Here is a 72,089-nt window from a genome sequence, read left to right on the forward strand (position 1 = left end):
ATTGGTACCCCATTGAAGAATTTTAAATAAAAATTACCAAAATAGGATATAAAGGTTCTGTGGGAGTTAAGTGCTATGTGTCTGACCACACTTTATTTTTAGGATGCAAATCTAGGCAGATTTTGTTTGTATAGTTGTATGGATGACACTCTTGCTTTTTTATATAGGTCTTCAGGTTGTATGCATGTTGCAGATGCATTTTAGGGTCATACCTTGACTCCATTGCTTGAATTACATAACCGTGCCTCTTTGAATAATGGTGGCAACTGCACATAATTACTTTATGATCCTTTTACACTCAACAAAATGTTTAGCAATTTCTTTTAACTGAAGTACTTCTCCAGTCATAAAAGCAGCTATTTTTTTTTATAGAGATATTTCCCTCCTTACAACACTGATAAAGCCAATAGATGTCGCATGGGTGAACCCTATTGGCTTTGACAATGCTTGTTAAATATAGGAACGATAATCGATTCTGACCATGTGGGCAATTTACTAGAAATGTCAGCTGCCCATAAAACATTAGATTCGTAGCATGTATTGGATGTAGATACATATGCTTAGCATACTCCTGCCATCTAGTGTTAGGCTCGAAAGATTGCAACCTGTTTTTTTTTTTTAAGTAGTCTTTCGAGTCACAACGTATAATGACTCCTCCTATAGTCTGTATTGTGCATGGTCATCGGCTCCTTTTCACTGTCATATTCTTTCGCTCGACGTATGCGGAATGAGGGAAAAGTTTCCTTTCAGCTTCTGCCCCAAATGCCATGCAAAGTGGGAACACCTCACAATGGAACAAAGCATGGTGGCCTGCAGAACTTGTCCCACCCTTCCATGCCTGCAACCTCGGCATCATCCTGGATAGCAAACTATCCATTAAAAGTCTTGTCAGTGCAGTCTCATCCGTCAGCTTCCACAACCTTTGCATGCTCCGCAAGATTTTCAGGTGGCTCCCAATCAACACCAAGCCCTCATCACCAGCAGACTGAACGATGAAAACACACTCTACGTAGAAATCACCACACGCCTCCGAAAGACACTTCAGACAATCAAAAACTCAGCAGCAAGACTCATCCTCGACCTCCCCAGAAGGACCCACAACCCCAGAAGGACCCACATCACATCCCACCTCAAGATTCTACGGTGGCTTCAGATCCAGAAGAATTGCCTGGTAAAGATGCTGACCCGCGCCTACAAAGCCCTGCACAATGAAGAACCAGCATACATCAACGAACGCCTGACCTTCCACCAGCCGACCAGACACCTCAGATCTGCTTTCCTCTTCCTCGCAAACACCCCCTGGATCCGCTGATCCAACAGCAGAGGTCATTCTTTTTCGCACCAGGCAGTCAAGGCATTCACCTGCACCTCAGGACTGCCTCGTCACTCCAGCAATTCAGGAAAGGTCTCAAGACCTGGATGCTTGAATAAGGTAAACCACCATGCAGCAGCCAACATCTCCTGCGCCTCTAGACCCTCACAGGTGATTTGCCACGATATACAAATGATTGATTGATTGAAAGTACTCCAGGCAAGATCACCATCCTGTCTGCAACCTCTGCTTGTCTCCAGAACACAAAGAAACATCATGTGAAGTGTGGCTAGCCTTCCAATCGAAGAAGACCCTTCACCTCCCCTCCCACCTACTGCCCCAACACTACCTTCAACTTCTCCTCCCCCACCTACTCTGCTGCCAATACCAGCAATACTAGCACCTCTGCTAATCTCACCACGCAAGGGTTACGTTGAGGCATGATACTTGACATTTGCGGGTAAACCACCAGTGGATCCCTGATTACTTGGACTGCCACAAAGACCCCTGGTTCTGTATAAACCTTAGTTACTCTATGTCTGTATATGAGCACGTTATCACACAGAGGTTTCGATAATAGGTCCTGAAGCAGGCCGCCATGCCTCTGTTGAGGGTAATAGGCTGAAACATTTTGCCATTGATCTTTCACACTTCTTTTGACCCACAAGCAGGTTGATTCCCCTCCTGTTTTGTCTTGGATTTTAACCCTGGCCTAGAGATGCACCAATAAAGATTTTTGTGTACCCTGGAGCTAGTTTTAATTATCACATACTCATTTTATGATTTGCTCTACTGACCTCATCACACCTAGCTCTTCTAAATATTTATTATACCTCTTCTCAAAACATCCTTGATCTCCTCCCTCTCAGAGAGGAGGTTACCCTATAATGAAGAATGCCATCTCTTGGGGGGTGAGGGAAACCGTCCTTTAAATGGGACACTCCACCACTACTAGGTTTCTCTTGTTCTGTTTGTTGTATACCAAGTGGTTTCGTTTTGTGGTCAATATACTTGTATTGGGGGAGCTAACCCTTGCAGGTCTTGAAATCTCCTATGACCCTTTGTTGTGTTTTGATGCTTATAGGAAAGTGCCCTTGCATGGTTAGTCCTTAACATTTTGCTAGATACATGATGCACTTTGACTGAGTGTGCCCTGGGTCCCTGCCAATCAGGGTCCCAGGGCCTTTGTTCTTTCCCTAACCTGTAACATTGTTTCCACAACTGGCACAACTCTGGCCTACCTGTAAGTCCCTTGTACGGGGTACCTATGGTACCAAGGGCATGGTAGGCACAGAAAGGCCTCTGAGGGCTGCAGCATGTGTTATGCAACCATCATAGACCTCTCACAACAAACATGCACCACTGCCATTGCAGCCTGCATGTTTTGGTGCAGCTAAAAGTGAAGAGTCAACAAGGCACAGATCACTGTGAGCCATGCCTGCCCAGCACTACATGAGGTCTAGGTAAGTCACTCTTAAGGCAGGATGCACCATACCTCATGTGAGGACCTATCTGCATGAGCAGACAGACCCCTATAATATCTAAAACCATTCTTAGATATTATAAGTGCACAGTAAAGCTATACTGAGTATATGGTCTAGAAACTGGTCATTGCGAGTTTCCTAGTACCATAATGGCTTTACTGAATCCTGGGATGTTTAGTATCAAACATTTCAGAATAATAAACCTGCACTAAATCCAATGTCAGAATTATTATCCCATGCACTCAGGGGTCACTTCTAAAGGGGACCCCTGCACCAAACTAACCGCTGGTGGGTTTCTGACTGGCAATCACCAGCCTGCCACCATGAGACAGGACCCCTTCGCTCCCAGGGCCCAGAAACAAAGCCCTTCTTGGGCGGAGGTGTTCTCAGGTAATAAGAGCCATCTGTGCCAGGGGAGCGTCAAATGCCTTGCCACCTTGCAACGCAACCCCATCCTCTCCTGCTAGCAGGAGCCGGCCCCCTTTCTGTCTTCACCCCCATTTTGGCGGAAACACAGGCAGGAAAATTGGGACTCCCAGAAGGTGTGCCCACCTCTGCCAACCCCACCCCTCAGGTGGTGGAGGCGAGGTGAAGCCCACTCTTCAGTGCCCGCCATCTTGCAGATGGCAGACCCCTTCCAATCGGGGTCAGGGATTGAGCCCACCTTCCCAGTAGGGTGAGCACACTGAGGGTTTAGTCGGCCTAAGGTCAGTAGCCCATTGGCTACTACCCTCCTACACCTAATACGCACCCTAAATACAGTATTTAGGGGGCAGCCCTGAACCTAGGATTTTAGAAATGATGACCTAAGGAGACTGGAATCCAAAGGCACCGCAGCAGTGAAGGTTGCAGGCCCAACTGACTTGGCCCCACCCCTACCGGCCTGCCTACCACTCCGGACCCTTCTGCGAAGAAAACGATGGATCCAAAAATGATGAGCAAGCTCCAGACTTGGTAAGGACTGATCCCTTGCTTCAATAAAGACTCGAGACTCCAGAGGACAGTGGCCCTGTCCACAAAAGAAGATCAAGACCTTGGGAAACCAAGAAATTCTGCTACAGGACATACCTGTGCACCCGCAGTCCACGACACACGTCCAGAGGGCCCACCAGTCCTGAGGTCGTTCCCCAGCGGTCCTGACCTCCAAACAATCGAGGGGTGTCACCTCCAAAGTCCAGTGTCAACTCTGGCAGCCTCTTCACGACAAACTTCCTCAACCGCGACTTGCCCGGTAAGGAGAAACCCGACGTCCAAAGACACTCCACATCCTCCAGCACTGCATCCTAGTGACCAGAGCCAACAGCACCCCCACGTAGCCCAGCATCTCAACTTCCTCCCCTGGCTGTTGGTGCCCTCGAAGAGGCCTCCTGGTCTCAGCCTGCGGCTTGAAACCAGAACAGACGATCTTCATAGGGTAACATTGGCTGCCTGATGCTGTGTGAGCATTCTGTGCCTGGCTGCCCCTGTGCCACTGGTGGTGTGGTTTTGGTGATGCTTTGGGCCCCCCTTTGTACTTACCTTAACTCCTGAAGATTACCCTCCAAGGCTGCTTTACCTTCCAGTGGGCAGTCTCCAACCAATGTGCCCCGTCCCCTTTGACCAGCATTGGCACCCCTGCAGTCTGCACCCGGCCGACCTAGTGCCACTGGTGGTGCACCTTGAGTGCAGAATTGAACCTTGGGGAACCTTGGTTCTATCCCCAAAAGGACCACACCAAAAGTCATTTCACTTACCTGCAATTGCTAACTTCGTTTTTCCCATAGGATTGCATGGTGTGCTTTTTCTCCAAAAAATGTTCTAAGTGTTGACTACGCCTTGTATGGCAACAAAAGTTACTTAGTGTCTACAACTGAGTTGTTCCTGCTTACTGACGTACTGCAGTGCCCAAACTGTGTTGTTAGTTTGTTCTGCACTAAGCAAGAAAAGAAACTAAAAAGTAACTATTAAGTAATCTAAAGTAATTACAAGTATTCTAAAGAGTTTACAACACATTTTCTCTACTGCAAAGTAATTTGTATGCTTCTACAAAACCATTACGCACTATATTTTGAAAAGTAATATTGTACTGAACATATCACTTACCTGCTACTAAGTAAATCTTGGTTCTACTGATAAAAGTAACAACTTTTTTTTACAAACAATTGGTCTGGATTCAGTTTTTGAGTGTGCACCATCATTTCTTGCCTGAGTGTGTACAACAAATGCTTAACACTACCCTCTGATAAGCCTGACTGCTCAACCACTCTACCACAAAAGAGAGTAAATTATTATCTACTTTAGCCTCTGCTATACCTCTGGGAGGGGGGGGAATCCACTGGACTCTGTGCACACCATACATTACTTTGGTATATCCACCACAGATATTTTTAAGCAGTCTGTCAAATCAAGGCTCCTAACCCTTTGGGTTGACAAAAAGTACAAACCATCACTAACTGACCCAACATATGTCAAAGGGCAAATTCCCCCTGATTCCCTGGTAGTTCACACTGACAGAAAACGAGCAAATTCACAAGGCACCGGTGATGCTCCTCCTACAGATAAGGAGAGAAAATTATTGTATGCTGCAGGTAAACGGGTTGCAGTACAATCAGCAAACCACTGTTACACGTCAGGCTTCCTGCACTTTGTCCCTATTCCCTAGAAAAGCACTACCTCTCCCATAATGCACTGGGTGGGCTGATCAGGTTGTGTGCTATCCCATGCTGGCTATCCAATGCTGCACGGAGGAAGTAATCAGCTGACCTCAAGGTCTCCAAAAAAGCCCGCCCCCGTTCTCAGGTGCTTGGCTTACTTCCTCCTTGTGGACCACTCCTCCTTGTTCTGACTCGTTCTTTGTTAGACTCCCGTGGAACTTCATAACCCCTTACCAGGTTTGGAACTGTTGCATACTGTTCTGTGGACTTGTTCGGGGATTAATTTCTTCTGCCACTGAGCGTGAAGCTTCCTATGCGCACGTTTTTATAGTGCCATTTCTGAACTCTCTTTGAAGACTTGGCTCGGTACTCTCTCCTCCCGCCTCTCTGGATTTTTAGCGGTGAGGAAGTGCTGTATTGTAGACCGCTCCCTGCTGGGACGTGTTGCGTTCAGCGCGTGGACGCGCTGCAATTATTTCCCACTTCATTGACTCATCCCGTCTGGACTCTGCCGGGACTTCTTTCAATAAGCGCAAGGAAGCTCTGCAGGCATTTTTAGGTCTCGCTCTCGAGACCTATTGTCGCCGAGATGCCTCTCAAGGGAGACAGACCGGGGCACGTGTAGCGATTGGGGTCGGGGTCTGTGGACGCGCTTGCGCAGACGCGCACACACACAGACACAGAGAGGTGTGAACACTACCAGTGCGACGTCCGTATAATAATGTATAAGTGATAACGAAATTACTTTTCCGCTGCAAGCATTGGCTACGCAAAACATTTATTTTAACTTTTCAGTTTCACTTTAATTTTACTGTAAAAAGGCCTCGCGGAGAATTCACTGCATTGTTAAGAATTTGCGCCTCCCCCCTCCGCCCCGCTCCCCCAAATAAGTACATAAGGAACAAACTAAAACCAATATCTATAGATTTAAACTTGGCTCTCTCCCCGAAACCTCAGCACTCCTCTATACAAAAATAAAACGAAGGAAGGCAGTGTTACTAAATGCGCTGGCGTTGCAGCCCGCGCCCCGCATGCATGCGCCCCCCCTCCCAGCGCTGCAGGGCCATGGCGCGCGGGCTCTCACCTGTGCTGAGACGGCCCGGAAGAGGCACGAGGCGTCCTTGGCGGTCAGCTTGCGGTACAGCCCCAGAGAGCCGAGGAAGTCGTCCATGGTCACCTCGTTGAGGGACTTCTGCCCGAAGTACTTCTTCATTCCCCGCTGCATGGTGGCGGTTGGATACTGCGGGCTGGGTCTGTGCTCTGTGGCCGCCCCCTCTCACGGCCCTTAATCAGGGCTCAGGGGCTGCACATGAGGGCAGGAACCTCGCACCTGCGCGCACGACGCGCCGCGGCCTTTGCGCCCACAGGCCTGCCCGGTGAGCGTCCGACCTCCCGGGCAGCAAGCATGTCGTCTGTTTTGCAGCCAGACCCCTCCCCCCAAACGTGCACCGCCCACCTTTTTACAAAGTTGCAAACCTCGGATGTTTTTGTGCTCCAAAGAAGGCACGTCAAGACGTTTGTTTATCAAGCACTCATTTAAATGTCTTTGAAACGAGGACTGCAAGGCATTAGTCTTTAAACTGTGACGTATGCTAGTTAACAGTCTATATGGACCGATTTTTGTCACACCTGCTCATTCACCCCCATCATACCTGTGTGTGGCCGCTTCGCCGTTCCAACAGGCCCAGTACCTATGGTGGTATAATTTAGCGTTCTCCAGCCGGAACTTTACCATACTCGAAATATAGTTAAATTCCATTGCCTTCTATTAATTACCCACCCAGCAAATTCACAACGTCCCCTTAGTTTGCCCTGTTGCCCTGCTTTAACTTAAGTGGAACAAGGCTCACCCCCCCTCCCCCCCCCCCCAGCAAACCTTATTGGACGCTTGACATGAGCACCAGTTTCATTACACAGTGACACATTCTTTATATGGTGTATATTGACTGTGCAGCTTTCACACAATTATGTAGCCATCACTAGAGAGGGGCTATGGCTCCGTCCACACATTGGAAGCCAGGAGTACATGTTTTGATAGGGCACAAGTTTTGTGTTTCCGCAAAAAAAAATACTTACCCTCCATACAGCTGGGATTATATTGTTTATTTATCCTGCTGCCTCATCTTGAACTTTGATGGACATACACATGACATTGGAATGCTATTAAAGTGTCTTAGACAAATGGAAAATTAATTTTGTTTTTCTTTGGCAGCAGCAGAGATGGCAGGAGGACTGTCATTATCCTACATGGAGTTTAGGTGTGACTTGGCAGTACCAATGTCACCTGACATTCTTACCTACACCAATATTACCTAAGCCAGTAGGTAGTTAGAATTAGGATGTAGTTTCTATAGGAAGAGCGTTTTTTTCATTTGCCAATAACTTTGGCATCGTTTGATTAATTTTCCCAAAATTTTTAAAGCTAGTTTGACACTCACTTCGGCTGCTGTCTTGAAAGTTTCGTGGTGCTCCTTCAAGCGGGAGGCTGAGAAAAGGGAGGAGAGCCCCCAAAATGCATTTTCCCTGTGTTACTTTCCATATTATTGATACACGGCTACAGACCAAACGGCTGAACAGAATGACACCAAATTTGGCAGAAAGGTAGATGTCGGATCAGGGAAGTGCCTGTTTGTGATATTGTCAGAGGCAGCTCTTCCGCTAAGGCGGAGGAGCATCACCCACTGCTTTTAAGCAGTGTAAAAAAGGAAACATAAAATGATAATAACACAGTTTCTGTGCTGCTTTGCGTGGATGGCTGATCTGCTCTCAGAGCAGGGTAAGGAAGGAGTGGTTTGCCCGCTCCTAGTGTGCAATGACTGTTTGGCTGGCCCTATGGGGCTGGCCCTATGGGGCGGCCCAAACAGTAATGCGCACTATGAATGTTCTCCATACAGGCTGCATTACAGCCTGCATGGAGAAAATGCCCAGGTCCACAGTCTCCATCTGAGTGCCGAACCACGGCACTCAGACCAATCACAACGCTGCATTGCGGCGGTGCGGTACGTCGGGGGAGCCTATGTGCTTACCAATCACAACGCTGCAAGTTGTGATTAGTCAGGGGAGCCTGGGTGCTTCCTGTTCGGTGGAGTCCTGACATGGAGGAGAGACATGGCGGCGATTAGGTAAGTTATTTTTATTTTTTTATACCTCACACCTGCCCCGCCACCCCCGAACGGTGCCGTCCGCCACTGAATTTGGTGTAAATCCGTTCAGTAGTTGTGGAGTTATTTAAAAAAATTCCAATTGAATACATAGGGACGCAGGGTATATGCGATACCGCCCGATCTTGTGCTGAGATCTAATTGGCTGCCAACAATTCAAACCAGGAAGTGTTGGAAGCCATCTTGTGGCTCAGCTTGAATCGAGTCACAGGAAAGTTTTTGCAAAAAAAGAAAAGGGGGCAGGGTAGAAACACCCTGATCCACTAGGCCTCCTGAGGGTGTGGGGGTCCCACAGGAACCCGCAGGGCCCCAAAAAAAAATTCAGCTGAAGTGCTGCTGGATCCACGGTTCGCGCTGAAAATTTAAAAAAGAAAGGAGGGGGATTGCACAGCCTCCCCCTCCTCCTGGGGCTCGTTGTGAGGCAGCTGACAGAGTATAGAAAGTATAACTAGACCAGCCAAGTCGCCCCTACGGTTTCTCCTATAAATCAAAGTTCCCTCTCCTTTTCAGCAGGATCCATGCTTGATTCATCTACAGGAATCACAGAGGTCCTACCCTAGTTAGTGCCTTGTTTCCTTTACGCACCCTGGGCCCTGGCTGTGGGTCGCATTAGGTCGGTCTGTCACCTGTAATCTTTTGCAGCTGTCGTTTGCTGCCCCGAATTGTCTGCTCCACTTCAACTTTAAAACTGAGTCACACACGCGCATGTTTGATTCGCTTGAAATTATTATCTTTTTTGCAGATTTATATAGTGTGAACTCAGCCTGAAGGTATTGGAGCACTTTATAGGAGCACCAGTTATTGTTACACAAGGACACATTCATTATTTAGTAGGCATGGGAGATTAAGTGATTTGCCCAGAATCACCGGATGTGGAGTCAACCCCATTCTCGAACCTTGGTTTCCCAGCTCCAAAGTCGGCAGTCTAGCCGTGAGACTACATCCTCTCCCGTTTTCTCCATTTGGTTGAAAACACGCACTAATTATTATACTGCGTCTTACCTGCCTGGATCGATGAATGAAATCAGGCATCACGTAACGGAAAGCAGCCTTGTTATTAACAGGCCTGTTGATTCCTGTCCATTAACACTTTTTTTTAAACTTTCTTTTTCATACCAGGCCCTTCTGAAATAAATCACAGGCTGCCAGCGTGAGTCCCTTGTTTACCTTTCTTTCATCGCAGAAGGCAAGCTGCGCTTCCCTAGCTAGCTAAGCTTTCTATGGGGTGCCTCTTACATCAACAAGCATTTGCAATGCAATAGGTCTCGCAGTAACACGAGTTAAAGCTATTGGTATTGTAAATGACAATGCCAATAGGCATTGTTATTTGCAATGTCAATAGCTCAAACTCGCGTAAATGCGAGACCTAATGCATTGCAAATGCTTGTTCATACTGCTGCTGTATAGCAGCTCAAATTGTCTTTTCTTTTTCTACAAAGCGCAAGATCTGAACGAGACGGATATCAAGTTACCGCTCGTTTCAGCACGTGCTGATACCATTTTTAGGTCTCGCCTGGCGAACACAGTGCGAAAGCACTGTCGCCAGCGAGATCTATTGTTGCTGACTTGCCTCGGAAGTGGGACAGGAGATGGGCACGTGCATGCTTTTTGGCGATTGTAGTCTGTGGACGCGCACGTACAGCCAAGCGGTGTGCACATCTCCTGTCCCCCTTCCATCCTCAGCAGCCTCATGCACTTTCACTTTCCATTCCACTACTACCACTCATAATAATAAAACTTGAATAAGAAATAATAATTAAGGCTTGCATGGCACCCACCATAATTAATCCTCGCTCGGCGGTGGCGGATCTGGCGCTGTTCTTCGGAGGAGGCTCTGGTGACAGAAGGGCGCCCTCATGTCTCCGGTGGTTCCCGGGGTCCCCTTGCAGCGTCAGCGCTTCCATGCGAGGGTACTACTGCCGGGACGGTGCACGCTTGCATGGCACACACCATAATTAATCCTCGCTCGGCGGTGGCAGATCTGGCGCTGTTCTTCGGAGGAGGCTCTGGTGGCAGAAGGCGCCCCCACGTCTCCGGTGGTTCCCGGGGTCCCCTTGTAGCGTCAGCGCTTCCATGCGAGGGTAGTACTGCCGGGATGGTGCACGCTTCGTCGCGCTGAGACCGCGTTGCCGCCGCCAAGCGTGCCTGAGCGCGGCTCCGCTGTGTGCGCTCCCACCACAGGAGGATCGAAAGGCGACAGCCGCCGCAGCGCTCTGCAGTGCAACCCACAGGGGCACGACCTGCCCCGGTAGAGACAAGCGGCGTGCCGAGGGAAGGAATTAACCCCAGTATACTGCTTTAGGAATAACAATTATTCCTCCTCACTGACAGAAAGATGCACCACCCACTGAAAGTCTTGTCAGTGAATGAAATGCAGCAGCCTTGGGAATGGGTCAGCAACAACAGCAAGGGATGGGGCCCTCTCTAGACGCCCTGCTCTCTGAAGCCAACCATCCTCGAATATCTTCCACTTGAGGCTCATAGCCCCCCCTCCCTCCGGGTCTCATTTGGGATTGTTTGACAAATGCCTCCCTCCCTCCCCAAATCAGGCGTAAATACAACGCAAAGCTTCCATCATGATGACACCCCTGGAGCCCCCTCTCCCTCAGATCAGTCCTAAATACAACACAAAGCTCCCCTCATGCTGCAGCTGTCATTTGTGCAGGCTGAGTTTAAAGAGACAGGGGCAGCCGAGAGTTCAGACATCCCGGCCCCAGCCCCACCTACGAATTATGAATGTTGGCTGCCAAGGCGGAGTACAAAGACACCTGCGCTCCTATTGCCTCTGCCACCCAAAGCCCCGCCCACAACATGCTATCAAGGAAAAGCTTCAGCGACAAAATGCAGACAAGAAAACCAGTCTCTGCTTTTGGAAAGTGTTCTTGTCGTAGATAAGTACCTACTTGGGATACTGTTCGAAGTGTACGTTATATGGATATTCTAAACAAGCATTGCAATAGGTCTCGCATTCGCGAGAGTTTAAGCTATTGTCAATGTTAAATGCCTTTTATTTATGTTTTAAAAATCAACACATAAATAAAAGACATTCAGCCTCATGCATCAACCCAAAATCCAGTCGGTAAAATACCGATTCGCTAATAGCTCCCGGTATTAAGTTAAAAATACCCAATCCCAATGCATCAACCCAAAAGCAGAAATCGCTATTTAAGGAATCCTTAAATAGCGATTCTTTAAATAGGGATTCCTTAAATATCGATTCCTTAAATAGGGATTCCTTAAATACCGATTCCTTAAATAGCGATTGCATTTAAGGAATCCCAAAGTGAGATTCCTTAAATGCAATGCATCAAAGTTAAAATATTAGCGATTTCGCTAATAGGGGGAGCAAATTACCATGAAGATGAACTGCATGGTAATTTGCAAAAACTTTGAAAAATGCACTTTTGTGCATTTTTCAAAGTTTCATGTTGCGCACACACATGCCCTTAGAGCATGTGTGTGTGCAACATATGTGCACATATCATTTTCAGGGGTGCTATAGGGTGTCATTTTGACACCCTTGCACCCTTGAAATTGCATGAGCAATTAGCGAGAACCTACTGGTACTCGCTATTTGCTCATGCAATCTCCGATTCATTCCTTTTGGGCCTGGAGGCCCATAGGAATGATTGGGATGGCATTCCTTAATTGCTACTCGCTATTTGCTAGTAGCAATTAAGGAAAGTTAAGGAATCGCTATTTGAATAGCGATTCCTACATGCATAGCCTTTTGCTATTCCTTATTAGCGAATCCTTATTTTTCGCTAATAAGGAATCGCAAATGCTAATGTTGATGCATATGCCCCTCACAGCCTCATGCATCAACCCAAAATCCAGTCGGTAAAATACCGATTCGCTAATAGCTCCCGGTATTAAGTTAAAAATACCCAATCCCAATGCATCAACCCAAAAGCAGAAATCGCTATTTAAGGAATCCTTAAATAGCGATTCTTTAAATAGGGATTCCTTAAATACCGATTCCTTAAATAGGGATTCCTTAAATACCGATTCCTTAAATAGCGATTGCATTTAAGGAATCCCAAAGTGAGATTCCTTAAATGCAATGCATCAAAGTTAAAAAATTAGCGATTTCGCTAATAGGGGGAGCAAATTACCATGAAGATGAACTGCATGGTAATTTGCAAAAACTTTGAAAAATGCACTTTTGTGCATTTTTCAAAGTTTCATGTTGCGCACACACATGCCCTTAGAGCATGTGTGTGTGCAACATATGTGCACATATCATTTTCAGGGGTGCTATAGGGTGTCATTTTGACACCCTTGCACCCTTGAAATTGCATGAGCAATTAGCGAGAACCTACTGGTACTCGCTATTTGCTCATGCAATCTCCGATTCATTCCTATGGGCCTGGAGGCCCATAGGAATGATTGGGACGGCATTCCTTAATTGCTACTCGCTATTTGCTAGTAGCAATTAAGGAAAGTTAAGGAATCGCTATTTGAATAGCGATTCCTACATGCATAGCCTTTTGCTATTCCTTATTAGCGAATCCCTATTTTTCGCTAATAAGGAATCGCAAATGCTAATGTTGATGCATATGCCCCTCACAGCCTCATGCATCAACCCAAAATCCAGTCGGTAAAATACCGATTCGCTAATAGCTCCCGGTATTAAGTTAAAAATACCCAATCCCAATGCATCAACCCAAAAGCAGAAATCGCTATTTAAGGAATCCTTAAATAGCGATTCTTTAAATAGGGATTCCTTAAATACCGATTCCTTAAATAGGGATTCCTTAAATACCGATTCCTTAAATAGCGATTGCATTTAAGGAATCCCAAAGTGAGATTCCTTAAATGCAATGCATCAAAGTTAAAAAATTAGCGATTTCGCTAATAGGGGGAGCAAATTACCATGAAGATGAACTGCATGGTAATTTGCAAAAACTTTGAAAAATGCACTTTTGTGCATTTTTCAAAGTTTCATGTTGCGCACACACATGCCCTTAGAGCATGTGTGTGTGCAACATATGTGCACATATCATTTTCAGGGGTGCTATAGGGTGTCATTTTGACACCCTTGCACCCTTGAAATTGCATGAGCAATTAGCGAGAACCTACTGGTACTCGCTATTTGCTCATGCAATCTCCGATTCATTCCTATGGGCCTGGAGGCCCATAGGAATGATTGGGACGGCATTCCTTAATTGCTACTCGCTATTTGCTAGTAGCAATTAAGGAAAGTTAAGGAATCGCTATTTGAATAGCGATTCCTACATGCATAGCCTTTTGCTATTCCTTATTAGCGAATCCTTATTTTTCGCTAATAAGGAATCGCAAATGCTAATGTTGATGCATATGCCCCTCTGTCATTTACAATGCCAATAGCTCAAACTCTCGTAAATGCGAGACCTATTGCATTGCAAATGCTTGTTTTTGTTGTCAGCGCTTATGTGAATAATCGGAGCGTGCTGCACCCCTGTTCTAGAGCGTGATGTGCTCAGGGGAAAGAGAGATGTGCCTTTATTTTTATCATTCCTTTTTTGATTCCTACGACATTACTAACAAGTCAGACTGCTTGGAAGCTCCTGCTACTATCTTCAGCTGCAACTGCAACGGTGTACCTACCCTGCTGGCAGACATATGCCACTAATCCTTTTTGCTTTGCTGCCTCACACATGCCAAGGTGTGACAAGATTTCCCAATTTCTCCTTCTACACACTGAAGAGACCTCTCTGCATATGGGACACTTCCCTGACTATAGGTGAGTCCGGGAGACTACACAACCTGCGTTCACTGACCTTTGCTATTCAGAAAAGTCTATCACACTGTTGTAAGTGGGAAATGTATTTAACCCTTGTCTCTCCTTTTCTTTTTGTGTTATTGTTTTCTTGAATACTCCCGTGTTGGAAACAAGTACTCCAGGTTCTCGCTCCTTCCCTCTACTGGTCCTGCTAAACGTCTTCCTGGTGGTCCTGAGTCGTCTCTTCTCTCCCAGGGGGTATTAGCAAATATTCTGTTCGCCCTTGGTTGGCTGGAGGTGGCCATACTTTAGGGGAGAATGGGGGCTCTCCCTTCGCTCCCCAGAATATTGGTTCTTCTGCCACGTGGAAAAGAATCCCAACAATCCCCTTCACATTGCCAATTCTGTTGGCTTCCTCTGCAAGTACAACAGAGCATAATAGGATGAGATGCAGGATTTGCTCCAACACCTTCCTGAGCAATATAAACAATGGAGGAGAGGGGGGGGCAGAATTAGTTGAAGATGTGAAAATCATATCTAATGCTACAGTCCAGTGTGCCTTAGATTCAGCAGATACTAGTGCAAGAGAGGTCAACACCAGCATTATTATCAGATGACATGCTTGGCTAAGGGTGTCAGGGTTTAAATCCGATGTCCAGCAATACCTCCTCAATAAACCATTTGATAGAGAACACCTTTTTGGACTACAAGTAGAAGAAATGCTGGAAAAAATTTGAAACAAAATCTCCCGGTGGGCCAGTTTCTTCGAGTTCGAAGGAACTGCTCAAATACTGAAACGTTTGAGGCACAAGCAGAACAACTGGAGACAAAGCTCCTGGAACGTCATTATCCAAAGTGGATGGTGAGAAAAGCCAGAAAAAGCGCAAGAAACAACAATAGGGAGTCACTACTAGAGGATGTCACAAAAGAGGACACCAAGAGACTGGTTTGTGTTACCACGTACACCCCTGTCTCTAACACAGTCCAGAAGATCATCAGAAAGAACTGGCACATCTTAAACAACGTAGGAAAACAATGGGAAGCACCTCTGATTGCCATCAGGCGAAACAAAAGCTTACGTGATGAATTGATACACACCAAGACGATGCCCCTTGAGGTAGAAGAACAACAGACACTATGGAACCAGCCACGGCCAGTGGGCCATTACCCCTGTGGGGGATGCACGTCTTGCAACCTCCGACCAATACAAAGGAGGTAGACATAGGCACCAATAATCCCTGGCAATTACGAGAATTCAGCAACTGCAGCACGGAGAATGTCGTGTACCTCTTAACTTGCCCTTGTGATCTTAAGTATGTGGGCATGACCACCGGGAAAATAAAGGTCCGCATCAATGAACACCGGAGCACCATCAAGTGCAAAAAGACCAATACCAAACTGACACGTCACTTCATTGAGAAAAATCACAAAGACACAGACCTCAAGTGGGTAATCCTGGAGGTCATGAAGAAACTCAAATCTGACCTGACAAAACCCCTACACATCAGGGAGCAACAATGGATCTATCGCCTGCGGTCCTGGGAAAATGGGCTCAATGATGAGATCCCATGGCTGCAAATGGGATGTTAACTATCAACGTATGATACCATGTTCTGTAAAATCCATCAACTTTTAAAATTTCTTTACACCTTTGTACAACCAGCACACTCTGTGTTTCCAGCAATTAGTCTTTGCCACCAAGACCGTTTCTCTGATATGACCAAAAAACCCCAGTCATTCTGCATCTTTGGCTGTCTTAGAACAATAGTAATACTGGTCATTTGACCATTTTCCTTATTTTGAGATCTAGCCATGTTTTTTTCCATCACTTATCAGTCACTGTGCACCACCATCGTGAACTCCATAGCCATCACTCTAGTTGTGGGGTTTGTACTGTGCTAATTTGGACCAGCATGGCCACTGATGTGTTATAACACCCATGTTCTGGTGTATTATCTCCCACATGGATAATTCTTTCGGTACGCTTTTATGCCTATTCTCTTCTTAAAATAATTTCTCCCCATTCCGTTACGTATGTGGATTCTTTAATGCGGAAAGCAGTGCATTAGTGTATTGTTTTACTTAGTATGAAGGATTTTAGACATTTCCAATGTTTTTCACATTTTTCCTACACCTGTTTAAACATCGGCGTCACCGTTGATGGCCTCCGGCACGAGTGCCGCTTTCCGCGATGACGTATACCAGGTGACTGACGCATGTTCTGTGGGTGGCGTCACTCTAACAGCGTCTACCGCATTTAGACGCGTGCGCCCACATACTGGCAGAATTCTGCTTCACTTTAATGCACTGGGCATGCCCGGGCTGCAGCCATTTTTAGATCAGGCATAGTTTCGCTTTAGTAGTCAGCGCGCGTTGGGACACTGGAACTCGCGCACCAGGCAGCACTCAATAGGATGTCGGCTCATTTTCCACCAACTAACCAATTAGCATACACTATATATACCACAGCCTTGGTTCCTTCATTTCACCATCGGGGAGGACCGGGAGCAGTCACCTAGGAGAATCGTGGAAAACCTTTCTTGATGCAGTAAGAGTGTGTTTGGGTGTATGATGGCTGCTTCTCACTTTTGAAGCTTTTCAGTGCGATTGTGATTGAAAGAACATATCACTGTCCCAATGCTTTCATTTACGCCGATTGTGGTTTGCATGTTTTTCTTTACAGGGTTTGACTACAGGGGTTTTCCTCTCCCCTCCTCCCATGGGGCAAGTACTCTTGTTGTATAGGGTAAGATCAGTGAGATTCTATCTCACATCATCATTCCTAATTGTGTGCACGCATAGAGTGTCATGTGTTACACGAGTAGTCACTCACAATTAACTGAACCAGTGCATGTATTGTTTTCAGTGTTAATTTCGTGACCCAGTTATGTTGTTACATTTCCCTTTGTAACTTTTTGTATTTCAGTCTTGAATTTAGAAGCCATTTTCCAAAGTGGAGAGTGGCACAGGTCACACCCGCACAGTGGTATCTTCTAACCACAAGTTGGTAAGAACGGAGCCCCATTTCTGTACTAAGGTCCTGATGAATGCCCTGGACCCACTTGGGCCATTTTGGTAGAAACATGTCGACCGCTTTCACTACGGTTAGGGGACAATTATTTCCCCATATACCATCCACTGATTTTAATATCATATAGTTACCAGTCATATTAAAATCCATAATTTGATAACTATAATGGTTTTTACCTTCACTCACTTTCTCACGGGCTCCGAAAGCTGTCCGTAGCCTTACCGTGCGACCTACACGTACCCGTAGCCGGTCCGTCCTGTAGATGAAGTACGATGCGCATAACTGCCAAAAACGCGACCGACACGTAGGCTGTGATTCGAGCTTCATTCTCCGTCCGAGCCGTAACCCCGAATGCCGAACCGAGTCGCCCGGAAGCAGTATCCATAGCAGTTTCCACCCTGACAAGTACGATGTGTACTTCCTATGCGCCGGACGGGTCGCCATGTACGGAACGTCACAGCATCCGAAAAACAAGCATATCAGCTACGATTCGCGCCACAACTCAATCCACGGCTACGAGACGGACAACAAGCAGCTTGTACGACACAAACACATCATGAATCCCATCGCGCAGGTCATACCAGTACTCTACATCTATGACCGGATCAGGAACCGACGCCGACGGCGCAGATGGTAAGTCAGACACCTACCACACAAACAAACGACACGTACACGCAAAATGGCACACACACAGGAGATCCACATCCTGGCCACTAACAGGCCACCATAGGGGTTGTATGGCCAGCACCACTACCACCCCCACTCATAGGGGACCTGTTGCCCAGCACTACTGCCACCCCCACCCCTAGGGCTTATGTTGCCCATCACCCCTGCCACCCCCACTCATAGGGGACCTGTTGCCCAGCACTACTGCCACCCCCACCCATAGGGGACCTGTTGCCCATCACTACTGTCACCCCCACCCCTAGGGCTTATCTTGCCCATCACCCCTGCTACCCCCACTCATAGGGGACCTGTTGCCCAGCACTACTGCCACCCCCACCCATAGGGGACCTGTTGCCCATCACTACTGTCACCCCCACCCCTAGGGCTTATGTTGACCATCACCCCTGCCACCCCCACCCATAGGGGACCTGTTGCCCATCACTACTGCCACCCCCACCCCTAGGGCTTATGTTGACCATCACCCCTGCCACCCCCACTCATAGGGGACCTGTTGCCCAGCACTACTGCCACCCCCACTCATAGGGGACCTGTTGCCCACCACTACTGCCTCCCCCACCCCTAGGGCTTATGTTTCCCATCACCCCTACCACCCCCACTCACAGGGGACCGGTTGCCCATCACTACTGCCACCCCACCCCTAGGGCTTATGCTGCCGATCACCCCTGCCACCCCCACTCATAGGGGACCTGTTGCCCACCACTACTGCCTCCCCCACCCCTAGGGCTTATGTTTCCCATCACCCCTGCCACCCCAACTCATAGGGGACCTGTTGCCCATCACTACTGCCACCCCCACCCCTAGGGCTTATGTTGCCCATCACCCCTGCCACCCCCACTCAAAGGGGACCTGTTGCCCGGCACTACTGCCACCCCCACCCCTAGGGCTTATGTTGCCCATCACCCCTGCCACCCCCACTCATAGGGGACCTGTTGCCCAGCACTACTGCCACCCCCACCCATAGGGGACCTGTTGCCCATCACTACTGTCACCCCCACCCCTAGGGCTTATCTTGCCCATCACCCCTGCTACCCCCACTCATAGGGGACCTGTTGCCCAGCACTACTGCCACCCCCACCCATAGGGGACCTGTTGCCCATCACTACTGTCACCCCCACCCCTAGGGCTTATGTTGACCATCACCCCTGCCACCCCCACCCATAGGGGACCTGTTGCCCATCACTACTGCCACCCCCACCCCTAGGGCTTATGTTGACCATCACCCCTGCCACCCCCACTCATAGGGGACCTGTTGCCCAGCACTACTGCCACCCCCACTCATAGGGGACCTGTTGCCCACCACTACTGCCTCCCCCACCCCTAGGGCTTATGTTTCCCATCACCCCTACCACCCCCACTCACAGGGGACCGGTTGCCCATCACTACTGCCACCCCACCCCTAGGGCTTATGCTGCCGATCACCCCTGCCACCCCCACTCATAGGGGACCTGTTGCCCACCACTACTGCCTCCCCCACCCCTAGGGCTTATGTTTCCCATCACCCCTGCCACCCCAACTCATAGGGGACCTGTTGCCCATCACTACTGCCACCCCCACCCCTAGGGCTTATGTTGCCCATCACCCCTGCCACCCCCACTCAAAGGGGACCTGTTGCCCGGCACTACTGCCAACCCCACCCCTAGGGCTTATGTTGCCCATCACCCCTGCCACCCCCACTCATAGGGGACCTGTTGCCCATTACTACTGTCAAGTAAAAAAAGTTTTCCCTTTTGGATGAAACCAATATACAGCCCTTATCATTCACAAGTATCATTCACATAAATCACACATTTAACAACAAGGTTGATGATTGGGGCACTTATAAATCAACTACAGCCTCATAAAAATATAAATCAATCTTTAATCAATATTATCAATACATGAATGTGCACTACACATGTAAATATTATCACATTAAAATTCATAAGGGTTCATATACAATCCACAAAGATTTGACAAAGTTAAAAGCATTTCAATTTCAAAAACATAAAAAAATATAAAGAAAAGGAGAATACAAAGAAAGACAATGCACTATGACAGAGGGTGTTTCCGGTCTTGCTGTTACTTTCTTGTCTTGGAACATTGCCGGCTTGTCTCTTAGGTTAAGAGATACATATTGTATGTCTTTCTTAAAAAAGTACTCGATCATTTGTCTCCAGGAATGCTGGTCTGTAGAACCCATACATATGAACGGATACCGCACTTACCATACGTCAGCAATACACACCCTTAGAGGAAGAAACAAAGGGGGTCTATGCACCTATGTGTCTAATAGCTTAAAGGAACTAAAGATATCCTTTTCACCAGTCTCAGCTTTTTATCAAGTTCTATCCATAACGATTGGGCGCAAAATACATATAAACTTGATTAATTTTTACAACAATATTCCAAAAGACCTATGGGCCCCAACCTTAAAAGAATTACACGAGTCCCTAAATGTTATAGACGAAAACGCACCCTTAGATACCTGTGTGATCTGGCTTGGTGATTTTAACTTTTCTTTGTGCCCATATAGCGATCAAAATATATGTGACATGGGGGAGAGGGAAGATTCCTCTTCATCGCATTTCTCTCACACCTCCCGGGGAAACCAACTTAATGATATATTGTTTTCCCTGGATTTAGGCTTTGCAAATGAACTCTGCTCACCACCAGTGCCGTTTAATTCTACTTTCATAGGAAGAGGCTGCAACTCAGTCATTGATTTTCTCTTAGTATCTAAACGATACTCACATCGCATCTGTGCATATGAACGATGCGAGATAGCAATGAGTGACCACTTACCACTCAGTATGTCCTTTACTATCCCGATGGGTAAAAGTATCACTGATTCTATAGTACAGAACCTATATAACTATAGATTAGAACTTGCCACAAAGAAGGGTTACACCCTAAAATGGGACAAAGTGGAACCAGCAATCTTCTTAGGAACCTTAATTCGTTCTAAGGAAGTGGAATTTAATACCTGCCTTACCGAGAATGTAGAATCTTCAAAAGCGATCGATGCTTTCCTTAATATTACCGAGGAAATTAGAAAGCTACTTACAAAATCCTCACATCCTAGGACCAATAGAAATAGGAGATGGTTTGACAGAGAATGCAGTAAGACTCACGCACTCTCAATGACCCAACTTAAGCGAGCCCCTAGGGATAAGGCTGAGGTTAGATCTGCTAGACTAGCCTATCAACAGGCAGTCAAAAAAAGGAAAAAACAAATTAAACAAGATGCTTGGCACACCCTATTGGAAGCATGCTATTCAAAAAACAATACTGCTTTTTGGAAAGCAGTGAATGCCCCCTTCTTTACTGAAAAGGAATCAGCATCCATTGAAATTGCCATCTCGGAAGAGACATGGGTGACCTACTTTCGGGAGCTTTATCAAGAAGACCCCAAGGTAGTTTTAGATGGGGGAAACAATTTAAGATCCCAGGGTGCTTTGCCCTATCCTATTAAAGTAGACTTTTCCTTGGATGAAATCACGACAGCCATTGATAAGAGCCCAGCAGGCAAGGCACCGGGACCGGATGGAATACCGGTGGACATTTTTAAAGCCAACACTAAGCTATGGGCCCCTCTTTTAACCAATGTCCTTAACAGCTTTACAAATTTGGGCTTTCCAAAGACGTGGCAAGAAGCCATTGTGGTGCCCATTTTTAAGAAAGGAGATCGTAATGCACCTAAGTGCTACAGACCGATCTCCTTACTTGACTCTTTCATGAAGATCGCTGGGAGAGCTATCCTCAGTAAATTGCAAACTTGGGCAGACGAAAGTGGCATTCTCTCCCAATTCCAATATGGTTTTAGGGAAGGCTTGGGGACGACGGAGCAAGGTTTGAATTTAGCATTATTGGCAGCCAAATACGTCGAGGCCAAAAATGAGAATTTATTTCTCACATTTGTGGAGTTAAGCTCGGCTTTTGACTGCATTAATCATAATAAATTATGGCAAATTATGCAGGACATGGGAGTAGACCCAAATCTTTTAATATTCATTAGAGAATTATATCGAGATGCAGGTGCCAGGGTTCGTTTTGGGGATCGGGGGGACTGTACTTCCAAATTCCCTATAGGTAAGGGAGTGAGACAAGGCTGTATTTTAGCCCCTTTTTTGTTTAATTTATATATTAACTCAGCCGCATCCCACCTCTTGGAAGACAAACAGGATTATCCAAAAATAGGTAACTCCTATATCCCCATCCTCTTATACGCAGATGATGCTGTTATTATGGCTCGGACCCAAATTGGCCTTCAAAGATCGATTACTAATTTCTCAGATTACATGGGTAATAGAGGTCTAAAGATCAACATAAGCAAAACATTTACTATGTGTTGCACTAAAAAGAATAATCTCTATTGTAACTCCTTTTTGTCCAATACAAAAATTTTGACTGTTAATACCTTCTCCTATTTGGGCATTAATTTTGATAAAAAGGGCACCTGGATAGCAGCAGGGGAATCACGAAAACTAGCTTTTTCTCGAGCCATAGGCGCCGTCAAGCATTTCTCACACAAGGTAGGAGGCCGTCCTGTACCAGTGTTGTTAGATATATATAGATCCAAATGTGTATCGACAGCACTGTATGGTGCAGGAGTTTGGGGGATCGTAAATACTTCGAGGATCCAGACTTGCCAGAATGCCTTTCTCCGCTTTTTATTGGCTGTGCCCACGACTACCTCCTCTTATGTTTGTCACCAAGAACTGGGTATATTATATATCTCGGATCTTATTAAGCTGGAGCCTATTCTGTTGTGGCACAAGGTGTGGTCTGGAACTGCGACAGGCTTGAACAGGGATATAATCAAGGACTGTTTAAGTCTTGATGGGGCCTTAAAGATTCCATGGTTTAACTATCTCAAAACATTTTTTACTGAACTGGGCCACCCAGAATTCTTCGACTCCCCAGAAAATCTAGCGGACCTGTCAAGAAAGAACCTTAAAAAATCTTGCCTGCATTTCTTAATAGAAAAACGCTGGCAAGCAGAGAAATCTAAGAGCACTGTTATGGCCAATCAATTACTTATTCAAAATCAAGGATTACAGCTGTACTTGAATATAGTCCCCAGCTGCTATTCTCGAATGCTCCTGACCCGTTTCAGGTTAAATGTCTTCTTTTGATTAGTCACATTTCCTGATATTAATTGTTGGTCAAAGGACCTCATTCCTTGCCCCTGCGATCAGGTATCTCCCCAATCATCCCTTCACTGTATTCTTTTTTGCAAATATTATTTTACACCAAGGAAAAATTTGCTCCGACCCGTTTTAATAAAACTAGGGCTGAGGCAATGTAGAGTTGCATTAGTCAAATTGCAAATGCTAGACGATGAATTTCTTATCTTTTCTGTGTCCCAATTTCTTAAGGCAGTCTTGAGATTTAGGATCTCCATGAATTAGATCTTTCTGTTTTAATTCTGTATTTTTAAGATATTCGATGTTGTTTTTTTAAAAATGTATTTACTTATGTGTATGCTTTTATGGTTTTGTTTTAAAATCGAATAAAGCTGTTTCTGACTCTGACTCAATGCACTATGTCTTTTGAACAGTTAATTTGAACATTTGTTTACACAGCATCGAGCATAGATTTGAATTCCCTGTCTCTAACAGTATGCTGGCTTCTCCAAATTTAACACCATGTATGAGTGTCGACGCGTTTTGATGGTATTTTGACAATAAGAACCACCTTCTTCAGGACAATACTATTTTCTCCTCAAGTTAAAAAGGCCAACTCTTATATTCACCTATGTCATAAAAAACAAAAAATGAACAACATATTTGACTATGTTCATAAGGTAGTCGCACTTCATGTATCCAACAATTAACATATCTAATTGATAATCCTTTTTTAAAAAAAAATGTTATTCCAAAAATACAGTACACACGTTTTTTTTCGAAATATAAGTGCAACAATCATCCATCACAGCCATAATTTAAATAAAACCATTCATTCCCATTATTTTCCTTCACCATATACTATTTTTATGGGCCTATTCAGCCTCAACACTCACCAGTGCAACTGCACTCAGTTGGAATTTGTTCATATAAATCTTGATATCATGCCCTCAAGACCACGATAATGTTGGTCATATCTGAAATGATAATGGGTATCTATTAATTCTATCTCCACTTCATTGTAGTGGTGAGACTTGTATGTGTATTTATTCGATAGATACCTCGTGGATGAAATCCTCATTATGTAGGTATCAGCCAATCAACATCAATTTGAGGCACTTCTCCAGAGTCTTAATATCTAGATAGAGCTTCCCTCAAGAGAAAAAAAGCGGAAACATTAGAACTTTTGAGCTGCACATATTGTGCCCATCACTACTGCCACCCCCACCCCTAGGGCTTATGTTGCCCATCACCCCTGCCACCCCCACTCATAGGGGACCCGTTGCCCAGCACTACTGCCACCCTCACCCATAGGGGACCTGTTGCCCATCACTACTGCCACCCCCACCCCTAGGGATTATGTTGCCCATCACCCCTGCCACCCCCACTCATAGGGGACCTGTTGCCCATCACTACTGCCACCCCAACCCCTAGGGCTTATGTTGCCCATCACCACTGCCACCCCCACTCATAGGGGACCTGTTGCCCATCACTACTGCCACCCCCACCCATAGGGGACCTGTTGCCCAGCACTACTGCCACCCCCACCCCTAGGGCTTATGTTGCCCATCACCCCTGCCACCCCCACTCATAGGGGACCGGTTGCCCATCACTACTGCCACCCCACCCCTAGGGCTTATGCTGCCCATCGCCCCTGCCACCCCCACTCATAGGGGACCTGTTGCCCAGCACTACTGCCACCCCCACCCATAGGATGGGTGATGCGCCACACATCCATCATACTCCAACATTATGTATGTCAGCAAAATACATCCCCCCTAACATCATGACAACAGTGTGTAGTCTGTGACAAATGCCCACAACAGTGATTATGACTTCGAACATACAATGTAACTAAAAGCACATGTGTGACCAAGAAATGAGTGTGCCCTACACAAGGCAAGCATCACTATAGCACTGTATCAATGTAAAACTAACACCCCCTCACTGTGTGGAACAAAAGTTAAGTGTGGGGTCCAAACTGCAGCAGATGTTGAGCATTGTGGTGATGGGGTCTAAAACCCCCTCATCACAGTGACCAAAAGGTAAGTGTCATCATGGTCAAAGCTGCAAATAACAAACAGCATGTATGATCCCTGCTCCCAACACATTAAACACTTCTGGGGCAAACTAGTGGTTGTGTCCCATACCCACAGAGATGTGGTGAGGCTAACAGTGCAGTGAAAACAAAACATACTCGCGGCCATGTGCAAACAAGCACCACACATGGGGGCTGACAATGCATAGTGTACAATGACACAAGAGCAGAAGTGACCATCACAAAGCATGCACACATCTCGAAAATAGACACACCAATCAAAACAACCTGTGTAGACTGTAGGTGTCAGCTCACAAACTCCCATTCCATGCCAGCAATGGCACTTAACAACCAGGATGAATGTGCACAATGATGTGATATGACTCACAGGGACTGCAGGGAAAATCACAGAAACAGCATCCAGACAATGGCCCACAACAGCAATAACAATGCACTGACAGATGCACAAACACAAACAGGCAACCTCACATTGCACATCTGACACAACTTGTGTGTGTGTGTGTGTGTGTGTGTGTGTGTGTGTGTGTGTGTTCAGTATCTGCAGGCAAATACACAACACATGACGGGGGCTGAACCACGGTGACACAGATGTGGACACAGTGCCATGCAAAAGTTGACCATTATTGGGACACCCTTAGTGGGCAATCAGGCATTGTGAGATGAGAGGGAGCACAACAGACACATGTGACACAAGCTGGAATGAACACCAACTAACACAGCAAGAGACTGACACACAACAGCACTACCCCCAGGGACCAGACATTGGGGTGACACAAGCATGCCTGACACCTCTACTGTGATGACAAAGGTAGATGTCGTACAAACTGGGAAACTCAGACGTGTCCTGTGCCACAAACGTACATCACACCTACACAAACACAAATCACTCAGCATGGCCCGTCATCCATGGACAAACGGGAGCTAGGGGCACATCCATGCAAACATTTATATCAGTCCACCCTCAACACTACACACCCTGAACTACAACAATGTGCATCTGTGAAGCCCACATGGACAGGTGACATTGCACATGCACCCATGACAAACACAGGAATGTTGGGATGAACTAAGGTTCATAGACTCATCACACAAGGACAGTTTACAACCCTGGTGAATGACAGACATACTGCACAGTATGCGGTACATGGCCATGACTTCAGAGCTCATGTAACCTTCCGAATACCTGCCACAGTCCCAGGGCAATGCAGAACCCAAGGAGAACCACAAGGCACACATGCTGACACCTGCAAACATTGCAGCCCTGAACCCGACAAGTGGGAGCAGTCACACACACATACACATGTCTCAATCACTGAAAGGTACCACCTAGGGACAACTACATGATATTGCGAACAAACAAGTGCCTTGGAGAACCCTGACTGTGTCCCATCTGCGTCTGACCACATCATCACCACTCACAACAGACAAATCCCAATGATGAAACACCAATTAACAGTAGTGTGTCATGCACCCACACATCTGGTAGCCCATGGCAAAGTTGTGGGATGAACACATTACCACTCAGCAACCATCAACAACAGGAACATATCAAGGGAACACTGTCTGTGTTTGAAAAGGGATGTGGACACACACGCACATACTCATACAACACACACCATGGGCCCAGGCTATGTCACGGGACAACACACCCGTGACATAGCCTGAGGGGACCCAACTCCTGTGTAAGTCCAGCTGTGCCAAACATAGTCACAGCACGTCCCACTCATGTCAGCAAAACACTTGGTCAGTCAGCCATCAGTTACCACACAATGAAGGCTCTGGTCACAACAGCCTGGGTACGTGAGTCTCCCCTAAGTCATGTGCACATACTCAACACATATGTACAGCAAGTTGCACAGAGGACCCAGTTGCTAATATACCAATGATGCCCACACCTTTAGGTCCAGTGGAGATGCACCCAAAGTCAGGGAAATAGACAAATTGGACAATGGGAAGCACATCATAAGTGCATGGGTGCAAGCCACAGATGTGACCATGCAAATGAAATGTTCACAGAGATATTCTCAAATTGCTAATCATGACACACCCAGTTAGCTGCAAAGGATGACATGGATACCGACCAGAATAGGATACATATCTCATGGACCACATGAAGTACCTCACATCAACACCTCAGTATTCAACATCGGAAACCAAGCATTACATGTGCAAGGGCATGCTAAACATCATCAACCTTAAACGTACAGCTAAATCAAGTTTACAAGGATAAAGAAAAAAGCTTTATTCAGCAGATGAAAATTGAAACGTCCGTTCAAACTGTGGAAATGTGGATTTTCCTGGTCAGTTATGTCCCCTATCTTGGACCCCAACGGTTCTATATGCATGTTACAAGTACATGTATGTTCCCTCCAGTTCCAGTTTCTAAGACGCAAACATATGTGTGTCTACCGTCGACATGTTCTCTGTCAGATCCGCCATCAATGGGCTGGATATTCGATTCCTAAGTATGAAAGGCCACCGACTTTATATGGCTAAGTTACTCCATTTTTACAGTTCAGGCAAGTAGGCCCGATTCTGTCCTCAAAGCCTTTCCCTGCTCTCTGTCTCTGACAGCTTCAGCTTGAGCTCGCATCTGTATCCATGAACTTTGTCCTACTCCCTGTGCAGCTAACGGTGCCTGCCTCGGCCAGTTTTCGCCTGCCTGCCAAGAAGCTGTATTTCACCTTCGAATTATCTATTTTGCTCCTCAGCCGATGCATTCCTGTCTAGTAGTTTAAGTAAACATTCTTCCAGCTACCAAGCAAAGGACTCAGCCTTTCCGTCCTCCTGCAAGTGATTCATAGCCCTGTTGCCATGGAAAGTTTTCTGCCTCTCGCATCTCATATAGACACTTAGGCGTTTGTGCACGCACACAGTCGGTATAGACTAGATTCTGTCCGAGAGTCCTTCCTTGTGGATAACATAGTTCTCTAAACATAGGATGTTAGATATGATTTGGGATTAGGTTGACTTGACCCCCCAGACTTCTTGTCTCCACATGTAGAGCTAAATGTCAAGTCCCCTTCACCCCCTAGTTGCACGTCAATCACACGTCATACTGCTGCGCACGCATCTATGTTAAGTATTATCGTATAGATCCACCTATGTAAGATAACCAGAGCCAATCATGTTTCTTTTTTCCTTATTACGCCTAGTTTCGATTACGTACCTGTTATGTCACTTTTCTTATCAAATGTTACGCCTTCTACATTCGTTTCATTGTAATGTAATTATTATAAAAATGCATGTCTGTCAATAAAGTATTGTACTTCACTTCCTGAACCCTCGTGGTGACGGAACCTGAAGGCCGCGACTCGAGTCGGCCATTTTTGATGGAATAAAGCCCATTTAGAAAACCTCTTATACCACGGATTCTGCCTCTTGTTATTTTGAGCTATTTTACTTTATTTAAAGATTCCGTATGAAATTCAGTCCGGTAAAAAAGATTTTATTTACCACATAATGGCGCCCGAACAGGGACACTTTCTCATCTCACGCGCCGGCGGTGCGTTGCAGGCCCGGTCTCCTGCCACAGCTGGACGGACCATAAACGCGTACCAGCAGGATTTCCTGTAGCTCCCTCCGGTCAAGCGGGGGCGACTGAGGCTGCGATCAACCCAGACGAGGCGGTGAGAAGTGCGAAGTATCCCAACCAGAGCCTAGCTGAGAGAGCAAGATCCGAGGTATACAGAGGCCCACCAGGTTTCTCGAAATCCCGATGTCCAGAGGGTCCGCTGTCCGCAGTCATCGAGTCCTGTCCATTCTCTGAGGCCTTCCGTTTCAAGGAGCTACTCGGTGAGTACCATCGCCGGGGAGGCGTGTTGACGCGCACATAGGTTGTGCCGGTCAAGACGGATTTGGGTACACAAATCCGGTCTGCACTGTTTAGCAGTGTATATGTACTGTTTAGCAGTATATCAAGTATTCCGAAGTATGCAGTTATTGTCAAGAATTCAGCGTGGTGATTAGTTAGGCAGACTGTCATCATTGTCGGTCATTGTTAAATGTTTAATGTTTAATGTTTTTCAGAAATGTCTTGCATATTGTGGTATGAATGATTGTTCATTGTACACTGTTCATTATTGGGGTTTTTTTCCGTATTAAGTAAGTTCAAGAGTAAGTATCAGATCAGTTGTCAATATGCCGCTCTTCTCGAAGTTAAGACAGATTACTACCAGAAAAGGGGTGCTTGAAGAAGCAGTTCCTATTCCTCCTAGGGACACTCCAGGGCATTTTATGTACCATAAGCATGGCTTAGATGCCATATTGTTTCTTGATCTATGGGTAGATTATACCAAGGAATTGCCGGAAAGTCAAAGGTGGCCCGTAGCGGGAACCTGGGATGCAGAATGCATCCTGAAAGTGGAGGAAGAGTTATGGAAAAGAAAGGTCAGACAATCACAGAAAGACGCTGTTGAGTTATGGCGTAAAGAATCTCATAGACGAACAGAAAAAGCACGTAGACAAGAAGAGAGGAGTAAAGAAAGTTCAAATAAAGTTCAGGAAAATCTATTAATTAAGGAAGGTATCCGAGTGAAATCAGAACAAGTAAATAGACAAAGAAATGCCCTTATGAATGGTATGTATCCCCTTCTAGCCGAAGGACTACCTAAGGCTACTCCAGAGATGCCAAAAGACTTGCCACCCCCATTATTTCCAATTAAGGTACATCCAAAGGGGCATCCCAGAACCGCAGAAGATGTTTTTCTTTCCTCATATCTAGACGACGCAGCTCCCGAGTATGCTAACGCCGCACCACATAGACCGTCTGGTGTAGGTGTTCAACGTCGGGATCAGGTATCTGTCCCCGTGCAACAGCAAGTCCCGACACAAGCTTCGGCAAGCACATCTGTTTCCGCATCTGTCTCCACAGTCGACTCTACAGAGGTATCAACACCCATAGTTGCTGTGTCACGTTCAACGAACCCATTCACACCCGACGCCCCAGATGGGGCCACGGGAGGTGCTAGCATTACCTTTACACCACCTAGAATAAATAAACTTGTCTTTCAAGAGTCAGCACATTCACGTACACCTAAATTCGTAAGTGAACGTACGCTTAAGGAACTCCTTGTAAATTGTAGATATGACCCGGTAGTTGGTAAAGAGGACGAAATGGTCCTGGCATCATTACGTATCAGGCGAGCCGCAGAGTATTTAGCAAGGTTACCAGGAATGACTACGCATCTAGATAACATATATCATTTTGTTCAAACAGGACGAGATCCAGGATGTATTAACAGAGCTATGGAATTCCAGAAAGTAGAGATACAAGGGGAACTGTTACGTTTCCTCATAAACTGTGTGATCAGAAATCAAGACCGTCCGGGGGTAGACCCGAATGCAATGCTTATTCTTACAAAATGGAGTCAGAATATATCAGAAGGGAGACACGATAAGCAAAATTGTATAATAGCCATGTGCCGAAAAATCCGTAAAGAAATAGAGCGTATTCATGAAGAGAGATTGGGAACAGACGAGTTCGAGCAAGATGAAGTGTCCGAATCAGGGAATTCCGCAAGACAGTCAGAGACCATAGCCTATGTAGGCAGAGGAGGATCCTGTGATAATGCTAGATGTTTTTCTGATCCCATACACTCAGTATGCCCAAATAATAGCAGAACGTATCCGACGCCTATTATAAATCTGAAGTCTCCTGAACATTCGTTTCAAGCCGCAGATAAAATACTACGAGAACGAAGGGGTTACCACCTCCTCGATTCCATGGATGAGCAAGAATTAGCCAGATCAGCTGTTCACTGGATTGAAAGTCCTGAAAAATATGGTGATGAGACCGTAGCACACACGTTTTTTTAATCTCAGTATAGATGAACAACGTTTAGCTGGAATCTATATGATTCAGCAACTCCTCATATTATATAAGAGCCAACATGCTGACCCTGGTCCTTTACCTGATATATTAACGGAACTACTCACGAACAGATGGAGAGGTTCTAGTAACAAGCTAATTAAAGAGATATTAGTGTCACGTAAGCAGTATGTCCTTTTTGTAAGTCCGGATTCTCTCTCGCTGCCCCGCAGAGAAAGAGCGCCGTACTATATGGATAGACAAAATCCCCTACGAGAAGTGCACCCAATAAAAGGCGAGGACAATGAGTTTCACCGTGTATTTGTTTACACACCCATATCAAAAATGGAATTATTAGAAATGAAAAAAGTAGTACCTAGTCATGACAAAGACCCAGCGGGTTTCCACCGAGAAATTAAAGACATGTTACTGATGGGAGAGTATACCTTTCCTGATATTATGACGATATTAAAGGTGCTTTTGCCTGCTGGCATTTATGAAAAACTGAAAGAAAAAGAGTGGGAAGTGGGTGACCAAAAGATAGACTGGACAGCATTAGCAGAGGAAGAAAGGGGCCGAACTGCAGGTTCAGGGCTCGGGGATAAAGTTAAACTGTTACCAGGTTTACTAGTACAGGTACTGCCACGTTTATTAACTACAAAAAAGGAAGATTGGGGTGCAATCACAGCCTGCAAACAAAAGCAAGATGAAGACACAAGCGATTATTATGCTCGATTTGAAAAATGTTTTGGTATAAATAGTGGTATAAAAGCAAGTAGTGACTCATATCCACATTTATTTGTGACAAAATTAGTGGAAAATGCATTGCCTCCAGTAAAGAATAGAATATTGAAATTCGAGAGTACCTGGCAAAGTAACACTCCGTCGCAAATGCTACAAATGTTACAGTATCATCACAATAGAATTAGGGATGAACAAGAACACGAGCATAGACGCATGAAGGATACAAAAATGAAAATGCTAGTTTCTCAGACAGTACCAGCAGATGGTCACAAAAAGGGTGTGACACATTCTGGTGATTCTGCAGTTCCTGTAAAAGGAACCTGCAATTACTGTAAACAACTAGGCCATTATGTACACGATTGTCCAGTCCTGAAACGTAATATAGCTACAGGTATTGCAAAGGAGAGACCACGATTAGTTAGACAAGATCAGAATGAACAAGGAGCTATGCAGCATGGACAGTCCATGCCAGTTCAACAGCAATCCATGCCAGCCTCACAGCAACCCATACAGTTTGTGCCAGCTGCACCACCGTTGCCTGCTACTGCCACACAAACCACAACACGACAAATGTATCAGACTGCACAGTATGAATACCCTGAGTATCAGCGTTACGCATGAACCAGCCTAGAGAGGGAAGTTGACTTACCGCTTATCGAGATTCCTGTAGATCAAGAAGGACCTTATGTACATAGTGAATTATTAGGTCAAGATAGAAAATTCTTACTCGATACAGGGGCAAGTCGAACAACCATAAAACGTAGTGAAGTTCCAGGGGCACCCCTCTCAGGCTCTCAAAATGTTTCCCTTGGTTTTTCAGGAAAACCTATTGTTAATGAAGTATCACAGCCTCTACCACTTACGATAGGACCTTTGACACGAACTACAGATTTATTGCTGACTAAATCATGCCCAGAAAATCTGTTAGGAATTAAAACTCTGAAAGCACTAGGAGCCATAATATGTTGTTCTCCGGAAGGAGTAAGGTTGTTTTTACGTGATTTTAAAGGTCACTATGTGTCTAGAGACATGGATCCCCGACTACAGACTTTACCAGTACATCTATGGGCACAAGGCCCTACGGATGTTGGCTGCATGAACATTACACCCTATCGAGTCACACTGAAAGCAGGAGTGGTACTACCACGAATGCGACAATACAAGTTACCGCATGATGCTGTAGTGGCTTTGCTGAAAATCATTGATGAGCTGATTGCCCAGGGAGTAGTTGTAGAAACAGACTCCAATGTATGTAATTCACCGATAATTCCGATTCTTAAACGAACTGATCCTACTGCCCCACCAGTGTACCGATTGGTTATTGATTTGCGTGAACTAAACAAGTGCATTGTACCACAATTCCCTGTGGTCCCTGATATATCATCATTGTTGACAGCAATTGATTCCGAAGCGACATTCTTTACTGTAATCGATCTCAAGAATGCCTTTTTCAGCGTCCCAATAGATCCGGAAAGCCAATACTTGTTCGGATTCAGTTTAAATGGGCGCAGCTTTAAATTCTCACGCGCTCCCCAAGGATTCACAGAAAGCCCCAGCATCTACAGCCAAGCACTGAAACGAGAACTTGACAGTATCCACATGCCAGTCAATACTGCACTGCTTCAATATGTCGATGATCTGCTGATCACAGCGAGAAGCGAGCCAGAATGTGAAAAAGCTTCTCTGACAGTTTTACATTTCCTAGCCGACAAGGGGCACAAGGTGTCTCCTTCTAAGCTGCAATTCTGTGTCCAGCGAGTTATTTATCTTGGTCACTCGCTGTCCAAGGAGGGAAGGCAGCTTACACCAGATCGCATCCAGTTAATTGCTAACATGTCAATACCCCAGACACAAAAGGAGGTGCGGGCTTTCATAGGCCTCACTTCATATTGTAGGCAGTGGATCCCTCAGTATGCATTCCTAGCAAAACCACTCATTCAGTTAACCACACAGGAGGCAGCCACATCGACTGTTCTCCCTTGGACTCAGGAACATACACAAGCTTTTGAAAGCCTAAAGGAAGCTTTATGTCAAGCACCTGTTTTAGCAACACCATGTTATAGCAAACATTTTACACTCTTTGTTACAGAACGCGAAGGTACTGCCTTGTCAGTACTCACTCAGGATCAAGCAGGATCACGCAAGCCATGTGCTTATTTTTCCAGTACATTAGATCCCGTAGCTCAGGCTTTGCCTGCATGCCTGAAATCAGTGGCAGCGACAGCTTTAGCAATCAGACAAAGCGATGCCATAGTATTAGGACACCCATTGACAGTACAAGTACCACATGCAGTAGAGGTTCTTGTGAACCGAACACAAACACAACACTTGACCATAGCAAGACTTACCGGTTATGAACTGACATTGTTTCAACCACACATAGAGATCCGACGGTGTAATACATTGAATCCTGCTACACTATTACCTGTAATTGGAACAGACCCACTAGCTCATGATTGTGTTGAAATCATTGAAATAAAGACGAAACCTAGACAAGACTTGACAGACGTTCCATTGTTAGATCCAGACCTGACGTTGTACGTAGATGGATCGTGCATGAGAACAAGTACGGGAGATTTAGTGGCCGCGTATGCAGTCACAACAGACACTGAAGTTATTGAGACAAATTGTATAGATACTTTGTCAGCCCAAGCAGCAGAACTTATTGCTCTAACACAAGCCTGTATTCAAGCCACAAATAAGAAAGTTAATGTATACACTGACTCACGTTATGCATTCGGAGTTGTACACGACTTCGGCGTGCTGTGGCGAGAGAGAGGTTATTTAACCTCCCATGGTGCCCACATTCAGCACGGACCCCTCATTCATGCCTTGTTAGACGCAATACATCTACCCACTGCTATATCGATTATGAAATGTAAAGCACACACGAAGGTTACTGATACCATTTCTCAAGGCAATGATTTAGCTGACAGAACAGCTAAACAGACTGCTCAGAATCGCACATTAGACATGACAAAGCCAATAGTTCAGACACCAACACAGTGTATGACAATTAAGGATCCCGCACTTGACGTAATTGACATACAGACACATGCCACAGCAGAAGAAATAAAGAAGTGGACTGAACTAGGAGGGATCCAGACAGATCAAGGATGGATGACGAAGGAGAAATCTGTATGGTTTCTCCCTGACTCCATGGTTCAAGCCATTATAGCTACAGTTCACAGTCCAGCACATTTAGGAGAGAAGGCTATGCTAGACAGCATTCAGCACATTTGGTTCAACAAACATTTACGAGCAGCAGCTAAACAAAAAGTTCGTACCTGTATGATATGTTGTCAGTTTAATCCAGGAAAGAGTGTTCCCGTAGAGCAGGGTGGATTTCAGCCTCCTGACCATCCTTTTGAAGTCCTCCAGATGGATTATATTCAGATGGAACGTTGTCGAGGATTCAAATATGTTCTCGTAGTTGTTTGCGCTCTCTCCCGTTGGACAGAGGCGTACCCCGTATCAGATTACACTGCCCCGACTACTGCCAAGCAGCTAGTTCGAGAATTCTTCCCACGGTACGGTTTACCACGTGTTGTATATTCAGATAACGGCCAGCCTTTCTCATCCGAATTAATGAAACATGTCTCGCTTTTGTTGGGATATCAGTGGAAATTCCACTGAGTCCGACACCCTGAGGCAGCAGGTCTCGTAGAAAGACATAACCAGACACTGAAAATCAGACTGTCCAAAATATGCAGAGAGAAAGGTGTCGACTGGATAGTAGCATTACCAGTTGCACTCTTTTACATGAGAATGGTAGCACACTCGAGAACAGGGCTATCCCCGTATGAGGTGATCTTCGGTAGACCACCGAATATGTGGGGGACGCCTATACCCCGTAAAATAACTGATGTTGACTGTAATATGCTGACAGATTACCTGGCTTCCTTGATGTCTGCACTACAATCTTCTCGTTCACAGGTAGCTGCAGCCTTTCCCGACAACACTGAGGCGAAACCCCATGACGTTGTTCCGGGTAATCTTGTCTTTGTGAGAAATTTCGACAGGAAAAATCAACTGGAGCCCAGGTGGAAAGCACCCAAGTTGGTCCTGTTGACCACAAGAACAGCCGTGAAGATCGAGGGACGCAAAGGTTGGATTCATTCAAGTCACATAAAAAAATTTCATGGACTACCTTCAGATATAGACACTGTGCCCTGCACTCCCTCACAGACTGATTCAAAACTTCCTTTGGTGGAAAAAACTGAAAGCGAACTTTACAGAGTTAAGTTAAGGCCTAGGACGTCGAGCAATTTGATTGTTTAAGTCCTCTCCAAGGTGAAGCGGTTGAATTGTCTCTGACATGTATCCCCTGGACCTAAGTAGAGGAAATACCGGAAAAATGTTGAAACGACAGGCGTATTGTAAATCACTGCGTAGCCACTGCATAGTGACATTATTAATCTTGTTTTTATTGAGTCTTTTAATAACTATTACAAGTATGTTGTTGCACATATATTACCCTATTTCTAGACATGTTTATAATGTTACTGCTGAACATTCTTTTAGTGACTTACCTCCGCATGAATTGTCTTATAGACTTGCGCTGCGCAACAACACCTTCATTAGTATGTTGCATCATTCCCATCAGACTAGTAATGCCACCAATTGTTGGGTGTGTGGCCGACTCCCTCCCTATCAGAATAACAAAGGAGTTCTGCCTTTCTTTCCACATCCGTTCACACACAATGGCTCCTGTGGAGCATGGTTTAATTTATTAAATTCCATAGACCCAGACACAGCAGTTTATCAACAACATTGGATATGGGGAAATCTGAATCTAGTTTTACTCAAAGTCTGTCACCCTAATAAGGAGGGTCACCCCAGTAGAACAGGAACTGATTTAGAAAATGAAGTGTATAAATTAGGTAATTTTACGCCTAATCTTATGATTTTGAATATCAAAACCGAAGTTGAACTAATTCTGCCCACTATGTCTGTATTTCCAGTTAAGGGTGAATTATGTGTGAGAAAAGTTGGTTCCATACATATGGGCCATAGCCAATGCGTTACTACAGTAGAATATAGTGATCAAGGTAAATCTTCATTTAGAGCTTCTCGCCATTCTTACTTTATATGTGGTCAGACTGCATATATGCGTCTGCCTCTAGATTGGGATGGTACCTGTTACATAGCATTCCTTTTGCCACCTGTTTTCCTAGCTCCCCCTGATTATTATCGAAATGTTCATTTAGTACACAATAGAGAGCGAAGAGATCTCCCAGTTGTCGATTATACTGAGACGGCATGGGACAAGTATGTAGATTTCAATAAGGGTATCTTTCCCTATATAGGTACAATATCAAATAGTAAACTGATACGCAGACTAACCAAGACTCTTGAAGCTGTAGTAAACGAGACTATAGCCGCCCTAGGCAATCTGACAGAGGAACAATCAGTGATGAGAATTGTTGTTCTCCAGAATCGTCTTGTCCTTGACGTCATCCTGGCCGATAGGGGCGGAGCTTGCAGGGTCATCGGATCCAGCTGCTGCATATTCATACCAGAAAATTCGCCATCCGTATATAAAGCCATCACTCGCCTTCATAAGATAGTAAGCCAGATACACCAGAACCCAGGCACTTGGACTTGGTCCAGTTGGTTCTGGAATACGGTATCAGCCTGGGGATGGAGAGTTCTATCCTTCCTAGGTATTGGCCTTCTCATACTATTCAGTTGCTGTCTATGTCTACAATGTGGACCAGCAATTTGTGGTCTGTGTGCCACATCGTGCATTCCACATCAAGATTTTCATTCAAGATCACGGAAGAAGAAAGAAGAACAAATGATGCTATATGAACAGATCAATGGATTAATGAAGATTGATATCTCGTGAAGGGCAAGAAGGGGACAAGGAGGGAATGTGGAAATGTGGATTTTCCTGGTCAGTTATGTCCCCTATCTTGGACCCCAACGGTTCTATATGCATGTTACAAGTACATGTATGTTCCCTCCAGTTCCAGTTTCTAAGACGCAAACATATGTGTGTCTACCGTCGACATGTTCTCTGTCAGATCCGCCATCAATGGGCTGGATATTCGATTCCTAAGTATGAAAGGCCACCGACTTTATATGGCTAAGTTACTCCATTTTTACAGTTCAGGCAAGTAGGCCCGATTCTGTCCTCAAAGCCTTTCCCTGCTCTCTGTCTCTGACAGCTTCAGCTTGAGCTCGCATCTGTATCCATGAACTTTGTCCTACTCCCTGTGCAGCTAACGGTGCCTGCCTCGGCCAGTTTTCGCCTGCCTGCCAAGAAGCTGTATTTCACCTTCGAATTATCTATTTTGCTCCTCAGCCGATGCATTCCTGTCTAGTAGTTTAAGTAAACATTCTTCCAGCTACCAAGCAAAGGACTCAGCCTTTCCGTCCTCCTGCAAGTGATTCATAGCCCTGTTGCCATGGAAAGTTTTCTGCCTCTCGCATCTCATATAGACACTTAGGCGTTTGTGCACGCACACAGTCGGTATAGACTAGATTCTGTCCGAGAGTCCTTCCTTGTGGATAACATAGTTCTCTAAACATAGGATGTTAGATATGATTTGGGATTAGGTTGACTTGACCCCCCAGACTTCTTGTCTCCACATGTAGAGCTAAATGTCAAGTCCCCTTCACCCCCTAGTTGCACGTCAATCACACGTCATACTGCTGCGCACGCATCTATGTTAAGTATTATCGTATAGATCCACCTATGTAAGATAACCAGAGCCAATCATGTTTCTTTTTTCCTTATTACGCCTAGTTTCGATTACGTACCTGTTATGTCACTTTTCTTATCAAATGTTACGCCTTCTACATTCGTTTCATTGTAATGTAATTATTATAAAAATGCATGTCTGTCAATAAAGTATTGTACTTCACTTCCTGAACCCTCGTGGTGACGGAACCTGAAGGCCGCGACTCGAGTCGGCCATTTTTGATGGAATAAAGCCCATTTAGAAAACCTCTTATACCACGGATTCTGCCTCTTGTTATTTTGAGCTATTTTACTTTATTTAAAGATTCCGTATGAAATTCAGTCCGGTAAAAAAGATTTTATTTACCACAAAACAAAAGGCCAATGGCCAGTCCATCATCAAATTACAAGGAGTGAACTTGAGTGACAACTGGCACACGTTGCTTGCCTGCACTGGAAGGACAGGGGACATCACCCCGGAGGGGCATACATGGGAGCAGGCCAGGCACCGCAGGGACAGGATCAGGGCGCAGCAGAAGGAGGCAGTGAAAGGGTGGTGGACGCAGGAGAGTCACTTGCAACTGCAGTGGAGCTGACTGAAGTGGTGGGTGCAGTCACAACTGTGGGGCACAAGTCAGATGGGGTGGGCGCCGGCACAACTTCAGTGGGCAGGTCAGATGGAGTGGATTGGGTCTCCACTGCAGTGCCCAAGTCAGACGGGGTGGTCGTGGACTCCACTGCAGTGCCTAAATCCATGGGAGCGGAATGGGGTGCAGGTGAAGTCGGCAGGACAGGGGGTGGGGACACGGTCCCCACATCAGTGGCACTAACCGTCTGACCGGGTGCGGAGGAGCAAGTGGTAGGGGGGAGGGACTCAGCATTTTGGGGACGGTGTATCTGTGGGTGGGGGAACCTGGGGCAGGGTGTGGTGGGGGATCCGCTGGAGTGGTGGCCTGGGGGATGGATGACGGAGACTTCGCCTTGGAGCTGAGTGGCGGCGGTGGGGTCTTGCTCTTCTGCCTCCGGGGGGACTTGCGGGTGGGGGTCTCAGTCTGACTGCGCCTAGGGGAGGGTGTCCGGGTGTGAGGGGCACTCCTCTCTGTGTGTGGGGACTTCCTCTTCCCCTTGTGATCTGGATCTGCTGGGCCGGTGGGGAAGAGGCCAAGGTCATAGAGGAAGAGCTTCTGGGGAGATGGGGTTGCTGGTGAGGCAAGGGAAGGGGGCTGGGTGGGAGAGGTTTCGGTGGACTGCGGAGTGGTTGTGGATGACTGTGTGTGTGTCTGCAAACCATCCCCTGTGAGTGTGGTATCAGTCTCCTGCGCTTGCTTGTGTGCACGTCTAGCCCTTGGTTTGGGTGTTTGTGTGCTGCAACGTGTCTGTGGCTTTGTGAGAATGTGCAGGTGTGTGTGTGTTTGGGATAGGTAGGCTGCTAGGAATTGTGGGTGGTGCAGGTGTAGGAGGGGTGCGGGATTGTTGGAGGAGGAACACTACTGCCATCAGGGAGGCGGCCACGGACTGATTGGTCCTCTGTAGGGCAGACATGCCCGATGAAATGCCCTCAATGAACGACATCAGTTGCGTCAACAGAGTGGTGTGCGCATGGAGGACACTCAGCATCGATGTCTGCCCTACATGGATCTGTCTAAGTAAGTCCACAGACTCCTCACTCAGGGCAGCAGGGGACACAGGGGCAGGGAGTGTGGTGCCTGGCACAAAGGAGACATGCTCCCGAACACGGGAGCCTCCACGGACCTCTGGGATAGGAGCCGATGGGAGGGTGGTGATAGTGGTGGTGGGGGCGGTGGCGGGGACAGCCTCACTAACTGGGGTTTGGTGGCAGCTGACACCCGCCCCCACAAGGGAGTCATCCTCAGAGCTGCTGTGGCCCTCAGCTGGGGGGGATGGTGCTGACGACTCCTCGGTGTGGCTCCACTCGCCCTCCGTGCCACTGGGTCCCCCTGACTCCTCTCCTTCTGTCCCTCCTGGTCCGTGGAGCTGTCCCCTCCTGTGGCCGTGAATGTATCTGGATAGGAATAGGAAGAAAGATAACAACATCAGTCACCTTCACTGACCGCACTCACTACAGTAAGTACATCACATCACAGGGCAAGCCCTGGCATCATCAGCTGAACACTGCTCAAAGTGCCAACATGGTTTAGAATAAGCCAATTGTCATTCTCAACATCAACCATGGCACACATATCCCTCCTTGACTTGCACCCATATGTCTGTTGCATGTTGGATGCTAATTCCCCAATGTCCCGACATGCACCACCCACACTTCAGTTGGACATGCAAGTGAACATTTAGGAGTATGTCACTATACACACAGCACATCTCTTGCCACTGACTCAGTACAGGTGTCCGGATGAAGGGATGGGCAGACTCATTTCACATGCTTGTGATGCATGCCAGCAACACACACTATGATGTTCTCATGTCCTGATAGTCAATGCCACAATGGGGTGCATGGTGCAAACTTGAACACAATGCAGGATCACTCATAGCAAATTAAATGCCATGGCACTGGCATGCCTGGAAAGTCAGTCAACACTGTCTCCTGTCACAGGGGCAGGGCATCCATACAACAACAGTATGCACTGTGTCACAATCATAGCTCAGGGGTAAAGCAAACTCTGCAGCTGACAAGTGCACTTGCCCATCCCCTGCAAACAACATATCCAGGACCCAGAAGACCCCACATCATGCAAATCAGACATATGAGTCTCTGCAAACACAACTCGATGTACATTAGCACATCACAGTCTTACGTGCATGTAACCCAGCTGCCTGAAGTACACAGTTGCATACACCATTGTGCGCTGTCAGATGATCGCACACCTATATGTCACACAGGTCTTGTCTCACACAGTCACATCTCAGATGTCCTGCTGACCCTCAAAATCATGGACACCCCAGTTGTACGTAACAGGAAGCCACACCATAATGACACAGTGGCAGACACCTGAAGGCACATGCCACAAAGCACAACCTGGAAGTTGATACATAGGAGTGGGATTACAGAGTGTTTCTAAATGCCCTTGAGGAGGCATGACTGCCCAGGTCTACGTGAAACAGTGTTTGGCCCTGGACAGTAGTCAGGTGGCTAAGCAAGTGTGACATACTTGATATACATACTCCTGAGGCCCACAAATTGGAGTCCCCTGCTGCAAGGTTTTGTTTGAAATACCCCAGCCACGTGTGGCGAGTCAGACTAGCAATTGGAACACATATCAAGGGCACACACAGATCACATGTCAGACAACAAGCATTGGGCAAACAATTGAACCACCCATGAAACACACAACAGAGTCACGGGAACAGATGCTGTCCGGTAGCTGAAGCATGGCTGACTGCAGGGACACAGTGCCCTAGTGACACAAGCAACAGACTGTAGGGGGCCACACCTGTGGAACAGATGAGGAGGCTGCATCACAAAATTGAGGGACCTGAGTATTGGACTACAAGACCTACGTAATGTGGAAGTGTGACCAGGCCAAAAGACTGCAATTCTCATGTCAGACATAGGACACAGATTAGGCATGGACTTACCCCCTTCTTGCTGCTGTATGGCCTTCAGCTACCTATCCAGGTCCGGGAAGACCACTGCCAGGATCCGGAGCATGTGGGGGGTCAGGGTCCGGTGTATGCCCCTCCTGCGTGGAGGTGACAGCTTCAGCTGGACTCTAGTTATCCTCCGGGTCCAGCCCCGAAGGTCCTGCCACCTCTTCTGGCAGTTGCGGATCCGGCGCTTGTAGACCCCTACCGAACGAACTGCCCGGGCGATGGTCAGCCATATCTCCTGCTTCTGGTGGTCATCAACCTGTGACAACGTAAAAAGTGCATTAACACACATGCCCCATATTTGTGCTGCACACATTTGGATATACATGTCATCATCACAAAGGGAAATGAGTTACACAGGTAGTGCAACCATGGGGAAGGACAAATCACCTGTATGTCTGATATGTTAACAATGCCTGGGAAGTTTAAGCTTACACTAATGCACTTTAGCAGCAGAACACCTGTTCATTACATGTCCCTACACACTTTGGGGGATGAAAGTAGTCATTGAGAATGCTTGCCAGTGGTATACACACTGCTAGCACTGCTAGTCAGACTACATGCACAATTAGGAAGGCAGTGGACTGCACACTCACCTGCTCCCCTGGTTTCCCATACAGCTTGCTGTACTGTGGAAGGAGCCCGTCCAGCAGGACCTGGTTCTCCTCCTCAGTGAAGGCAGTGGCCCTCTCCAGAGTACGTGCCATAGCAGGAGCCAGAGGATGCAGAGACAGCAGCAGTGGTAGCAGGGATGTGGTCCAGGAGCATGTAGTGCAGGAAAGTGAGCTCCCTGGGGGCCAGCCAGCCTTATATCTGTGCTGCAGAGGCAGAATCTGTGTCCCAAGTGATAGGTCCAACACGGTTGCATTCTATGAATCTGGCCAATCCATGGAAATGTATGACTCGTACACGCCTTCCGCATCGTTCAAATCTTCACCTTCATGACACACTAGTAATTGCAACATTGTTGTAGGCATCCAACTGAATTTCCAGCGCACAACTCGTACAAGTTTTGAATCCGCATCCGTCTCCATGACAGTCCAGAGCCAATGGGTGCGCCCGGCTCGGTCAACGGACAGTACAACACGTATTTTGAAAATACACATGCACCCATCTCCATACGATTCAATGGCCAAGGCGTACGCTCGTCTCGGACCATGCCTCCCCTATGCGTATGCATGATAGTCACTCGCGTCGGACCTTATTGCAGTCAATGGCAAAGCGTACGCATGGCTCAGTCATGAACCGTGCAATGCGTACGCATTGTCACCCGTGTCGGACCTCATTGCAGTCAATGGCAAAGCGTACGCACGGCTCGGTCATGAACCGTGCAATGCGTACGCATTGTCACCCGCGTCGGACCTCATTGCAGTCAATGGCAAAGCGTACGCACAGCTCGGTCATGAACCGTGCAATGCGTACGCATTGTCACCCGTGTCGGACCTCATTGCAGTCAATGGCAAAGCATACGCACGGCTCGGTCATGAACCGTGCAATGCGTACGCATTGTCACCCGCCTCGGACCTCATTGGTGTGACTATTCGACGGATTCAACACACAATAACTTGCCAGGGACACCTGTGCACACCTACCACACTACAGCATTGCCCACACAGTGTCCCATGGCATGTCAGGCTGCATTCCCTGTGTGTTGGGGGGGCACATTTGGTTTGTTGGGTGGCACTTTTGTTCAGCCATTCTCAGGCTGTGCACGTGTACATGGGGGCAGAATCCTTTGTGTGCCATGCACATTACCACTGTGATGTGAAAATGTACAGTAATGGGCATGAGTCACGGACACAGTTTCATGTTGGATCTGTTTAGGACATGTCACATACACCCTGAGTCCTGGGAGGGATGGCCTGTACATCACAGTGAGACCTGTAGCCACAATTCTGATGTGCACCCACAGTCTGTGTGCATGTTGTGTCTCAGATGTGGCTGATCAAATGTGCCCAATGGGAGACAGTCTCCACATCCATGTGGTATATGCATACCTTGATGGTGTGTGTGTGTGTCTAAGAGACGTACATGTAGGGCCTGCAGGGACAACAGTGGCCACTACCTGTGGGACTTACGCTTGCCTTGTGGTGTGTACGTGATACGCCATGTCCATGGCATTGTCGATGTGGGAATACAGGGGCCCTGGGTATCTGCATGGCAAAGATCTGTGATGCCTGGGAGGCATCAGGCCTCACTTGTCACTGTGGTGTGTGTTTGTAACGTCACAGCAGTACATAGGTCGGGTGACACAGCAAGATGATTGGCCATTGCACTACATGGGACTCATGTGGACATGTGGAAATGAGATGTGAGGTGATGGTCATGGTCATGTAGGTGACATATGTGTCCATGCCCAACAGCACACACCTCAGTACATTGTGTAATGTCATGATCTATCATGTGATATTGAGCCTGGTCATGGCCACATGGGTGGATGAACCGACAATCTTCCTTTGTTCATCTCTGTTCTGCAGGGCACCAGCTGTCCATCGACCGTTCCTAGACTTTGCAACCATGCAGGAACGCGACTGCATCCGACAGTACCGCTTCACCAGGCCACTGATTGAGGAGTTGGCGGAGCAGTTGGCGCCACATCTGCTACCTGGCCGGACATATCCTACAGCACTGACCCCAGGGGTGAAGGTGATGGCAGGCCTGCACTTCTTTGCTACTGGTACCTTCCAGTACACTGTGGCTACAACAGGTGGTATGTCGCAAACTATGTTTAGTCGGGTGCTACGCGATGTCTTGGAGGGGATGTTGCATTTCCTTGACCTGTACATCAAGTTCCCTAGCCCAGCTGAATTCCCTGAAATAAAGGATGCCTTTTAAACACTGGGGAGGATGCCGAACGTCATCGGATCTATTGATGGGACACGTGTGGCCCTGATACCACCACAGGCACATGAGCAGGCATACCGGAACAGGAAACATTTCCACTCGATCAATGCTCTGGTGGTATGTCTTTCAGACATGTCTATCACACATGTGTGTGTGCACGGTTCCCTGGTTCTGCGCACGATGCCTACATAATGAGGAGTAGTCGCATTGCAACGCTGATGTCACAGATGCCAGCTCAGCATGCCTGGCTTCTCGGTGTGTACTGACTGTTTATCATTGTGTGTATTTGTCAATGTTGTATTCCGCACTCCTACAAAACTCAGCTACTTGTTCATTTTTGTGTGTGTAGGTGATTCCAGATACCCCAACATGCCGTGGTTGCTGACATCCCTCAGGAACCCTGTGACACCAGCCGAGATGTGCTACAATGAGGCACATGGTCAGAGCAGGAGGGTGATTGAGCGGACATTCGGCCACCTGAAAAGCCGTTTTCGCTGCCTGGACAAGACCAGTGGGGCCCTCCCATATGAACCTGCAAAGGTGTGCAAAATAATCCTTGTATGCTGCATGCTACACAACATGGCAGTGCGGAAGAAGGTGCCTCTCATCCAGGATGATGATGACCAACCTCCAGCACTTGTGGAGAATCCCAGCCTGGGCCAAGATGCCAGTGATGAGGAGGATGAGGGTGACGTCCGCTCACAGCTCATCAACAACTTCTTCACCTGAATGTGAGTGTCCAGGGTTGTTATGTCAATGTATGGAGTTAGCCTGGAATGTGTTGTGGCTGCTCTGTTGCTGTCTGAGTGTGTCTGTGTGCCACTTGACTGGAGGCGTGCAGTGATGTGTCCATTCAGGTGGTGTGTACTCCACAATAGGGTAGTACTGCTAACTTGTTTTTGTGTAGGTTTATTGTGACATGTTTGGTGCATGTGTATTGCATTTCTCTCCTGTTTTGCTGTGCTTTTGACTGTGTCTTGTGTCTGTCCTTCACAGGGTAATTTGCCTGTTGTTTGTTCAACACTGACCCCCAATACCCAGAATCCGAAACCAGTGTGGGAATAGTCAATTGACATCAAGTGATGTGCCACACACCCCTGGACTAAAATTCTCAGACACTCTGTGACCGTGTGTCCACCGGAACGTACAATTGCCTTACAACTATTTTTGAATAAACATGTTGCTGATGTGTAATGAACCTGTGCTATGCTTTGTTAGGTGTGTTGTCTGTCTTCCCACATCTGAGTGACATTTGCTTACCTCACCTGTGGACTTGTTACCACTGACTGTGGATAGATGTTGTGGTTGTGCATACCTATGTGTTTCAGGTCAACATCATTGTGTGTGATGAGTAACATCGCCATGGTGAGTATGTGTTGTGTTGCCATAGTGGTGTGTCTCCCTCACATGTGTCACGTCACCATGATTCACCTGACGTTGGTCACATTGTTGCAGTATTTGGCATGCACTGTGTTGTGTAGCAGATCGACATCTCCATGACACATGACAATTTGGAATCACAACAGAGGCAAGTATGGTGTACTGGTGAGTTTATTTTCGAACATGTGTGAGGAAAGTGCACAGGATGGTGGGTGCTATACATTGGTTTTGGAATCCAAAGTTCACATTAGAGTTGGAAGTGCTGGTAGATGAAATGTCCAGAGTGAAGTCCCCAGTCATCTGCTACATTGGCCCAACATGAACCCTCCAGGTCATGTGGGCGAGTTGTGGGCGATTGGACAAGGTGAACGGGTTGCGCACAAAGAACATTGTCCAGAACAGGTTTAGAGGCCCTGGGGGATGTGCTGGGACATCTGCCTCTCACATGTCCTTCTTCGGACGACCCTTCTTTTTCCTGGGGGGGGGGTCCTCAGGTGCAGGCCTCTGCGGTGCAGGGGACTCTCCACCAGAGTCCTCCTCCCTCCCTGTGGCGCTGGCAGATGGTGTTGCAACAGATGTTGTGGCCACACAGGGAGGTGTGGACAGGTTTGTGTTGATCTGGCAGAGGCATTGGAGTAGGACCCGATGCACCGCAGTAAGGGCATCCCACTTGGCCTCCATGCGGGCATGGTGGGCAGCCTGCTCCTGTTGCATGTCCTTGAGGATCCGCACTACCTGGCCAAATCCTCCGATGCTATCCTGGTACACATCTATGATGCGTGCCAGTTGGGGTCATCATGCAGTCCAGACCCCTCTGCAAGGCGCGCCTTCTGCCTCCCACCCCTCCCAGCACCCCTATCCACATGGGCAGGACCAGCGGCGGGACGCACAGGTGACACTGGGACCCCTTGGGTGGTGTTGCTGGTAGTGTTTGCTGTAGCTTCCGAGGGGTCCTGTGTCCCTGTGCTGTGGGTGTTCAGTGGCCTTGGTCTGTCTGTGTTGGCGGGGGTGCCCTGTCGGTGTCCAGATGCTGGAGGCGTGGGTACAGGGGGTACAGATGTTGATGCTGCTGGTGCTGCATGATGACTCACACCGGAGGGGCCAGGTTGGTCGTTGTCATCCGAAGAGGACAGAGACAGTGTCAAACCAGAGAGCTGAGTGTCCACCTGAGTCTGGGCCTGGGAATCCTCTTCATTTGGTGCTGGTACGAACAGATGCCTGCCTGTACACTGCTTTTTTCCAGCTTGTCACGGACAGAGTTTGAGATTGTTGTTGCCCATTTCCCAGCAGGGCCTTGTGCTCCCCACAACAGAGCCCAGTGTCAGACATCTTGTCAGTCCCTTCCCTCTGCCTGTGAGGCAAGCATGGTTCAGTGTATGCTTGCTGGGCCATGTGGGTGGGTGTAGATTGTCTGTGACTGCGACTCCCATCATGCTCTTGGCTACACCCCTCTTCCCAGCATGCCCATACTTCTTCCCTCTTGATTCTGCTTTCCTGTGAGGGGGTGTAACAGCAATGGCAAGATGGCTGACTGTGAAGTCCTGGTGTTTGTTGTTGCCCATTTACCAGCGGGGCCTTGTGCTCCCCACAACAGAGCCCAGTGTCAGACATCTTGTCAGTCCCTTCCCATTCCCTGTGAGGCGAGCATGGTTCAGTGTATGCTTGCTGGGCCATGTGGGTGGGTGTAGATTGTCTGTGACTGCGACTCCCATCATGCTCTTGCCTACACCCCCCTTCCCAGCATGCCCATACTTCCATCCTCTTGACTCTGCTTCCCTGTGAGGGGATGAGACACACAATGTGAGTTATGTTTCTACATGCATCAATGGATCACAAACATGACATTTTCTACTTTTCTAGCAGATGCCTGCCTCTACACTGCTTTTTCCCAGCTTGTCACAGACAGAGTTTGATATTGTTGGTGCCCAGTTCCCAGCATGGCCTTGTGCTCCCCACAACAGAGCCCAGTGTCAGACATCTTGTCAGTCTCTTCCCACTCCCTGTGGGGCGAGCATGGTTCAGTGTGAGCTTGCTGGGCCATATGGGTGTGTGGGGAATGTCTGTGACTCCAACTCCCATCATGCTCCTGGCTACACCCCCATTCCCAGCATGCCCATACTTCCTTCCTCTTGACTCTGCTTCCCTGTGAGGGGGTGTGACAGCAGTGGCAAGATGGCTGACTGTGAAATCCTGGTGTTTGTTTGGCTACAAGTCCAAAGAGAGACCCTGCGCTTCACACAGCAGCACCCAATACGGGGTATCTTTTGCTGATATTTCACTGAGGTGTGGGTCAATGCATTCTACCCGGTGAGTTGTGTGGAGTTTGTGTTGAGGGGGGGGGGGGGTGTCTCCACATGCTGGTAAGTATGGTCAGAGCTGTCAGTCCTCCTTCCCACCCGGCCAGACTTCCCATCATGAAACGTGCTTCCATTGGAGGGCGTGCAAGTTGTCTTTCAGGATGTCAGTCAGTGGTGTCCTACTTCTGATTTGCGCACATGCCCTACCAGGGCCTTGTGCTCCCCACAGCAGGACCCAGTGTCAGCCATTTTCCATTCCCTGTGATGTGGGCATGTTTCAGAGAGGTCTTGATGGGCCAATCAGGAGGGGGAGCATTATCTGTGACTACAGACCCCATCATGTTTTTGGATACACTCACTTCACCTGCATCCCCACTATTCCTTCCTGTCAGTCCGCTGCACTGTGAGGTAGTGTGCTTGTGGTGGCAAACCTTCTGGCAGTGTCGATTTAGCTTTGTGCCACTGCCTTGCTCTATTTGTTTGTAGGTTGGTGCATGTCATGACACAGTTCCAAGTCACTATGAGATGGCAGGTATTGTATTTGTCTGACTGGCATACACATCTTGGGATGATTATCTATTGGTTACTGTGGCTTTGCTTGCGGCGCATGGTTTCACTGTCCCCTTGCCACACAATCTTGGGTATGTTGCTTGTGTACTCACCAGGCTCTGGTATGTCTGTCAGCCCATGGACGCTCTCTGGTGGTAGGATGTCCCGCACCTTCTCCTCCCAGGTCCTGAAGTAGACTGGTTTGGCAGAAGGGCCACCGCCGGTGCACTGGCTCAGGGCGTGATCTTTTTCGATGAGTTTCTTGACCCTTCTGCACACGTCATACCACCTGTTCTGGATATCGTCCTTTGTGCGCCTTGCTGGTGTTTGAGCGTTCACCTTTTCCACAATCCTCGACCACATCTTGGTTTTCTGTGACATGGGGGTCCTTTGGACCAATGTACCAAACAAATTTGGCTCTACTCTGATGATCTTGTCTACCAGCACTTCTAACTCACTATCTGTGAACTTTGGATTCTTCTTTGGGGGCATGGTGATGGGTGGTGGTGGTGAGGGATGTGTGTGTGAGGGTGCAAGTGAGGGTGGGTTGGTGTTGGTTCTGCTGGCTGTATGTGTGTGTGCTTTTGGATGAGGTGCTGATGGTGTGTGAGTTGTGTGATGGGTGAGTTGTGAGTGTGTCTGTGGTTGCTATGTAATGGTGTTTGCTGCTGGCTGTGTCTCCTGTTTGCAAGGGATCATGGTAGTGATTGTAGTCCTTTATATAGTTGGAGTTGTGGGTGTGTCTTTGTCCCAGGTTTTTTTTATTTGAAATTTATAGGCTTTGTCATTGCTTGTTTGGTCCTTTTTTTGTCTTTTTTCCTTTGGGTTTTGTAGGCATGAAGGAGACGTTCATCTGACGGAAATGGACGCTGATGTTGTCTCGTGCGGGCTTCTCCGCCTCGTTCACCCTGCCTATCTTCTGTGTTTCATACGCGTAGGTCGCGGAGATCTCTATTACTTGTGGGCCCGATTTTCTGTGCATGTCGGTCGTGCAGCTTGTTCTCCGTGCGAGTCGGTCTGCTTTTACACGCATTGCATTGTACTGCGTGGGTCGGACATCGCGGGTACGGGTCGGTCGGGTTCATTCCGGGTTCGTGTCGGTCGATGAAAATCACGTTGGTTTTCCGTCCGGATCACTATTTTCCCTACGGCTCGATCGTACAGCTTGTATTCCGTACGTGTCGGTTGTAATTCCAACGCGTTGCATCGTACTGCATGGGTCGTACGGCGCCAGTCCGTGTCGGTCGGTCTCCGGTCCGGGTCCGTGTCGGTCAGTACGTTTTGCGGCCGGAATCGGAATCGAGCCCTCTGTGTTAATGGGGCCAGCAACCCATAGCTCTATGAAGTGGTGGAACAGCAACAATCTATTGTAGGGTTGGTCCTTCAAAGCCCCTGTTCCGCAAGTGACCATTATAACAGACGCATCCTTACACAGTTGGGGGGCACACATGCTAGACCTTACAGTCTGCGGACAGTGGTTTTCAGTGCAAAAACATCAACACATCAATCACCTACAGCTTCTTGCAATTAATTAAATTAGCTCTCAAAGCTTTTCAACATCTTCATTACAAAGTCTGCACAGACACATGTCAGCCATGTACTACACTCGAAAACAAGGGGACACACACTCCACACAGCTCTCGCGGATAGCGGAGTGCATATAGCATTGGGCCATACATCACAAGATCCAACTCCTAGCAGAATATCTACCAGTGGTGGACAACAACTTCTCAGATATGCTCAGCAGGATGCAACAACAGGTACACAAGTGGAAATTAACACAACACTACTCCACTCATACTTCTAATAGTGGGGAACCCCAGAGTTAGACCTGTTCTTGCCACACAACAGAACGCAAAATGCCAACGCTTTGCCTCCAGGTTTCTTCACCTTGAATCCAAAGGCTATGCCCTTTTGATCAACTGGTCAGGGATATTTGCCTATACTTTTCCTATCTTCTACAGTTGCAAAAAGCAGGTCTTGCATATACCTCCATTAGGTTACATTTAGCAGCACTAGCTGCATACATGGCAAACAGACAACGCATGCTTTTGTTTAAAATTTCAGTTATCGTGGTTCAGTCGAAAATTGGGATGTATGACGTTACAGCGCATGCTGTTACAACGCATGCTGTTACAACGAAAGTTTTACAACGCGAGTGCATTGACAACGCAGGACATTACAACGCAAGTCTTTACATCGACTTGCACTAGATGGTGTGCTAACATTAAAAAAAGTGTAATTTACTATTCCAACTCTAGTCCACGTAACAGTAGGGAAGGTGTTGGGATAGTAAACTACACTATTTTTAATGTTAGCACGCCATCTAGTGCAAGTCGATGTAAAGACTTGCGTTGTAATGTCCTGCGTTGTCAATGCACTCGCGTTGTAACAGTTTCGTTGTAATGGTAGTGCGTTGTAAAAGTTGCGTTGTAAAGGTTGTTCCCCCGAAAATTGCTGTTGGCTGTTTGGGGGGCGTAAAGGTTTGATGCCGCAATGAAGATAGTGTTGATGGAATTACTAGTGCACAGTTTGATTCTTGTACTTGTTTTCAATGAAATGTCAATAAAACGATTTGTAAAAAAAAAATCCAGTTATCAAACCTTCTATGGACGGACAAAAAACAAGTTATTTCTCCCTCTGGTCTGCCAGAACCTGTCTGGAATCTTACTATAGTTCTTTCCAGACTTATGTGTCCTCCATTTGAACCACCACATTCATATGGGCTACAGTTATTTATATGAAAGGTAGCTTTCTTAGTAGCTATAACGTCCACCCTGATAAACTAGTTCTAAGAACAAACCCCAAATTCCTCCTTAAAGTGGTTCCTTCTCTCCATATAAACCAAACCATTGAGCTCCCAGTTTTCTTTCCAAAACTAGACTCAGTAGCAGAAATAGTTCTACACACACTCAATATTAAAAGAGTACTAATGTATCATATCAACAGAACAAACCTTTTTGAAAAATTCAACAGCTTTTTGTAGCCTTTTCCAATCCTCAGAAAGACTCTCCAATCTCTTGAAAAGGAATTGCAAGTTGGATAGTAAGATATATACAAACTTGCTACCACAAAGCCAAACATGTGCTACCTGCAGCTCCTAGAGCTCATTCCACCCACAAAAGAAGAAGGTACTATGATTTTCCTAAAAAACATTTCATTAGTGGATATCCATAGAGCAGCCACATGGAAAAAGTCACATACATTCAAAGAACTTTACTGTGCTGATTCCTTAGTTAACCAACAGGCTAAAGTGGGTCAAGCTGTATTACAAATACTTTTAAGTGTCTACGTCAGCCAGTGGCTAGCCACTGCATTTGGTAGTACTGCTTTACATTCAATGGTAAGCATATGTATCTACGGCCAACACATGCTACGATTGGAATATTTTACTTACACAGTAAGCATCTATTCATAGCATGTAGTGCCGTAGATTCGAATAAATGACGATACAACGCGTTTTCATGACAACGCTGTATGTCACATTGCGGTTTTTACAATGCAAGTCGTTACAACGACTTGCGCTGGAGGGTGCTGGACTTAGGAATAGTATGATTTACTATTCCAACTCCAGTCTACGTACAGTAGGGAAGGTGTTGGAATAGTAAATCATACTATTCCTTAGGTTAGAGCGCCATCCAGCGCAAGTCATTGTGACGACTTGCGTTGTAATGACCGCGTTCTGAAGGCATTGCGATGCAATGCCCACGTTGTAATGGATGTCTCCCGTAGATTCATATACACCCACCTCCTCCCTGGAAGCTACTGTCTGACTAACGCACTATTATACTTAACATTGACCTTTCTGAAACTATACCTTGCATGTTCATCTTTACTATCTTATTTCCTGCTCCTGTCCTAAGCTCACCCGGTGAGCCCAAAAACGATCTACAAAAGGAGCCGACGGCCATGCGCAATACAGACGATAGGGGGAGTCCCTATACCTCGTGAATCGAAAGACTTCTTCAAAGAAAAAAAAGTTGCAAACGTCTAAGCCCAACACTAGATAGCAGGAGTATGCTAAGTGGTCAGTTGCACCATCTTATTTAAGAAAATCATTTGTGTTGGATGTGGGCAGGCTCTGAATAAAGTGTGTATTCCCTGTACTTGTCAGTCATTTGTTCTCCAAACTGATTTTAAATCAGTGGTGGGTTTTCCACTGATCGTAGCCACATAGGACAAGCTGGGAAATAAAGTATTCCGAATGAACTAATTTAATGGCAGTAAGCATATTTTTGTTTACCTGTGAAGAGGTAATTTTAAAATAAAAGGAAGCTGCATCTAAAGGACAACACCAAGATAAATATGTAAATTTGTCCATATATGTTTTGGATCTACCCACTGGGGCAGTCTGACAATATTCCCATTGTGTAAAATAAAAAATTGTGTGTGGAACACTAGCCTTGTGTAAATAATGATGTGCATAGTGACGATAGCAATACATATCTCTATAATTAGCAGAATTCAGGTATAAACCTTCACTTTCAAATACAGTATAATATTCAAACCCCAAGAGCATTCAATTCACAGTTCTTTCATGGCAATCATCAGAAACAAATCTAGGGGTGATAACATCACCTATTGCCACCTTAAATACATATGGTATCTGCAGTGTCGTTGTAGGAACAAAAATATAATAAAGGACCTTATCCCAAACACTTCCATCATGTATTGGAAAAGCTGAAATGTTCACAAGGGACAGAGCTCTTCGCACTTTATGTGAAGAATGAGGTTGCAGTATCTCCACTACCAGTTCGGCAGCAGAGCGTTCTGGGAGATAGTGTCCATTTATTAGCAAGAAGAAAACGGTCACTGGTCAGAGATCTTCTCTCTCCCCCAGCAGCTCCGTAGTTGTGCTGCTGCCGCTGACCCCGTTCACCTCTGTACTGGTAGGTGTTCGAGGCCCCCCTCCACCCGCAGGCTCCTGCCTGCGCCTCAACTCTGGTGGTCCAATGGGAGAGCCTTGCTCTTCTGCTGTTCCGCTGCTGTCTGTCTTTGTGTTTGTGCCCGTTTTTCTGTCTTTGTCAGTGTTTTGTTATTGTGCCTTTGGTGTCTTGTTATTGTGCCTTTTTTCCTGTTTGTGCCTTTTTTCCTGTTTTTCTGTCTTTCCTGTTGTTCCTTTTTGTGTCCTCCGTGCCTGTTTCCTTCCCGCCACTGTGCCCCCGCGGCCCATTCCCCCTGTGTGTTCCCGCTCCCGCCTCCCAGCTGCGCTTCCCCCTCCCCTATTTTATGCGCACCAAAGGCAAGCCAGTCCGCGACCCGACCGCGACCAGCGCTAGGGACCCTGGTTCTCCGACATCCCACCGCTACAACTCAGCTGCCCTCCTTGAACTCAACCCCAGGAGGAACAACAACTGCCAGCTGTCTACGCCAAACACTACACACGGCCAGTTCTCCAGCCAACACTGCCAACAATACTTCACCATCCTCCTAACCCCCAAGACCACCGCGCCCACGCCAGAAGCCAGCATCACTGAAGCCCTGAAGATCATCCTCCTCAACATGCGCTCACTGCACAGACGACTGTAGAGATCTGGGACTTCCTCGACACCCTCTCACCAGATGTCGCTTTCCTCATGGAAACCTGGACCAACTCCTCCTCCAACACCAACATTGCCACCGCCATTCCTGGCGGATACAAGATCCAGAGGAAGGACCGCCTCAAACGCCCAGGAGGAGGACTCACCATCGCACAAAAGAGCTCCCTCTGACTTTCCACCTCCAGCATGAGCGACTCCCTTTCCATCACCGAACACCTTCACTTCCAGATCCAGACCAGCCCCCAGAACAACGCTTTGCGGCACCCTAGCCTACAGACCCCAGGCGATTCGATCACCACTACCATCTCCAACCTCATCGTACCCCACGCCATCACCTCCATTGACTACATACTCATTGGAGACCTGAACTTCCTCCTCGACAACTTTAGTGACCCCAACTCCACTGCCCTCTAGGACGACCTCACCAACATTGGACTGAAACAGCTTGTCACCACCCTTATTCACAAGGCAGGACACACCCTCAGCCCCATCTTCGCAGGAGGGAACAGCATCCACTTCAGCCACACAACGCAGACCCTCTGGACAAACCACCACTGCGTACACTTCTCCTTTAACACTACCACCGCTCACAAAGCCACTCCATGCCCACCGCAAAGGAGCTGGAGCAAGGTCACAGACACATGACCACCCCCCGCCTAGACTGACGCCAACTCTGCAGCCAAGGAACTACACCGGTGGATCACCAACTGCGCAGACAAGCTTGCACCCCTCCGCAACCCTGACAGACAATGCCCCTTAAAGGGCTCCTGGTTCACCACCAACCTCCAAGAATCCAGATTCCCCTGCAGACGTCTCAAAAAATGATGGAGGAACAGCAAAACCACTGAAGACCAGACCATCTACAAGAACGCCATGACAGAATACCACCAACTCATAAGATCCACCAAAAGAACCTTCATCCGGGACAAAATCCTCAGCAACTCAAAGGAACTCTTCAGCATCAACCAGCAATTCACCAAACCACCTAGCGAAGCCACGGATGTCACACCCTCCCATGACCTACACAACAAGCTTGGCTCCTACTTCCACCTGAAAATCAAGGACCTCTACGATAACTTCAGCGAACAGACTCCAGAAACTATCCCTTCCTTAAGCAACAACAGCCTGCCCACCTTCACCGCCTGGATCCCGGTCATCACCGGAGATTCCACCATGACCATGAAGAGCACTCACTCAGGAGCACCCATGGACCCCTGCCCGCCGCACATCTTCCACAGAGCTGCCGCCACCATAGTGCCTGAGCTACAACGCGCCATCAGCACCACCTTCGAATCCAGCACTTTCCCCGATGACTGGAAACGTGTAGAAGTCAAGCCCTTCCTCAAGAAACCCTCTGTAGACCCGACCCATTTCTCTCCTTCCCTTCGCAGCCAAAGTCCCCAAGAAGATCGTCAATGCCCAGCTGACAAACTTAATTGAAGAGAACGCCATCCATGACTCTTCCAAATCCATATTCCGCAGGAACCACAGTACAGAGACCGCCCTCCTCGTCGCCATAAACAACATACACACACTCCTTAAACAAGGCCAAACCACGGACCTCATCCTACTAGACCAGCAGCCTTCAACACCGTCTCCCACCGTACTCTCGCAGCCAGACTCCACGACGCCGCCATACCGAGAGCCGCCCATGACTGGCTCCGCTCCTTCCTCGTCGTCAGAACCCAAAGGATCAGACTCCCGCCTTTCCTCTCCAAACCCACAGAGATCAACTGCGGAGTACCACGAGGATCATCGCTCAGTCCACACTCTTCAACATCTACATGGCCCCCCTAACCGCCATCGTCAGACAGCATGTATTCAGCATAGTATCCTACGCCGATGACACCCAGCTCATCCTCTCCCTCACGAAGGACCCCAAAGCCACCAGACTCAGCTTCCAGGAAGGAATGAAAGACGTCCTAGCTTGGATGAGCAGCAGCTGTCTGAAGTTCAGCTCGGAGAAGAAAGAAGTCCTCGTCCTTGGACCCACCGACTCAGCTTGGGACAACACCTGGTGGCCCACCGCCCTCGGCAACACCCAACCCCCACGGACCACGCCTGGAACCTCTGCATCATACTCGACTCCTCCCTCACCATGACCTGCCAGATCAACGCCGTCGCCTCCACCTGCTTCAACACCCTCCACATCCTTCGCAAGACCTTCAAGTGGATCCCCTCAAAGTCAGAAAGACCGTCATGCACGCATAGCAAGCAGAATGGACTACGGAAATGCTCTCTATGCGGGAATCAACAAATCCCTGCTACGCACACTCCAGACCATCCAGAACACCGCAGCGAGACTCGTCCTCATCATCCCACAACATGAGCACTTCACCCAACACCTGTAAGACCTCCACTGGCTACCAGTCGAGAAGAGAGTAACCTCCAAGCTACTCACCCATGCCTACAAATCTCTTCACAACACCGGACCCAAATACCTCAATGAAAGAGTCTCCTTCCACGTACCCAAAAGAAACCTCCACTCCGCCGACCTTGCCCTAGCATAAACCCCACACATCCGCAGAACCAGAGCGGGTGGAAGAGCCTTCTCCTACGTCACGGCTAAGGCCTGGAACATCAGATGCTCCCCTACTCTGCACACCTTCAGGAAGAGCCTCAAGACCTGGCTTTATGGCTGACTCGGAGCTGCACCCCCTCCAGCGCCTTGAGACCCTCACGGGTCAGTAACATGCGTCACAATTACCTGATTGATTGATTGAATAAAATCCAATCCAAAGAAGCAAGAAAAGTAATGAGATGGCAATCCAAATGTACTGCCATGGAGGGATCAGATAAGTGTGTTTTCACCAAGGAAAGAAGCCATGTACTCTGTGTAGTGAAGTGTGAGTACCCAAATGAAACCTCCACTCTGCCAACCTTGCCCTAGCATAAACCCCACACAGCCGCAGAACCAGAGCGGGTGGAAGAGCCTTCTCCTACGTCGCTGCTAAGGCCTGGAACGAGCTCCCTGTCAACATCAGATGCTCCCCTGCTCTGCACACCTTCAGGAAGAGTCTCAAGACCTGGCTTTATGGATGACTCAGAGTTGCACCCCCCCCCAGCGCCTTGAGACCCTCACGGGTCAGTAAGATGCGTCACAATTTCCTGATTGATTGATTGATTGATTAAAATCCAACCCAAAGAAGCAAGAAAAGTAATGAGATGGCAATCCAAATGTACTGCCATGGAGGGATCAGATAAGTGCGTTTTCACCAAAAAAAGAAGCCATGTACTCTGTGTAGTGAAGTGTGAGAAGAGTCAGAAGAGAAATCATCAACATCGACAAAGTAACCAGAAGCAGTTTGTTGTAAAATAGGAGCTGTAGCAGGCAGAAGAGAACTGGTAGACACCTTCAACGGTGGAATATCACAAACAACTGTGCTATTAGAAGTAGCAGCAGCAAGTTGTTTACTCACATCCGATGAATGCATAATTGGAATCAACATAAGTTCATTCTCTGCCCTGCCCTCCCCAGCAGGGGGAGAAACAATTTTGGTGTTGCTGAAAACTTGTAGAGGAAGTTTTTTCTGGGTAATGAGAGGGGTAAGGGAACTACTTGTGAATCCTCGTGACCTACTGTGTAGTACTGGCCACATGATGTAATTTTACTTGATCAATCGAGACAAGTCTTTTGTCTTTAAAATCACCAAGCGATGGCGAAATCACAGTTCTTGTACCTTGAATGCCAAGGACTGGCACCAGTGCACACTATGGTGGGCATATTCCTTCTTTACTGCAATATTCTCACGGACTAGATCCCCAACTTTTGGAATCTGGAAGGAAGGTGGCAGACTGTTTGAGAAGTTCATTAGATCGCTCGTACAGGAAGCCTTGTAATTCCTTTAAGACAGCAAAACTTTCATTGATGTCAAAAGGTGTATCTGACACCACTGCGTCCGGTCAGTCAAGATGTGGAACATACATCTGTTTGCAGAATAAGACCTCAAATAGGGTATGTGTTGTAACTTACCTTTGTCTGCTGCTCAGCTAGAATAACTAATCTACGCTAGAAGTACAGAACTTCATTTGGATTACAACAGTATGCCTTCTAAAGATTGTCTAGGTAGATTATTTAATACTCCCTGGACACCAAACAAACGATGGACCCAACTACATCCTGAACCTAATACTCTAGCTGTTAAGAACTGCTTCAAGTCAAGGTTTCTCCTTTGCACAATCAAATTTCCTTAAGGATGGCATGGAAAGGAGTCATACATCGCCATACCAGGGTTGCCATGGTATCCCTGTAAGCCTTAGAGGCAAAAGCAGGACCTCGGTCCAAGTGGAATGCAGCTACTGCATATGTGCTGATGAAGACTTGCAAGTCTTTAATAACATTGCAAGGGTCAGACGATCGCTGTGGCACCACTCAAAGGGATCTGGAGCATGAATCCACTGCAAGTAGAATATATTTAAAAGCGCCATTCAAATTTAGTAGACCGCAATGATGTAGAAACGAGCATTGGAGAGGTTTGCTATAAACTACGAGGGGTGTCTGTGGAGGGTCTGCAAAGAAAAGCTCTTTATTTGTTGGTAGATGTCACAACTAAGGACATTCGGTTTTATCTGCTTGTTTAGACCATGCCACCAGTAGCACTTTTGCAATAGTGAAATTGTGGCCCTCAACCTGGCATAGGGAGATGCTACACCCTCACGTGCTGTCATGATTAACCCTAGCTTGCAGTCTTGGTTGGGTATCACTCGTTCACCCACCCCAGAGATGGTAGAAAAAGGAATGTTTTGGGCACTTAACTGGTAGGGATATTTTACTGGATATTTTTTACATAACGGGGTGGCATTGCACAAAGCATTGATGGCAGCCATGATTTCTTCATCTGCACTTGTATGAGTACGTGTAATCGCAGCTACAGTTGCAGTCTTGACTGCAGATTTGTCAGCTTAATCTGCCAATGAATTCCCTACAATGTGTATTCCAACACACTGAGGACTCAATGTGTGTATCACATGAGCTTGTGGGAAACTGTCTTTAAGTTGTGCCACCTTTCACCAAAGCAGTTTGTGGTTGATAGTATTACCCTTTTAATCTCTGAATCCATTCAGGCACCAATAATGTAATGTTCATTGAAGGACTGAAGGACTGGAGACAGTAATAACAAATTCAAAGCTTTATTCGACAGCATTGTCATAAAAGCATATTTACATCCTAACAATAAATATAAATACTATTTTTAAAACAATATACAATCTTAAAAATACATTAAACCATGATGCTGGCGAATAGTTCCGATGAATTGATAACATCAATTAAAAACAAGCTTATGCTAAAAATAGAACAATGTCCTTGGTGTCAGATGTTCTTTATCCTTCTTCTAACATTTTTAGGGTGCGTGAACGTATAACCCAGGCCCACCCCAAGAATTTTGCTACAGCAATAACCAAATATTGAGTGCAATCAGATTCGAGTATCCTCAAGGCATCCTTATATCTACGTATCCCCAAATTTAAACATACTGGTTTTATCCATCTGCGACGTGGAATGACATACAATGGACAAACAAATAATAAATGACCAGCATCTTCAATCAAATCTCGACAGTGAGGACAACAATTATCATGGTTGGGTAGCCAGTTCTGTATAAATGTTTTAACAGGGAGGGTCCCAATTCGAAACTGAAAATACAGTTTTCTATCAAAAGGCCTCTCTATATAATCCCAAAAAGCCTCACAAGATGGAATACTTTTGATGTCGAGATATCGTCCTGTTAGATTGGTATTCTGGCCAGTAATAATAACAGATGTTGTAATCATATCCCAGTACATTTTTTTGAGTGCAGACTTAGGAGGAAATTTTAACCCATTTGAATCATCCCATAGATGCCCCAGATCTAATTTTATTAATAAGTCTCTGATTTCTTTAAGCCATGATATAGAATGAAATTGGTCGGCCCTAATAATGTCTTTTAGGGCAGTAGCATAGTGGGCCAATTCCGGTGTGACCATGATACGTCTCCAATATAGGAGTGGGCGCAATCGTGCCAAATCCTCAATTCTTTTCCTGCCCAGATCATAGGCTAATGGAATCATTGGGGTACTTCGGGGAACTCCCGTTAGGCAACGTAAGAACTTGTTTTCAGCTAGACTTAGTTGTTTCAGGTTGCCAAAACCCCATAATTCTGAACCATATAATACGGCACTAATAGCCTTCATGTTATAAATCTCTAAGGCTGGAGTGATAGGTTTGGTCAGGGATGTTTTATATTTTGAGACAATTGCCCCCGCTAACTGATGGAATTTTAGGGCAGCCATATCAATATGGCTTGTCCACTTCATATTACTCTGGAGGGATATCCCTAAATATGTAAATGCATCTACTTGTTCTAACGGCTAGGAACTGATCCTCCGAACCAAGAGGTTCGAACAACTGGAGACAGTAATACAAATCACACACTATCAGTATGAGGAATTCGGGATCAGTATTCTTTAGTGCCCGGATCAATGCTTCGAATTCAGCCAGTTGTGCAGTACAATCCACTATGGACCATGTGAATGTTTTTTGGGGTTGGAATTTTCCATCCTCTATTACACCATGAACCGTGGCGCATGCAGCCAAGTATTGGTGTTTTGTGCCAATAGCAGGTTATATGATGTTTTTGTATTGATCTAGAGGCAAGAGAGTATTCATGTTCATATTGGAGAAATTCTTGAGTTTGTAGTGTTGGGTCAAACACATAATCAACGTCAGTAGTAGTCAGGGAAGTGGCCCATTGTATCCATCTAGGATGTAAGGCCATGGCATTGGGAATGCTGGTCTTTGTAACAGCCTCTAGGACAGGGATGGGAGTAACAACAAATATTTGTTTGCCTTGAGCCAGTAGTCATACCTTAATGACAACCATCCGAAGAGCAGTGAGTATTTTTTCAGTGGATGCAAAATGCACTCAGCATTTGAATATAGATATGATTTAAATGCGATTGGCACTGTGTCACCTTCATTAAATGTGATGTAAGCAAAGCCTATGATACCCACAATTATATAGATGACCACATTTGTTTTGTTTATGTGTGTGTGTAAGTGTTGTGTTGCAAGCATGTCAGTCTGTAGTGATCTGAGTATTTGTGTATGTTCAATGTGTACAGGAGAAATCAGCGTGAATTAAATCAAGCAAGGGTTTTATGCGTTGTGCATAGTCTGGTATATATGTTCTACCAAAGTTAAAGAGTCCTAACAAAGATTGTAATTGTTTAGTGTGTTTGGTGGTTATAGAAGTGTGCATTTCTCTTAAAATGTGACACCAGGCTCTTATCCTCACTTGATAGCTCATATCTCAAAAATAGGAGACTGAGAAAAGAAATTTTGGTTTTCTTAAAAATTGAATTTGTAGCCACACTAAGCAAATCCCAACACTTTGCGTTGTACACTGGCCACGTGTGTGTTTAGGTCATCATCCATCAGATATGTCATCAACGTAGGACAATGCTTTGGCGTACTCATGCAGTAAACAGTCCAGGGCCATTTATACGCCTGAGGGAGTCAGCAAAAGTGACATTGAAAGCCCAGCATGGAGAGGGCTGGCAAATTTCAGCTTCCAGTCACTTTATTTTGATAGAAAAAAACATTGGAAATATCCAAGGTTGTTTTGTATTTTTTACAGAAAATGTTGCTCATTAGAGTCATGATGTGTGAGTTTTGGATTGCAAAGGTGCATGTGTGACTTTTTAAATGTCTATAGTTAAGACTATGCAGTAGGAGTGTTCTGGTTTAGCTACCAGAAACAAGGGATTATTCATGGGAGCTACGCAGAGTTCAGCAACTTCCTAGTACTCGAGCTGTGAGAAAGTCTTTCTCGCAGGAGCTTTTGCTTCACGTTTGATAGGATACTGTGGGTGCACTTGTTGACTGGACCATATGGGTATAACGTGAAAAGGCGATTCCTTATGCCAGCCAACAGGGTTATGGGACAATGCTGGAGCTTGTGCAAGAGACCATTCTGCAGTATAAACCTGTTTAACCTCATCGGGGACAAGCACTGAAAATGTGGGTAAAATTACATCCTCTCCTTTTGCGGTTGTTTTCACACTCAGGGGGCCAATCTACCTCCGCTAAAAGAATGTAATAACCAAGGCCCTCATTCCGATGTCCGTGGGCCTGCCACCAACAGGCCATTGGTGGCGGGCCCACCAACATCCATTGAATCAGTCCAACCGCCAGATTATGATCCGGAGGTCGGAGGTATAGGGCTGAGGGACCGACTGCTGCTTTTCCTACAAGCTCAAGGAGCCCGTCAGGGCAGTGGTGGGACCGTAATCCCTACAATAGGGGAGGTGCCTGCTCATGCACCACCATAGTGATTACGATGCCCGTTTCACTCTACATTTTCATGGCGGTTCAACCGCCATGAAAAGGCAGACGGAAAGGGACTTCGGGGCCCCAAGCATGGCCCCCATTCCCCCTGGGCATCCACTAAAGGGCCTGGGAGCACCTGTGGTGTCCCCCCAAACGTTCATGCACAGTGTGCCAGGCATCACGTTGTGCCTGGCACACAGTGCATGAATGTTTAAAAATATGCCTTTTTCAATTGCAGCTTGTGCTGCGGCCCTTTTCCGGCCTTATCCGGAGGGGCAAAGCGTTGATCTGCGGTTTCGACTTCTATAAAGTTGCTATTTACTATCATATCCAGAAACTCTTGAAGATTCTGGCAAAATATCGTGACCTCTACCGCGCTGTCTAGCAGAGCCACAGCCCATGTCTTGTTCTGTAGGAGAGTTCTCAGAATGTGCTGCATATTTTACTGAAATTCCCGCAACCTTCTTATTCTTGTATTGTGGTTTTCATTGTGGATGTTTTTGGATGCCAACGTCAGACGAGCATTATTACTCCTTTTTTGGTTTCAAATACCCTGATTGTCTGCGCTCTGATCACCCCCCTCTCTCTGATCGTCTGTCTGATGAGTCCTGAAAGTAACAAAAAGGACGTTTATCAGTATACTGATACCTATCAGGCTGTTTAATATTATCACGGTTACGTGAATTGTAACTTTTTCAGAGAAGTCCAGTTGCGGAGATCTACCCCCTGATTTAGCTTTTTCTTTATTTTTCTGTTTGTCCCAGTGTTTTTTAGAAGACTCTGGTGCTTGTTTGGTATTGTCTTTCTCAGAACAACTTTTAAGCTGTGACTTATTTGGTCTGGCTGACAAATTATGTTGACCTATAAATGTATAGGTGTCCGCATTCATTTTCGAAAACTCACACTCCTGATCCGCTAATACAACCCGCGTGAGGCATTGGTGTATCTCCAATGCTGCTGCTTCCCTTTAATGTTACTTAATATTATTGAGGATCTGCCCCATATTCATTTTGAATTTGTTTTAATTCTTCAGATAAGACCGCAATTGACGGGGAACCATGTGTTATGGTATATATTGCAGCAAAAACTGTACCTCAAATGGCACAGTAATCAATGTTAGGAATCATTCCAAGTGGCAAGCACATTGTGAGAATGTTTATCATGGGGTCCCGTATTGGGAAACACTGCCTCTAGCTGATTTGTTTTTTGTGTGGTCCAGAATGGACTCTCCTACTGTCTAGCAGGAACATTTTCCATTATGGCATTAATAGTTACAGGAATAACTGCAGGAACAGCCCACTGTGGCTGAATAGCTTGAACAGCCCTTGCTGGGGCAGTTGTTTTTGTTCACATAACAAACTGCGTTAGTTGTCTATTTAGTCTAAATAAGTTAGTATAGAGACCACGTAGCTCAACCGCATTAGGCACTGATACATTTGGGTATGGTGTATAGCCGGCTAGCGCTGGCCATGTGGCCCCACCGTTACTGAGAGGAACTAATCACATGCTATTTAATGTATGAGATTGGGCACCTTGGAACCAATTTTAGTGTCTCTGATATATTAAAGGTATTTTTATATCATTATAAGGTTTGTATTGGCCTGGTAAGGCAACTCTATCACAATAGTGAAATGTTTGTGTATTAGCATCTGTAGCTGGAAAACTTACCCAGGAGTAGAATACTTCAGTTCTATATGCATCGTGGGCCTCAACCACAAAGGTAACGTCTCCATGTAGTGTTGAATGTGCTGTAGCAGCAGGTCTGCAATTTGCAGGAATATTAATCTGGTTCGCCACTGAAAAACCTATAGACAACAATAGGTGCTTCCTATTATGCTGAGGAGGATTTGTCCCTAGCCTCCACAGACGTCTCCGTATAAAAGGTGAGATGGAGTAACTTGGGCACATACAAGAACTACTCAGGAAACCCATTAATAAGTAGCTGATCTCAGAACATGTATGGCACCATGTTACACGATTTCCACAAAAAAATGTAGGACTACGTATTAGAACAACAGGACTTAAGAATGCTGGCAGGGACTGAGTCCATCCGCATCATCAGAGAACTGTTGGCCCAATTCCAAGCTAGACCACAGTGCCTCACCCACACCCCTAACCTTCACAGGGTGAAAGGTGTTTCAGCAACCTCGAAAATTTAACTCTGATCCCCAAGGGAATCATGGAAACAGATCTTACACATTTTGTTGCTTACTTATACATGCCCTTGGAAAAACAGAAGGAAACAAATAGAGTTTTCAAATCATTTATTGAAACAATCGCCATCTTGCATAGAAATAATGTTCTGTGATTATTAAGCAGATGAAACAAAGCAAAGTGACCAGCATTGTGAACATGGTGAAGAGAATGAAAAATCCAACCATGGCAGTATGATTTCTGTAAAACTATTTTCCTGCCTACTTCTACCTGTACTCTGAGAGCATAATTGGTTTACACTCTGCCCGACCTATTGGGATGGCCTGTGACCCCATATCTGAGTGACTTGTTCTGGAGTTGGATCGGCAAACCCTCTCTGCAGGATCAGTTTGGAAGATCAGCACTGAGCTTCATGTCAAACGCGACATCCGTCCCTGAACCGTGGTGGCTGGAGTGTCCCCCGAGCCCCACAAAGGAACGGCACCCTGTTTATGTAATACAACTCCTGTGTAAGAAATACAGCTCTGATGCAATGATGTGTCTTGGTGCTAGAAGCTGTCTCCGAGTGGACAACGCATGTACCAGGATCTCTCGTTCTATGTTCCTATCCTTGAACAAAGAGAACGGATTGTGTAGCAGGAAAGGCTTTCTCAAAAAAACAAGCGGCACATGCAGTGTTATTTGGAAACATATCATGGGAATAAAATATGTGAAAGGTAACAGGGTAAAATGAATAGAATTAAAACTTATGTCTGCTAACAATGTGTGAAATATAAAGCTAAGATGAGAACCACAGTGGGCCCAAGAGGGCTTCATCAGAGAGGCTGGGGGGCGCCTCAGAAAGCATTGCAGACCTCCGGTGTCCTCTAGCGTCTTCCTCTTCCGACGTCTGCCCACCTCCTCCAGCAACTCTGCCTGCTTCCGACAGCTCACGGTTGGAAGGGGTGCTCAGAAAGTTTAGTAAAATTATGCTTTAAAAGTTCAAAATATGCAGCACAATCTCTGACTCTATTATTTTCAACTATTTGAGTTCAATACCATTTTTTGGGAAATTTGCAAATTGTGTGGCAAATGTGATAAATCCATAAATATGTAGTAAACGCTGTGGCCACATAATCACATGAATCCTATGGCCCTCACTAGTGTCAATTATTTATATAAAAAATATATTCATGAAAGTTAACCAAAACTTATATATTCAATTTCAATCAGTCGACGATTGTCAGATACAAGGTATCATGTAATATGGTCCTATATTGCCATCTTTGGGCTCTGGTTACATTTGCACTTTATTTAGTTTTGGTCTTGTGGTTTATGATGTCATCAGAACCCCTCGGTTGCACTGTTGGACCATAATATACAGCTACCCATTATGTATACTCTATATTACACAGTGGCAGACACCACTATGTAGTTGTAATGTAGCTGCACTCTTAACGGAAAAGGCATTTTTCGGTTTGCCTGTAACATTTATCCCCATGCCATGGAACGGAGCTGTAAAAAATGTAGCACTCAGTGTAAGCAACTTGGATCAAGCATGCCAATTTTAGTGCAGTTTCGTTCTATGAGGAAAGGTATCAAAAAAAGATGTATTTTCTTATTTTAGCTCACGCAGGAATATTTGATTGCAGCTACAGCAAAAGCCATGAACGGATTTACACCGAACTTCACATGAACGTGGAACTTTACTCAGAAAATTGTTTTTTTGGTGTAAATCCATTCAGTAATTTTTTAGAAAATAGTGCTGGATGGACTTGAAAGTGTTAATATTTTTATATATTATGGCTGTTTAAAATTGCAATTTTCAAAATAACAATTTCTGTGAATCACATTACATTTTTGGGGCAAATGTGATTGACTGATGAAAGGGAACAAACATTTTTTTACACTATCATAAAAATCTCGATTTTGTACAAAAAAGCTTTTTTTTTCTACAGTAAAAGGGAGCCATTATAAGAGGTGTCCAACTCCAGGGCGTGTAAAATGGGGACAAAAAGAAAAAAAAAGCATGGATGCAATGGTAAAATTGTGATTTCCATTAAAAATATTATTACAGGCCTGCCATTTTGCACTAAAATAGCAATTGTTACAAAAATGATCAAGGATATGGTTAAGAGTAGACCTTGATACACTGCGTAGGAGGTTGCTGCATGCCTGGCCTTGTGGAGAAATCCTGCTCCAAACTGACAAAGACCTTGCGCAGTGGGGGTTGCCCAACAGTGGTGGGTTGATGCCCGACTCCCCTGCTGCGTTTGATCTTTATTAGGGTGGGATGGAAACATGCCAGATGAAGACAGTAGTACAGCATGAAAGTGTAAATTCACTGAGAAAAACGGACATAGTAGAACAATTTTGGGGATACTATGCTAAAATGTATACCTCACAGGGGACAGGGCCAGACTCTGCGGTGGGAGAATATTTGGAGGACATTGCTTGTGCGTGGTTAGCTGATGGCCATCGGGATTATCTGAATCAATCGATAGCTGAGGAATACCTAAAAGCAGCGATCGGTGCCCTGCCCAACACAAAGGCGCCCGGGCCAGACGGACTCACTATAGAATTGTACAAAGAATACGCAGATCTCATCACACCATACCTACTTGAGGTATATGCGAAAGCGCATGAGACCGGGGTACTCCTTCCGTCCCTTCGTCAGGCTTTAATTATGACCTTTCTAAAAAACGACAAACCTCCTGGCGCATGTGAATCATATCGGCTTCTCTCGCTTATTAACATAGATGCTAAAATACTAGCAAAAATATTGGCCACTAAGCTCCAGCCATTGATGCCCTGTTTGATCCTGCCGGATCAATCTGGCTTCATCCTGGAGCAATCCACATCTCATAATCTGAGGACCATCTTTGCGATGCTACATGTCCTCAACCCGCAACTACATGCTGCGGTTGTGTTCCTCAACGCAGCTAAAGCGTTCGATTTCATTGAGTGGAACTATATGTTCCTCATTTTACAGCGAATGGGGTTTCCACCACTTTTTTGGGCTGGGTGAGAATACTGTACGCGGACCCCTCAGCACGGGTCCGGGTGGGAGGCCTAACGTTCAAACCTTTCTCTATCAAACGCGGCACTCGTCAAGGGTGCCCCTATCACAGTTGCTGTTCACTATTGCGCTTGAGCCTCTGGCATGTGTGATACGCCAGCGGCACAGGGAAACAGCTCTAAGTTTTAATTATAGACCGGTCGGTATCTCCTTGTATGCCGATGACATGGTGCTCTTCATCAGAGAACCTACTCGTTATTTGGCACAGGTGTTGCGAGAATACATCAGATTTGGACTAATATCGGGCCTCAATATTAACTGGGACATGTCAGTGGTTATACCTCTGACGGCGAACACTCCCCCTCCAACTATGGAATACCTGCTAGTTTGGACAACAGACCCGGTCAAATACTTGGGGGTTTGGGTTCATCGAGTCCCGGACGTCATTATACGAGAAAACTATGGGAGGGCATGTGTCACACTGGACGAGCAAATAGACAAATGGATAACATTACCGCTGTCCCTAGCAGACCGCATTGCAATTATAAAAATTGTGGTGTTGCTGCGTTTCTTATATCTATTAGCTAATGTCCAGATAACACTAACAAGGAATTTTTTTAATACGTTGCGAACATCTCTGCTCAGGTTTATTTGGGGAGGTAAACAGGCTCAGGTGGGTTGGGCTACCCTTACACATGACTATGACAGAGGGGGATTTAGTACGCCTGACCCATACATATATTACTTGAGTGCTCAAGCGCAGTATGCATATTTTTGGTTACATCCCCATGCCTACACCCCACATGTGGCAGTTGAAGAGGGTGACGCCTGCCCGACCCCTCTATGTAGTCTTTTTACTCACGTGCGATGAGGCATTCCAAAAATGGAAATTAACACGCTGGATGCCACAATTGCAGCGTGGCAATCCATAGGCCAGCTCGCTGATAAATTACCTATAAATGCCCCAGCAATACCTCTGATGCATTACCCTGCAATATCGGTGACGCAGGAAGCGTGCCCCATGTGACTACTCAAAGAGGCAGGCAGAACTACAATGCAGGACCTTTATCCGGGCGGCACTTTTATAGCCGCCGAGGATCTACAGTATATCACTAATCCTACCCCACTTTTTTCAGTTCACTATCCATAGACGGAGACTGGCAATGAAGTCGCACTACACTACATATCCGTTAGAGCCTCCTGTGCTACAATCTTTACAGTTGCTATTGACTACACCCACAAGGAGAAAGTTAATCACAAAACTGTACCGGGCAATAAGAGCAGACAGGACCACTGGGCCAGATAAGAGTCTTGATAGATGGAATGATAGGTTGACCCCCCCATGATACTTGCGGAATGGGAACATGTCTGCAACCTTACCAGCCAGCGGCGATGTGGCCAATTGGAAGCTGATTTTATGCATCTCGCTTAGGATTGTGAGAGGATGGTGCGATTCTGGAGGCAGGTGGTACACCAAATACGGGAAATGTCTGGGTCGGAATTGCAATGTACACCACTGGTATGCCTATTGTTTTATGTTCCTCATGTGAAAGGGGCACTGGGAAAATTCATACAAATTGAGCTATTGATGGCCAAACGCCGAGTCACTATCAAGTGGGAAGGAGTACAAGCACCAAAAGCTGATCATTGGCTTAAAGACTTGATATACTGCAAAGAAAATATGGAATTATATGCAGAAGAACTCCCAACGACGTCCAAGCCCAAAGATATATGGGAGCCCTTGCGTCAATTCTTGCAGCAACAAGCCATGGCTGATTCACAATCTGGAGCAGATTAATCTCATGCATGGAACGTTTTATCATTCCAAATGTGCACTGGAGACTTTGATATGATATGTAATGCTTGTATCCCCCTGTGTTGATCAATCACACATTGTTTTTTAAAATTAGTTTTATACATAAGCTGCCTTGCATGGTAGCAATGCTGCTTAACTTTGCTTGAAAATCAACAGCAACAAAAATTCACTGAGAAAAAACAAGTTATAATGGTGGCTGGTCTGACCCAGCGTACAGATTCGAGTTACACATACTGGGCCTACCCAGCATCCAGGGGATGCTATACGGATGCGCCATCCCTAGAACTTTGCCCACAGTCACACGTGGGGTGCTTTTGGCGTGGCGGGCCTCCTTGCGCCACGCCTGCTGGTCGGGCACGCTGACGCAATACAACCCGTTTTGGCAGGGCACTTGGCTCAGGGGGGTAGCAAGTCTCTCTGGTTTCAAAACATGGGATCTCATCGGGATCTCCCAGTTGGAAGATGTTTGGGGAAGGGACAGTTTGCGCACCTTTCAGGACCTGCAGCGTAGGTACTCCCTACACTCATCACAGTTTTTCCGCTACTTACAGTTGCGCCACGCCCTCCATTCGCACATCTCAGGTGGCACCTCCCTGCCTGAATACAGTCCACCCGAGGCCCAAATTATGACTGGTGACCTGGGGAGAGGGAGGGGGTTTCCTGCATCTACCGCTCCCTTACAAACCACACTCCCAACACACTACACCACCTCAGAGACCGCTGGGAGAGATGGCTTGGGACCTTAGAAGAAGATGATTGGAGAGATGCGCTAATGTCCCCTAAAACAATCACAGCTTCGGCGAGGCTCTGCTTAGTCCAAATCTACTACCTCCACGCTGTCTATCTCACACCGCTGCCCCTCCACTGAATAGGGTGCGGCCAGACACGTCTCGCCCCCGCAGCAGTCACTTAGCGGTGGATTTTTATCACATGGTCTGGCTCTGCCCTGCAGTCACTCGTTACTGGGAATTATTGGTTGGAGAACTCACTGAGGTCCTGGGCTGGGAGGTCCCGCTTGGCCCGTTGACTGTATCTTGGGAGTGACTGAGGGATTGGATGGTTCTCTGACCGGCAAACTCTTTCTCAATACAGCCCTGATGGTGGCCAAGAGAGACATTGCGGTGAGCTGGCTGAGCCCGACGGCGCCCACCTTGACACGTTGGCGCAGAGGGATGGACCGGTGTGAGGTGAAAAAAAAACCCCTGTATGCAGCCAGGGTATGCCCTACAAAATACCGTAAAATGTGGGGAAAATGGGTAGGAGCGATAGACAACTGAGACTCCCCAGGGCGGTCAGAGACATGACAGTTGTTCCCTGTTTCCTGTTCCCCTATACACGCCTGTGAACATTCACGATGTACCTTTTGTCCTACTGTCGTCATGTCCTTGATGTGCAATATAGCTCCTAATTGCTGCTGGTCTTATACTTATGTTTTTTCTTCTTGTTTTCGTTATGCTCGCCTTTTATCAAAATCAATAAAAACTGGTTATAAAAAAAAAAAGGTTATAGGTTAGTTGTGTTTTAGCGTACACAAACCTGAAAATGCCCTGAAATTTGCCAATTAAAGTATACAGAACACAGAGCATGCTGTAACTAATGCCGCCCACCATGCTTAGTACACCAATTTATACACAGAAAAAAGTCTGCCTGTGCACAGTAGTAAAAAATTGATGAATTAGTGAATAGACTTCATGTAAATAACCTACTTTATTGGATCATATTTATTTTTACTTGTATGGGATAATTATATATTATATATATATATTCCCTTAAGTTAAGACACAAGTTAAAATAACTATATGGTTCCAATGCAAAATCAAAGACACCCCGAAAATGTGCCGCAAATGGTATGCTACGGAAACCAGGGCTCAAGCTCACGCCATGCTCTTCTCATCACGTCATATATTACATCATTGATGACACTTCAAATTACATCAATAACTTCACTAATGATTCCATATGACGTCACCAATGAGATACATAATGATACCCCTGTTATGTTAGTTTAGTTTATTTTTGTAATGCGCACAGCTACCCAAAAAGGGTTTCCCAGCGCAGAGCTAAAAAGGGGACTCTGAGAGGAAAAACATAACAGATTAGACAGGTTATTGATTAAACAGCCAAGTTTTTAGCTGTTTGCGAAAATTTAAATACAAAGATTCCTTATGCATCGACAGAGGGAGAGAATTCCACAGACGTGGGCCAAGATAGGAGAAGGAGCG

General features: G+C 46.4%; 1 pseudogene; it reads right to left on the minus strand.

Moving 5' to 3' along the window:
* Window positions 1-14,505: 14,505 nt before the first annotated feature.
* Window positions 14,506-57,794, minus strand: LOC146830944 (uncharacterized; annotated as a pseudogene).
* Window positions 57,795-72,089: the final 14,295 nt, after the last annotated feature.

This window comes from Triturus cristatus, chromosome 5_1 (assembly GCF_964204655.1).
Source record: "Triturus cristatus chromosome 5_1, aTriCri1.1, whole genome shotgun sequence".
Lineage (NCBI taxonomy): Eukaryota > Metazoa > Chordata > Amphibia > Caudata > Salamandridae > Triturus > Triturus cristatus.